Source organism: Grus americana, chromosome 1 (genome assembly GCF_028858705.1).
Source record: "Grus americana isolate bGruAme1 chromosome 1, bGruAme1.mat, whole genome shotgun sequence".
In the NCBI taxonomy this organism is placed as follows: domain Eukaryota; kingdom Metazoa; phylum Chordata; class Aves; order Gruiformes; family Gruidae; genus Grus; species Grus americana.
Genome location: NC_072852.1, coordinates 124,640,100 through 124,712,188, shown reverse-complemented (window position 1 = coordinate 124,712,188; position 72,089 = coordinate 124,640,100). Strand labels below are relative to the sequence as shown.

General features: G+C 41.7%; 2 protein-coding genes across 2 annotated transcripts in view; one reads left to right on the top strand and one right to left on the bottom strand.

Annotated features, from left to right (window-relative positions):
• ATP6AP2 (ATPase H+ transporting accessory protein 2) overlaps positions 1–3,992 on the top strand; it is a 13,197-nt gene extending 9,205 nt beyond the window's left edge. Inside the window, exons 7-9 of the mRNA XM_054832306.1 lie at positions 713–862; positions 1,925–2,041; positions 2,893–3,992. Of these exons, the coding sequence (XP_054688281.1) occupies positions 713–862; positions 1,925–2,041; positions 2,893–3,087 (462 nt within the window). The 3' untranslated portion in view covers positions 3,088–3,992. The remainder of the gene's footprint in view (positions 1–712; positions 863–1,924; positions 2,042–2,892) is intronic.
• A 14,762-nt stretch (positions 3,993–18,754) lies between these two features.
• On the bottom strand, positions 18,755–56,254 carry MED14 (mediator complex subunit 14). Its single transcript, XM_054842033.1, has 31 exons — positions 55,826–56,254; positions 53,920–53,946; positions 48,166–48,271; positions 47,320–47,493; positions 46,412–46,541; positions 45,990–46,118; positions 45,547–45,654; positions 44,564–44,696; positions 43,877–44,027; positions 40,177–40,288; positions 39,415–39,540; positions 38,458–38,536; positions 36,706–36,865; positions 36,114–36,308; positions 35,386–35,520; positions 34,882–34,958; positions 32,899–33,059; positions 32,466–32,612; positions 32,290–32,381; positions 30,959–31,111; positions 30,468–30,737; positions 29,045–29,200; positions 28,375–28,486; positions 27,598–27,729; positions 26,353–26,535; positions 25,448–25,683; positions 24,602–24,781; positions 24,297–24,404; positions 23,736–23,861; positions 22,928–23,117; positions 18,755–19,382 (listed from the first exon to the last, which is right to left on the bottom strand). Exons 1-31 carry the CDS (start codon positions 56,005–56,007, stop codon positions 19,309–19,311), a joined length of 4,344 nt encoding a protein of 1,447 aa, XP_054698008.1. The 5' UTR covers positions 56,008–56,254; the 3' UTR covers positions 18,755–19,308.
• Positions 56,255–72,089: the final 15,835 nt, after the last annotated feature.

Below are 72,089 nucleotides of genomic sequence, written 5' to 3'. Positions count from 1 at the left end.
CTGGTGGAGAAAAATGGGGCTCTTGAGAAAATGAGGTAGAACAACTTGTTTTTGTCTTGCAGATTAGAAATGCTGTAGTTAAACTAGATGGGAAGGTAGGAACAGATTAAATTCTTTGCTTTCAGAGACTGTTCTCTTGTGCAGGCAAACGTCACTGCTGCAGCTTCATACTTGTCGAAGAATATCACTACTGTCCTTTGAGATAATTTGGATGATATTGGTTGGATTTTATGACAATGGGATGATACTCCTTAAGTAAACTACTTATGTACATGTGCAACAGCAAAGGCAGAAGTTGCAAGCAGTTTTGCAGGGGGCAGCTTCAGCAGAGGGAATAGTAGCATCCAAGTATTGTAGTTATGTATTTTTTTTCTCCAAGCTTTATTTTTATGGCAGTTACAGAACAAGGATTCTGATGTGAATAAGTATAATGTTTCTTTTCAGTAGAGCTCTATCTTACGTATATATAACCTCATGTTAAGAATAGATGCTACATGATGATCATCTGCTTTCTTCTGTACAATAAGAAAAGAAATAATTGTGGACATCTTCTAGTTAAGTTGGCAAAAAATTCCACTTCCTAATCAATATGGAATATGACTTTGGAAAATGAGGCTGGATTAGTCCCAGCAAACTGATTTTGTGAAATGTGTTTTTAAAGTAACCTGTGTGTGAATTAATTTCTTCCTGCCCTCTCACTGGTGTGCCAAAGCTGTCTCGACACAAGCACTTAGCCAAAGATCACTCTCCTGACCTGTATTCTCTGGAACTGGCTGGTTTGGAAGAGGTTGGAAAACGATACGGGGAAGACTCTCAGCAGTTCAAGGATGCTTCTCAAATTCTTGTAGACTCTTTGCAAAAGGTATGCTTTCTACCAAATGAACAAAACTCACAGGAGTACTAAGTAAATAATTTTTTTGTGTTAGCTAGAAGAGAGTTAGTTTATTGACAGTCTTCTGCTTTGAATTGTCACTTAGTGATGGCTTGACTGATGCTTGTTTTTGTTGTTTGGTTTTTAAAATGCAGTTGCTCAGTTATAAAATTGAATGCTACAATTTGTCACTCTGTGGAAAGTGTTGACGTGATTGTACAATGTGTTAGATATTTTGGGTAAAGGAGTAGGAATATATTGAAACCATATATCGACATGAGTTGATGTGTTTGTTTTTCCTAAATAAATATTTTGCATTTAAATCCACCATAAGTCTCACAAAAACTGGCTTTCAAAAATGTGGACACATCTTTAGCCCAGGGTACAATGGTTAGTTTCCCCTTGCCCACAAAGCTGTATAAATCTAAATTTCCAAGGCTCATCTATTAATGTGCTCAAGAAAGCAATTCTTTAGCGGGTCTTATGTAATTATTACATAAAATCTTTGTTAAGACCAGTCCCTTCTGAGAGTGTCAAAAGCATGATGGAAGAGTGTAAAAGCATGGATTTGCTAAGCCAAATAACTGCTATCTCTAAACTTTACTCTTTGGCCTATCTTCAGTTAAGCAAATATATTTAAATACTAGACATATTAGTCTTTGGACCAAATTAAAATATTTGGGTTTATAATTTCCCAGTGGAAGGTTGAGAACCTAAATATTTTGTTGATGCTGACAGATGTACAACTGGGAAACTACATGGTGATGGGCCTTACAAAAGGGATGAAAGAACCAGTTTTAGGCCAGAAAGCAGTCATAAACCACAGTCTGCTAAACAGTGGTTGAGGGATTTTAAAGAGATGTTGTAAACCAGGTGAAAGTTGGCACTTTCTTAGTGGAATTGTAAAAAAAGTACACTACTTTAGAACTTTTCCAGAAGCTTCTTAATCCTGAAGCTGACATCTTGTGGGTTAGTACATCTTGCTAACAAAACTCTCCTTAATTCCTGGCTACAGTGTAGGTTTTAAATTAAATCACTTTTTTGCTTTTCCAGTTTGCAGATGAGATGTTTAATCTGTATAGCGGGAACGCAGTAGTAGAAGTGGTGGCTGTAAAGGCATTTAATTCTCCCCTCACAAGGAAGACTCGTTCCATTCTCCAGTCTTCACAGGTAGTAGATGCACATTTTTCTATATCTCATTTATTGAAAGTGATCCAAACTGCATCACTTCTTGACTTGAGCATAACTTTTTCTTTAAGGACTAGAATACTGACTATGATTTGGGCATGGGTGGCAAAGAGGTCAGCTTACCTGTCTTGATCTTCACTTAATCATATAGTAGTTTAGGTTGAAGAGGGCCTCTGGAGGTCATCTAGGCCAACCTACTGCTCAAAGCAGGATTAATTTAGGAGTTAGATCAGGCTGCTCAGGTCCTTGTCCAGCCAAGTTCTTAAAGTCCATGGCTGGAAGTCCTACAGCCTCTCTGGACACCTTGTTCCTAAGTCTTAACCACTTCCACTGTGAAAACTTTTTCCCTTAGGTCTTGTTAGGATTTGCGTTTCTGCCATTTTCTCCCCAGTACAGTAGTGCGTGCAAGCCCTGCCTTCCGGGTGGGGAAAAATTTGTTTTCCTTGACTTGTTGCCTACACTCCGGATGCAGTTGCCCTTCTGTCACTGCAGGGGCACACTGCTGACTCCTGTTCACCTTGTCCACCAGGACCTCCAGAGCTGCTGCCCAGCTGGTCAGTCCCCACCCTGTGCTGTCACCTGGGGTTATTCTGTCCCAGGTGCAGGGCTTTGCGTTCCTCCTCATTGAATTTCATGAGGCCTCTGTCAGCCCATTCCTTTGGATGCCATTAATGCCAGTCACATAATTGCTATTGCATTTTGTGCCCTAGCATCAGAGTTGTCTGAACAAAAATGCATCTCTCTTATTCAGATTGCTCAGATTTTCGGTGTAGTTGGAATGTGCTTTGTATGCAAGCTAACTTTAAAGTAATACACTTTTTTTTTTATTACAGAGCGAAACAGAAAATCCATATAACCTTGCCTATCCATATAACTACAACTACTCTGTAATCTTCAACATTATTCTGTGGATGATGATAGGTCTTGCTTTAGCTGTGATAGTTATCTCCTACAACCTCTGGAACATGGATCCTGGGTATGACAGCATTATTTATAGGATGACAAATCAGAAGATAAGAATGGATTGAACTACACTGTATTTCAGTGCAAGGAAATGGTGAAGAGTAAGGTATCCTTTAAACTGTGTGGGAAAAAAAAATATTCTGACATGGTTAATTGTGGAATTTTTTTAAGGTGTATTTATTTCTAAGTATTTTTTTTCCCTCTCAAGCCTATTTTAAATGTTAGTAGTAGCACCAGATGGGATTTAGAAATTAAAATCTGCTTGTTTAAAAAAAAAAAAACAAAACCAAACCAAAACCAATCCCCAAACTAATTGTTATTAAAGTCACATCATTCCATTTTTTTATCATGTAACATGAGTTTTTGAAATGCCCTGTACTGCCTGTGACTGTGTGCGAAACAGATAAATTGAAATATTGATAGCAACATGTGGTTTGAAACTTTTACACTGGAAGATTAGAAAATATAGCTAAATTGTTGTGTTGTATATTATGAACCAGTTGTAAATGTTTGATGTAAATATTTATAATGGCTATATGTAACTTCAGAGAGGATAGTTATTATTCTTTAGTAAAATACTAAATATAGAAATATTTCTACAAGACTACGATTCTAGTGGCACAAATGGCATTTTGATCTCAAGTTGATGGCTCAGATGTTGAGCTGTAGACAGAAGGATCCTTTACCTAGAACTTTAATGATTTGGATGTAAATAACACTAGTGTGGCTGGTCTATACAGTGGAGAGTCTATAAGTATTGAAGTAGCACCAGTCTAATCATGGTCTAATGTGACGTACAGTTGAAAGTTCCTATTATGATGCTTCATATTCTTTCCATTTGTGTTGACGTTATTTAAAAAAAAAATCAGTTCTTTTTGATGATAAGAGTGGACCAACACTTGATTTAAATATACCTGGATTATAGTCCTGCTTCAACCATTCAATAAAACAAAGAACAGTTGTTCCTGAATGCTTTTATTCTTTGGTCTTCATAGGTGTGGCTACTTCTACTTAATACTAGCTCAACTGAATAGAGTAGGTGCTGGCAGCCTCCTCTATGTGAGTCTGTAACAGTTTAGTTCTGTCTTTCAAAAGCAAATGTTGGAAGATCACCTTGTATGGATTAATTTTCCTAAACCAAATAGTGAGTGTTGTTAAAACAAGCTGTTAATCTGACTTGAATCTTTTTAGAACTACCTACGTTTTAGAAACTCATTTGTGCTTGTGGTAAAAGGAATTCTTCCAGACTACAGCAACATGAATGCAAACTACTTTTTTTCATCTTGTTGTCCTCTATGTGCTTAACTTTTCCCTATTGCTAGGAGAGATTTGTTCAACTTCCAGAAAAGATCTGCTCATTGAATTAATTTGTCTCATTTACTGAGAATGTCAGATTTGGAAGGGTTGAAGTTGTTCATGTCTTGGAGATTCTGGACAATGCTTTGTGTTGAATTGAGTAACATACTGCAACTCTTTGCCCAAGTCCAGTTGAGTATATTTTACAGTCATTTGAAATTACTTTTAATGGCACTAAAAGTTAAGCTGCGTGATTAAGATCAATGGATAGAACGGAAGAGTTGCACTGCCAGTTTCTCTGACAAGAATGTGTAGTCTAATTATTGGATGTTCTGTAACACACTTGCAGTGTTTTGATGGGAATCAAATCCATCTGATGAAGCTGTGCAACTTTTATTATGAAAACAATTAAAATACAGCTCTATCATCCCATTTGATAGACATGAACCTTAATGGTTTAAGTAAACTACTATGTGATAGTCTGTATGTTGTTTTAAATTTCTTTGACTGTTTTGAGATCACTTACAGAAGACAATACCCCAGAACTTCAGCAGGAAGCATGATCTAGGCACAACACAGCCACTGTGAAATCTCTGTGCTGTTTTTTCTACTCAGACTTGTGTAACGTGTGTCCTGCCTGACCTGTCATGAGGGACAGGGTACAGAAAGCCCAGGTGACCATATTCCTTTCAAACAGACCAGAAACTGACTGATGGCAGGAAGCCGCGCATCCACATAGCCTGCTGCAGTGCACTCTCCTCCCTGAACCACTGGGAAATCAATCAGTACAGATGGTGTCTGTTGATGACAGGCAGGAGATGGGCTGCTGAAAGGCTATCCAAAACCAGGCAGGGATAGGTGGTGCTCTGAAACTGAGGAGATTCTCATAGATGCCTGTAGCAAAATTATCAGGGAATCTTTTCTAGAATAGGTCAAAAAGTCATGCTAAACTGCATCTCTACTCAAGAGTGGTTGAGGACAGCAGTTAGCCTGTAAATCCCATCCTTAAACAGGGACTTGCCTTGCCAGTGTGTTTTCAGAGATTAAAGAGGTTCCTCTGTTGCTGTAGAACAGCTTCACGCTAAAGGACTCTGGCAATCAAATTTAGTAATGCCATTGATGTCACCCAACATCCCCAAAAATACATAGCTGAATTCTTGGCATGAATACACATATTCTAAATATTTAGAATGCTTCATAAGGGAAACAAGATGCATGGTCGCACCAAATGGTTTTATAAAGACGGTCAAATTCTACTTTAATTATTCAGTGCCTGAATTTATGATGACAAATTTACATGTCCTTAATCTAATGAGCATATGGTTTTCATTAGGCAACAGGGATAGAAGCAGTTATGGTTTGGATAAATTCATAGTAATTCAGCTGGTAGCTTATAGCCACCACTGTAAGGTCACTGACTTGAAAGACTTCAGTGCTGCCTACCTACTTACCTGATCAACCCCTTTATTCGAAGTACTTCCTTAAAACGTCATGGTCAAAGTACCCAAGGAACCGATAAAAAAAAAAAAGTCTGTCGCAATACCCGTGTAATCAATTACAGCATTTGGAACAGAGCAGAGCTAAACGCGAGCTCTAACTACATCCTACAGTAGGTCATCAATCATAATCTTGACTAACATACAGCATCAGCTTGGAAAGAAAAAAGCCTTTAAGTGATCAGACAGCTCTCGACTCCTAAGAATCTATTTCTGTCATTCTTAGTCTCTGCTGCAGAAAAAACCCCAAAACAACAAGGAAAAAATACATCGAAGAGCTGTACCAATTATTTTCAAGTGACCTATGGCCAATGTGTCGGCTAGTTGGCGGAGCCAAGAGGAGGCAGGTAGACTCCATGGCCACCTCTAGCTGAGGCAGCCGACCCCGAGAGCCATCGGCTTTGCAAACAGGTGAGTGAGTTAGTATGTCCTAAGCCCCACTGGTGAATGTGTGGCTCTGCCCTCTGGAAACCCTCAGGGAGCTGTGCCCTACATCATGCCGTACATCTTCGGGAGCAGAGAGGCTCCATTTCACCGCTGGATATGGTCTGTCTTCCAAGGGGAGCCCGGTGGCACCCGAATGGTCAGAGTAGCTCTGGGTAACCTGGAAGGAAAATGTGCAGGAAAAAGGAAGTGCAGTCATCTGTCAGTCACGCAGGGAAGCGGGTGGGGTGAGGGGGTACACCCGGAAAATGCAAAAACTATGGCGAGCGAGCTCTGCATATGAATTGGTCTTGGTCTCTTTTGGGCACATGTGTGCACATGCACACACTCACAATTATATTGGTCTTTATAAATGAAATGTTGCAAGATGAGGTTTCCTCCCCCTATCAAAACCATTACTTTTAATAAAAAGTGGAAATGTTTTTTACAGTCTTCCCATATTTTAAAGGAGATTTTTAAAAAAAGTATGCTCAATATTTTGTAAAAATGAGGATTTATAAACTCAGAAGGCTGATGGTGGAATACATTCACCTAAAAAGATGTCCGGTAAAAACATCTGCAGGAAAACTGTGCCCAACCGGTAACATCCTGAAGGTGATGCTGAGTACCAGAAACTGCTTTTGATGTGTGTTACGTCTGGTGAAAAACAAAATAAGGGTACCAAAAATAACCGCAAGCAAAACAGGAAAATAAGCGTGCCGGGGCACAAAGGGTAGAGTCAGAGCATAACGGCCTCAGTGTCAGCCTGCAGCACAGCGGTCACTGATTTGGCCATTGTCCCCTAACTACTGCTTTTTATCTGAGGGAACAGAAGAGTCGGTACTAAAGGGGACGTGGAGGGAGTCCTGGGGGGCCAGGCACAGAACTGACAGAAACGCTATCTCCCGCAGGCAGCTGCTGATGCCGCAGGACGTGTGCCAAGCCTCTGGTCGCCAGCCCCCTCCTTCCTCTTCCTTGAGTTTTAGGGACCCCAAGGGTGCAAGGTGCCTGTAGTGTCCCCATGTTGCTGGGCACGGGCAGCCCCCAGCCCGCTGCTGCCTCCTCAAGCTTCCCCACTGCCCCGCCAAGGAGCAACTCGTCCAAAGAGCAGGGGAAAGCCTGAAACTTTAGAAAGTCGTTTCAGCGCTCCCTCCATGTCTGTCTTCCCTGCCACCGCGGGGCAGAGCCGGAGCCTCCTGTGCCCTTAGCGAGGAGATACATACTGGGGAAACCGCTCCATCCTTGCTGGGGAAAGCCGCCTCTGACATGTTGCAATAGGAGTCATGCTCATCGTCATGAGACTGGCTTCCTCTTCTCGAACGGACGGTCTAGATTCAAACATCGCAAACAACAGTTCTGCATTTCAGTTCCCCCTTTGCGCTCTTTTCTTTGTTTATTTTTTCTTTTCTTTTTTTCCTGTTATCCCAGAGGTTCCCAGGAGTTCAACCACACGGCAATCAATGTTTATTTCTTCTTTCCACCCCATGTTCGGCCACTTCCACACCACAGACCCGATTCTTAACAAATTCCACAGCTGCTGAAATATTCAGGCTGTTGGCAGTGGTAAAGCAAGTCCCGGGTGCTCTCATTTCCAGCGCTGTGTAGGAGTAGTCAGTTACTGGAGCCTAAATTATTAGGCAGAGAGAAAAAAGAAAATAATCTAAAAAGCCTAAGTCTTTAAATCCTGTTGCCTGCCGAATTCCGCTATGAATTTCCCTGTAATGTGCAACATAACCTTAGCTAGAAAATAGATGTGTTTACATTCTTACCTTTGTTTTTTCCTCTTCAAGCTCTTCTTCTCCAGTCTCTGTTAAAATTTGGGTTTGGTCATGTTTCTATTTTTCAAAGCATGGTAGCCTCTGCAGTCCTGTCCTTCAAAACGTTCTTTATAATCTGCATCTCTTGCAAGTGTTGGAGTAGCACGAATAGCCAAAAATATTCTGATGGAACAAAGTATCACTACCTAAAAAGTGCCTCATTTTCCTGATATCTGATGTCTAATGAGAAACTGTGTGTTCTCTAGCCAGAAACAAACATTTCTGATCTCAGACTGTCCCACAAACTGCAAAAAACCATCAGTGGTTAAAAACTACTTTAAAAGCATAAGCTACGAATCAGAGTTGGGATCTAGAAAAGACCAAGCTACAGGAAAGACCTGATACGGTGTTACAGGTTACGGTGATGGCACCGTGTTTTAACACCTCCCAGTGTTGAAAACCTCTCGGGCTGGGACGTTTCCATCTGAAGAGCTGGCATTTTACCGCACGCTGTTGGAAAGCGGAGGCTGGGTAAGATGCAGGACATGGCGTGAAAGATCCACGTGTTTCTCAGCCCATCAGAGCTGGATGGATCCAGGTATGTCCCAAGTAGCCATGAGATTGAAAGTGCTCATATAAATTGAAAACCTATTACAAATTTTAGGAAAAATATGTGGAACCAGAGAAAGCTAGGCTGGAGGATGTTTTTCCCCAGAAAAATCAATACTTCATTTAAGAGAACATTTCCACTGTCATTACAAGAATTGCTGTTTAAAACAACAACATCAAGGGAAAAAAAAAAAACCAAAACCCCCAACAAAAACCACCCCGCTTGCTAAAGGTAAAATTAGATTCATTCTATCAAATCATCTGTGACAATAGAAGAGTGGAGGAGGAGGAAACGCCACATTTGCTAAAAGCTTTAACTCCTAATCTATGGAGGAAAACAACCAAGAGCTGTGCAGGGAGGAGGGCTGGAGGAAGCTCTTAGCCAGGCAATAGCAGAGACTGCCAAAACCAGAGTCTTATTTGGAGCAGGAAAACAGGGTTCTGACAGCACAGTTTTTGTAAGTGCATATCCAAAATCAAAGGTCAGAAATTACCAACGTGGGCAGAGGTTCACAACTGAACCCCAGCTATTATTTGCTTTTTGTTCCTAAGGCTCCCACGTCAGCTTCTGCCCAAAGACTTCAAGGTGCGAGAGTGAAATAGAGGCATTACAGGGGAAAAAAAAAAATAATGACCTGATTTCTCTGTGCAAAACATTATCAAAGCAGTCAAACACAGACAAATCTGGGACAACGCTGCGAGGTCCCGCAGGTGGGTTCAGCTAAAGTAAAAATAGTGTGTGTAGATGTACATTAAGCATCCTCCCACAGCTGGAAACTAAAGGGTTAAACACATCTTCCTTTCCACTTGGGTTCAAAGTCACATTTTTTATTTAAAAAAGAAAAAAAAAAGTCTTTCCCACAGTCAAATATTTATGGAGTTCAAAAACATTCCGTGCCGTCCCAAGTCCAGACCTGTTCTTGCTGAGAAAGGTCTCCTCCGGTGCGCTCCTGCAGGTGCCAGCCAGAAGCTCCTCAGGACATCTCTCGCTCAAGAGAATGACGTCAATTAATTCTGATGTCAATTAATTCTCTGGGGCTGGCCTGTTCCTGCACATCTTGCATGATCTTCCTTTCGTCGGCTTTAGCCTGTGCTCTGCCAACCCCTGAACCAGGCTAATCCGGCGTGTTTTAGCATGTGGGGCACCCTGGCAAAGATTTGGGATGAGATGGAGGGGGTTACTGTTACTTATTTATTTATTTAAATGGCTGTGCAACTCCAACGGGGAGCAAAATTTGGAAAATCAAGGAGAATCATAGTAAGATTTTGATGCCTTTCCTTAAAAACAAAGGTATGACAAGCACTGAAGTAAACCAATGACACAGGCTGGTCAGCCTCACTTTCTGTTCGTCGGTGTTGATTAGCACAAAGTTGCTATATTCAGATGTGCAAAACCACAATGATGTTCACATTGAAAAAAACCCCAAACAACAAAATCCAACCCCAAAACCCAGTAGTCCCATCTCAGCTATCTCCACTGGAATTAGAGTTTGCATAATTAATTCTGTACTAATTCCATTTAAAACTTATTAAATGTTTAAAACTTTAAATGTCTTAAAATTTTGTTGTAGAGTTAAATCAAACTATGTAGCCATAAATAGGTTTTCAAACAATTACATTTGCTCCAAAACCTGATAATGACGGGTTGGCTTTATTATTTTTTTTAGCCATTTCTTTGTATAAGCTTTGATAACTGAAGTCCTCCAGGGTCATAGCGTGGTGCACGCAAAATCTTGACTGTAAAACAAAAAACTGCAAGAAGTTGTGGGATGCGAAAAAAAAACACAGAGAAAAGAAATTATTTTTAAAATTCCATTTTTGGAATTTTTTTTGTTAGTTTGATTAACTGAGGAGCCCTGCCACTGGCAGAGGCAGTTAAGAAGTGTCTGAGGGCGCTGTAGAACTCCACTGAGGAGCGAGAGAGCAGCTCACAAACGCCAACGAGGGAGGCAAAGGCAAATGCACGAGGCCTTCCCTGCGAAATCTCCAACAAGAGAGTTGCGAGAAGGTGGAGAACATTTCTGGTACCTTTTGGAGGGACTCCAAGTTTGTCACATGGCAACCTAAAAATCTGCCTTTGCTTGTGCAGACCTTCATCAGCAAATGCTTTGTTTAAGGTCAAACACGGAATCCTACAGTCATCTGCTGCTGCTTTCCTAAAAGTAACCTCTCTAAAATGATAAACTGAGTTCCATGGGGAGGGTTGAAGTACCTTCTCAGACAGCCTCTCCTGCTCTTCTAGATCTCTTGAAGTCTCTCCTTTATTAATTCCTGCTCTATTTCATTTAGTTGCACAGAGATCGACCGCCCTCCCATCTCTTTTTGCAATCCACCTCATGGATCTGCCTCCTCCTGCGCATGGACAACCCAACCCAATGACCTGAGGTCATGAAGAGGAGAACAAAACAGGCAACACCAGCCCAAGAGAGAGACCTTCCTGCTCCCTCCCAGGTACAGGGAGGGTGTCCCAGCACATGGGTCTGGGAGAGTGGCCATGGGAAAGGAGGGAAGCAGGCAGGGACAGTCCCTCCACCCAGCCTGTGGTGGGTCCTCCCCAGGATGCCGAACACCCCTGGGCCAGCCTGTGCTGCACTCCTCCTTCCAGCTCCCTTCACTCCTCCGTAACTTTAAGCTAGGTCTTTAAAAGAGAGCTGTGGCCGGGTGGATATTGTTGTTGTTCTTGCAGGAGAATGGATCAAGATGCTTCCAAAATCACAACTGAACAGCTGCTGCCTGACTGTGGCCCTGACCACCAAAGGGACTGGAGCTCAGAAGATGGAAAAGGGGCGTTTTTTTTTTTTTTTTTTCCTTGGACGCTTACAAATATCACCTGATGCTCACAGCCTTCTGTGTGTGGCTGACATAATCTCTGTAGCGCACCACCAAGCTCAGAGCAGCGACGATCTCCAAGAGCCTTCCCAGGGGATGCTGAGCAGAGTCGTGAGTTTAGGCAAAGGCATGTAACTTTAAGATGGAGCCCACCAAGTTTATAAACGGCATTTCACAGCATGTTTGCCTGCAATGGATCTGGGTTTGGAGACACAGGCAGCCACTCCCAGCCCTATATTTCTCGGTAAAGGCAAAGCAGAACCCCTTGTTTTACTTTTTTTTTATAGCTGTTCAAGCTGTCAGACCTCTGGCACCTTCTGCAATGTGCACAGTGAATCTCAGGTCTCCTTCCCAAACCCCTTCAGCAAGGAGGAAGAAGAAACTCATTTCAGCAGAACACATCAGTTCGTCGCAGCCTCCAGTCCTCCCAGGCAGAAGGTGAAGAGCAGCAGCGGTACTGCCGCGGGGCCACAACCACTCTGTGCCCAGCACCGGTACTGCCGACCGCAAACACCTTGCGCAATGTAGGGCTGTACACTACTACGTATTCTGAAAGAAAAGAGGATTCCTTAGAAATACTCTGGTCAAGATGACCTCTGTGACTTTCTGCTGATGTATGTCTGTCTCTGAGGCAGTTGTAAAAGTTAAAAAGATAGAGGAGCGCTGCCGTGTCCCACCAATCTGGCCCAACACCTTTCTTCTGCGCACAAGCTAGGTAAACCCTCACAACAAAACCCACGTGGCTGATGGGTCACCTTGGGCTTCAGCTGCGTACTCCATCCAGCATCACTACCTGACTGTGAACGCCACTGATGTTTCAAGGTCATATCATCTGAAGTAAATGAAACAAACTGGAATAATCCTCTTCCAGGATGCCCAGAATGTGCTGTTTGCTGGTTAATAGCATGTTTAAATAAAAGGTTGATTCCTTCAGACTTAAATCTTTCCCTATTTGAGCAGCTGATTCTTCAGTAAGAGTTGGATGTGGATGGTACCATACTGCGCCAAACTGTGCAGTGAGCAAGAACAGGAGGTTGCATAGGCAATTTTTTTTTTTTTAAAAGCACCCATCTGCAACAAAACAAATGCAGAGGTGTGTAAAGCAACTTAGAAATCTGGTTTCCGGCCCAACGAATGTGCTTTCAAATTTAAGATGAATTCAAGTTGACTATGACCAACTGCAGCATAGAAAACAATGAATTTATTTCTAAAGCATGCCCTGTGAGATTAGTGAGATACCATGAAAGAAAAGACACTACCCAGCACAGCAGTCATTCCCAAGGTAAATTCCAGCCCATAGAAATCAAAAGGAATTTAACATTATTGAGCATCCAGAGCTACCCCAAACACACACATGACATCTGTGCATCCAGCATGGAGCAATGCGATGATGAGGGACTGCACCTACACCGCTACGTGAGAGGAACAGGACCCATCCTGGGCCCTTGGGACAAGTGTCCCTGACTGACTCACACCCACACATGTCTGTACCCACCCCGAGCAAATTCAGCTTGCAGAGAGCTTGCGGTCCCGCACAGAGCCGGGAAGCTTGTTAGCCAGCAGGCTCTGCAGGTCAGCACAGCAAGCCCAAGTTTGGTCTCTGTCCCACTTTTATTTAGCAGAGGAAAACATGCTCGAAGGGAGCCCACCCTTCGGAGACTCCCACTAAGCAGAAAATGCAGTCGTGTGACCGCTGCGGGTTCCTGAGCGCTGCCTGGCAAAAGCCGAGGTCTGTGGTTCAGTTTCCCCAGCCGACTCCTGCATCCTGCTGGTGCAGCACGACGGGGGGAGAACACAAAAGGTGTTTTTCCATAGCAGCAGCTACCAGGATGGCCGCTCAGCAAACGGCTTCTTGTATGGTGTCCTGACACGTTAACCGAGAGCTGAACTGGAAAACTTGAACCCAAGAGCGCACAGTAGGTGGAAAGGGTAGGGCTAGGTTCAAATACAGGTTGGGTCCCAGCTGGTGGAAAAGCTGGCAGCTCTCCTCTGGGCACTGAGGTGGCAGCTAAGCAGGACTCGTGGCTAAGATGGGCTTAACAAGGCTCCTTCAGCACGGGGAGGGGAAAGTAGTCTCGGTTGTATTTGAAATTACTTTTCAATTTTTACACAGTAATGTTACTAAAATACCCATTTTAATATAGCTAAATCCTTAGGAAATGGTCTGCTTTGCAGGCTGCCCAAATAGTTAAGGCATACATCCCTTTTACCTTTTTTTTCAAGTTCATTGGTGCATGTATACAAACACGTCTTTTCCTTGCAGCTTTTGATGGGAGAAGGGCAGGGGATATATTTCATTAAACAGAATCTAGTCTGTCCTGCTAGATGTCTTAAAAGATCGGTAAGTCAAAGTGTTAGCTCTTATTTAATAGCACCAGTGTGTGATAATTGTGATATCGTTCAGTATTGCGGAATTGCTTCTGTGGAGGTACACAATGAAGAACACGGCTTCTCAGCAGCGCATGGAAATCACGATGTGTTACTACATTACGGCACTTTACGAGCAGAGAACTGCTAACAAGTGTAAATGGGGAGAGAAGTGGCTGCAGAGCAGCCCTGCAGAAAGGGATCTGGGGGTGCTGGTCAGCAGCAGCTCAGTATGAGCCAGCAGTGTGCCCCGGCAGCCCTGAGGGCAAACCCCATCCTGGGGGCACCAAACGCAGCATAACCAGCCCAAGAGAGGGGATTAATCCCACTGCATTCAGCCTTGGTGCGGCCTCACCTGGAGTACTGTGTGCAGTGCTGGGCCCCACCATTTAAGGAGGACATGAAGGTCCTTCAATGCATCCGGAGGAGGGCAACAGACCTGGTGACAGGGCTGGAAGGTACGTCCTGTGAGGAGCAGCTGAGGACTTTGGGCTTGTGTAGTTTGGAGAGAAGGAGGCGGAGGGGCGACCTCGTGACTCCCTACAGCTTCCTGAGGAGGGGACGTGGAGAGGGCGGTGCTGAGCTCTTCTCCCTGGGATCCAGCAACAGGACACGGGAGAACTGTTCAAAGTTGCATCAGAGGAGGTTTAGACTGGACATTAGGAACCATTTCTTTACCGAGAGGGTGGTCAAACCCTGGAGCAGGCTTCCTAGAGAGGTGGTCAATGCCCCAAGCCTGTCAGAGTTTAAGAGGCATTTGGACAGTGCCCTTAGCAACATGCTTTAACTTGGTGGGCCCTGAAGTGGTCAGGCAGTTGGACTAGATCTTTGTAGGTCCCTTCCAACTGAAATAAGTCTATTCTATGTAACCCCAAGGAGCAAGGTGGGAAGTTCCTGCGCAGAGCAGCACCAGAGACACCAGGCTGCGCCAGGCTGGCTCCATCCCCGCTTTCGGCATCGACATCGCACAGATCTGTGCCGAAAGCACAGCAAGGCCCAGGGTGGCCTGCAGCCCCCCAGCTGCCCTCTCCCTGCCTCCGCTGCAAAATCATCCTCAAAGGATGGGAGTGCTTTCCTCTGTCTCTTTTAAATGCAGCACTTACGGTTTGCCTGCTGCTTTGCAAGCTTGCCAGCTGCTTTCAAGGCTGTATTCGTCATGGAGGATGCCTCAAAAATAAAGATGCAGAAAGGAGCACGCTGTCGGATCAGAGAGCAACCCCTGTGGCAGCAGGCAAGGCCAGCAGGACCAGGAGGGCAGTGATGGCCTGGGGGGTCCCTGCCAGCAGGAGACCAGGCAGGTGGGGATTAGACTCAGGGAGGCAGGCATGTCCCCAGGCATAGAGGAGAGGGAAGGGACCCCTTCTCACCTGGATCCGCTCTGCCCTGGGAGCTGCCTGCCCTGACACACGGCAAAGATTTCAGCAAAACCCTTCTCAGCCTCAGACAGACCTGTTACCTCATTGCTGCTTTGTTGTTTCTGACAAATTCCCCCTTTAGCCTCTGCTCCCCAAAAGAAAGCCTCAGGTGCAGCTGAAACTGCCCCGCTCTGGTGTTCACAGCTTGATAATGGCCTTTTAAAAACATGTGAGGAATCATAGGAGGAGAAAATCCAGCCAGTGACAAGCCTAAACATCATGCTTCTTCACCCGTGAGAGCCCCATTTCCCATAGCAGAGACCATTTTCCCTGCACCACTGGCTTACGCCAGTCGCTCCGGGATGCGTGCAGCATGGCTGCAGTACGGTGCGAGGGGACGGTCCTGCTCTGGGGGGGCTCTGCCTCCACCCCCTTCCCTTTCTCGGGGCAGGAATTCAAGCTCTCCAGGCTTAAGCTGCCGTAGCTTTCTGCATCCGTGCTGCTCTGCACGGCCCTTCCTCACTCAGCATCTCTTATCTTTCGGAGCAGCAGCCGGGTGTTTCCTGTAAAAGCTATTACGCGGGGTCATTTCCCAAAGAAGTTAATTACCGCTCTGGAAAAATGTGAGGGGCTGGGAGCACACGGGGAGAGCGTCACGCAGGGAAGGGGCGGCACAGCACTGCTTCCCTGGCTTGCAATGCTCCTGGAGGCAAAGTGAAGTCTTAAAAACATTCCTCAAAAAATTACGACCTACCCACTGAACGCCAAACCACAGGCGGCTGTTGGAGCGTCTCAGGAAAAGCCTCGTGTATTTGAAGTCAATGTGATTGAATATAAATATGAAACTCTCAATTATATTGCTATTATGGGGTCACACAGCAGTCGCAGCTTTGTAACTACAGTCTAGACGCTATGTATGGTTAATACATTTTGATTACACATTAGTTTATTAAAATACATTCTTATCTTAAAAACATTTGAAATTCTGTGGTACGTGGAAAATTTGGGCTAGGGGAACAACTATAACCACTTGAGCTGAAATAACCACTATAGCACAACTTCTCAAGTGACCCCTTTGACAGTTTAATCACAAATCTGATTAAAATGACCCACATAGACTACTAAGAGAATATCTGCTATTTTTCATACTGAATATTTTGCTTTAAAAGGTCCACTAAGTAGAGTAACTTTCAACTAATAGATGAAACTGAGTACATGCTTAGAAACAAACTACAGTTCTTGAAAAAAACCCAAGTTCTAGTTTTATGGAGCTTTGGTTTGTCTCAGCTACTTATTATCAGAAGTTGTTTCCTGCAGTCTTTGTAAACTCAGTTAAAACATCTGCAGCCTCAAAAGCAACCTGCAGGACACTCAAACATGTAAGGAGAGCAAGTAATGTAAACTTAGTTTCAAGCAAAAAAAACCAAACGCAAAACCTCACCTTTATTCAGCTCCTTGTCTTGAGTGTTTGCAGGGCTCAAAGGCCTCTCCCCTCTTTTCTATATTAAGAAAACCTTTGACATGACCAGTATTTGTTACCTGGAAAGCCACAAAGTCTATTGCCGTCATCTGGGATGGCTTTTTGGATAGTTAAAAAGTTGCATGTTCCTATTTGACACTGGCTAACATTGCTATGCCAGATCTGTGGCTCAGTTCAGACCTGCTATTTATCTCTGCATAATTCAGTTTCTCTCACGCAGGCAGGTTTATCAGAAATGATCTACGGATACCGCAGGATGTGGAGACACTGCGGCGCTTTCAGTGAAACAAATGGACAACCAAATCTCCTGTAACAATGAAAATCTACAATAGTCCCAAGGCAGCAGGTGGATATATCATGTGGCTACCAGAAAACGAGACTGAATTTCTTTTCTTGGAAATTTTGAATTTTCATTTCTTTGAAAGGAACAAGTGGTCAGTGGAAATGCTTCCTTTTACCAGTAGCATTTTCCTTAAGAATTTAATTATCTGGGAGAAAGGCTTAAAATGTGTTATATGTTAAGAGGAGTGGTGTGCGTAATCAAAAAGAAAATTCCATCTTCCCATAATCTCAGATTGGGAATGTCAGTTCATAGCTATCTGTCACTAGTTTACGTATTTTGTTTTCTCTGCCCCGTGGGGAGACCTCTCCCTCTCAAGCGGGGGGCCCTTGTCCTGCCAGCACACTTACCTGCCCCTTAGTGCAAAGAACAGCAGATACTGCTCTACGTTATCGGGAAGCTGCTTTGAGGCACAGGGATGCTCAGACTTTAAATCCAGACCTGTAGTCAGCATAATAGCCGGTGTTTTTCAGACATACTTGTATCACCACTCAAGTTAAAAACATCAGTTTAGTTGTGAAAAAGACAGAAATACAAAATCACCATCAGCAACATTTAAAGATTGCTGGGGTTTTCACTCCTGCGTAACCATCTGTTAGATACACACAGGTCAGAGAAGTACCGATACAGCATCAATACCCAAACCCACAGGTTCCAGGCTGAAATCTGAAGCAGACACCAAACAAAACAAGTAAATCTATCAGAGAGTAGATTTAGATTAGATGTTAGGAAGAAATTCTTCCCTGTGAGGGTGGTGAGGCACTGGAACAAGTTGCCCAGAGAAGCTGTGGATGCCCCATCCCTGGAAGTGTTCAAGGCCAGGTTGGATGGGGCTTTGGGCAACCCGGTCTAGTGGAGGGTGTCCCTGCCCATGGCAGGGGGGTTGGAACTAGATGGGCTTTGAGGTCCTTTCCAACCCAAACCATTCTGTGATCTATGATTATTTCTAATGGCAAGAGCTTTGAAAGAGACTCATTCATGCATTCCTTCAAGCATTGCAACAGCTGTAGGGGCAGCCTTAAAGCCAGCAAGGCAGACTAGAATACATCCACCAAAAGATATTTAAACTGAATTTAAAACATCCTTCAGCTGAGGAGGCAGCTGACAGAGCTCTGCAAGGGGAGTGAGGCAGCACAACAGAAAGCTACTCTTGCAGGAAGTCAGAAAACCAACTTGAACTCAATAAAAATTTGAGAATACTGATCCATGCAGACAAATGGTTGAATGACAGAGCAATTCCTGAAGATGGAAATTTTATTCCATTAGAAGAGCCTTCAGTCATCACTGACAAAGTTATCTATGTACATCCAAATCAAAAAGTTAAATGTGAGGTTGGTTCTTTTTTGGATCAGCCTCTCCAATTTCATGGTATACAGTTCAAGCTTCTACCTTACCTGCCCTTACACTAAGACAAGTAAGAGTTTATAGTTATAGAAGTGTCTGTAACTACAAACTCCATGACAGATGAAAAAAAGGTGCTTTCTTCCACTACACTGCTTTTGGGACAGAACAGATGTCACTCCTTATGACTGTAAGAAATGAAGTATTGCTTTAAGTAATTACTGGTTATTTATACAATCAGGAAAATGAACAAACTCTGTTCTCCTATGACCTGGAACAAACCAAACCCACAGAAAAATGTGTTTTGTTTTGTTTTTAAGTTAGCAGCACGTGTGTGTGCGTGGAAACAAGATCACATACAGAGATAGCCAAATAAGTGCGAATACAAGAAATCTAGCCAGTGGAGAGGAATAAAGTTTAAGATGATACAACTTCCGGTTTAAGATTTTTTAATCCAGTTTATTAAATATTGCTTTTTGGGGACATGTTTACAACAAGCCCAAATAAATTGTTTAAGGATTCAAAGCAGTCATATTAAAATACAGCTTCAATATAAAGTTTGTCACAGTTTTACAGTATTCAAAAATGACAGACCTGCCTTAAAAAAAGACTATTACACCAAAACATAAGAAAAAACAGAGAAAACAAACAAGTTTGGCATTTTCATAATCTTTATAGTATAAAACAGAATATTAAATCTATTACCAGCAAGCTGATACTTCGATCTATTACCTAGTCTGAAGTGTCTCCCATTAAAACACACTATACAACAGCACTATACAAAAGTCGTGGTGATACTCATTTTGATGAAAGTGCATCCCTGAAAGTTTGCCAGTTTATTATAGTTAGCTCTTAAAAAAAAAAAAAAAGGTAAAATTAAAATGTCCTCTTTTAACCGAAGGCTTTACTTTCTTTGGGGGCGTGGGGGGGGTGTGTTTTGGGGGGGGGGGGGGTTGTGGTTTTGTCTCCCTTTCAGCCTTCTTTTAAAAGTGTCTAGGGACGCCCACCAGGGGGCAGCGTAAGATTAACCATCAAATCACGAACGGCTGCAAATATTGTGCATTCACCTGGAACAGGGAAAAGAGACAGGTTAGCATCGCTCCACCGACAGCACTCCTCCACTCTAACAAACATCCCCAGGCAGCGCGAGACAGCCGGCTCCCACCACGCCGGGCACGGCTACTACCCCGTAACGAGCAGGGGTTGACGGTATAACGGTGACTGCGATCAGTAAATCCCAGTGACCCTCCGAGGATGTCAGGATTTGTAATGATTTTTAAGGGCAGTAGCTCCGGCTTTCCCAGCAGGACCGCTCTTGTGGGTCGTGAAATTGCAAGAAGCTCTCAACTATTAATAGCTTTTGGAATGTCAGGTTGAACCTGTACAAGAATGTCGTGCATGGCGCTGCAATCCGAATTGTTCTGCATGTTATTAATTAAAAGCACTACATCTTATAAAGAAAAAAACCACTTTTTCAAGTTCTGTTTGTATTGATTAAGAGCAGAAACTAAACATTTCAAAAAACACGAGTCTGAAACAGCTGGAAGATGTTTTCTGTCCTAAGCCTAGTTTTGGAAACACTTTTAATTCCAAGACTGGGCAAAAGTCAGAAATATGTTTGTTTCAACCAAATTGGTCTGGCTCTACCCTTGACACCTAAACCACAAAATAAAATACAGAGCAAATGGACTTTTGTTTCAAACAGCTGAGCTCTAATACAGAGAGAAAAAAACCAGACACAGCTGTCTCAAGTTTTGAATACCAGCATTTTTTGACAAAACCACACACACATTCTGAAATAGCTTAAAAAGGTTAAAACCAACAGAATCAAAAGGGTTTCACTAGAACAACAAAAGGTGAAGTGTTAGGCAGCTGTGACTTTCATCTACTGTGTCCTGGTAAGAGAATACAGTTAATAGCCTCTGTTGTACCCTGGTCACTGCGGGCTGAATTCTTCCTACATATTTCAAGAAACATCAGTTAGAAGACATTGAATTTTGGGTGCTGAAGGAGCAACAGTGTGAGCAAAGAGATAAGAGCAGAGCCTGTTGGGATGCATTAATCCTAACTGCCAAACTAGGGATTCCCAAGATTATTTTGGGCAAGTCATTATCATATCAAAGCTACAAATCTGGGCTATGTACCATCCCGTGCATCACTGAAAATCAGACACTGAAAAACACTTAGTTGTGAAGTGCTTTAAGAAATATCACGAGTCCTCTCTAAGGGTCACCTCCAGCATCTGTAGGGACTTTCATTTCCTTACTAGACTGATGTCCAGTACGCAATGCAGGTTATAGACTTACAGCTCAAGTTTAACCCTATTATTCTAGGGCGTTGATTCCATCTCAGTTCATAAAATTATTTCCCCAAAATAAAATATTATTTTTCCCCATGGAGGCATAGGTAAAGCAATCTCAAAAGACAGTGTACTCACAACGAGTCAACTTTTTACTGTTAAACACAGCAGAATGTGTTTACCCACAGATCTGAAAAGAAAACTCTTCCAAAAGAACTTACTTTTCAGGCACTACCATTTTATTAAGAGGAAAATTAAGCTGAATACAAAATACTTTCTCACAAAGAGAGAAAGATAAAAAAAGATACAGCCAAAACAAGGCAACACTGATCACGGGTTACAATGAAAGTGCCAGTAATATCAGACGTGCATGATGGGAAGCCCTGGTCCTTTCTGACTGCAAACAGTGAAAAACTCACTTATCCAAGCAAATTGCAATTAGTGCAGCAGAAGAGCTAACAGAGGTAGAAAAATCCTGGGTACAGCACAATAGCGTCGGAAGAGAAAGGATATGCATCTGGGATCTCCCACGTACTGCTCTTGTAAAAGAAGTCTCCCAGCTATCTACTCTCATCTGTTGGCTCTCCTATCACCTTTCAACGGCAAAGAAAAGCAGCTATCTTGTTCTCTTTTATCAGATATAATAATGTAAGTTTTGACAGTAAGAACACAGGAAATTGCATTTCAAGTGTCCTTGGGGAAGATCCTACTTTGGCTGGGTGGTGGAAATAAATAAACAATAAATAAATCCATACAGACTCATTCTTTCTTTTAAAAGTCAGAGGAAAGACTACTAGAAATGTCCTGTGCTCAGCTCACTGCATTCTTTGCCTGGATAAGGTCCTGCCTGGGGCCACAAGCTCTTCTATATGCATTTTTCCCCCTAGTCTATACTCTGTTCCCTGTACCACATTCCGAAACTACTTGAAAACTTGCATGACAAAACAAAAATTGTCTATCCTGGTCCATCAAATGATCGTCAGAAGACATCTCACCTGGCACACTCAAGAGCAGCTTTGACAATTACTTCCTATGCTGCAGTATTTTGTGGAGGGTTTACCTTAAAACACAACTTAGTGCAATAACAATCAGCAAAACAAGTATCTACTCTTCCCCACACCAGAGGAACTCAGCGGGGAAGCACCTTCCAAAAGAAACACCTGAAGTTTGGTTAACGTACGTTGAAAGAAAAGTGCTATACAAACAACAGTTCTGTACCACATACAGAACTCTTACGGGTCACCCTGCACGCCCTCAAGGCTATTGTCTCTCCTATTTACCTACACTACAACTATACGTTAAACAGAAAATGCGTGTTAATTTAAATCTCATCACAATTTTCAGAAATGTATGCATATCCACACCAATTTAAGATAAACATTGCTCATGTTCTAGCAATCGAAATAAACCATCAAGCATAGTTAAAATTTCCGCATAACGACGAGATGAAGAATTACACAGAATAGAAGTAGAATTCAACCTCTGGATTCACAACTTCAATCTATTCACTGGGTTATTGGGAAAAGGCTTTGTTCTTCAGCATCTAACTACAGCGGAACTGAAAGTTATTGTTCTTATGAGCCATCTGTGTATTAGTATCCCAAACCACTGCTTACAGACAACATGCTGCCCAAAGAACCTGCTACTGTTGTTCAACGTTTCAGATATTAAAAAAAAAAAAAGAAAAGAAAAAAAAGCATGACAAACAAGAGGGAGAGCAAAGCACGATGCTCACAGTGCACTACCTATGGGCCAACGAACATTCAGAACAACCTATTTAGCTCAAACACTTCACGGCACGTTTGGTGGACAGGACTGTATGCGCCTCTGTTAGCGTACACACTGACAGAAGAGTATACAATCACCCCAATTACTTTTTAATCATTCACAGCACGTGGACAAGTTCTGATAACTATTTTCACATCCCTTTATATTCTACCGTTAAGCTCAATAACTTCATAATTAACCATGAAAACTGACACTTGACCATAGCATATTTCTTGTGACTCATTCTGGGCCCATTTGTTAAAAAGTATGCCTCCTACTGTGCAGCAAGAGCTGGGCCCACAAGAGGTGCATTCAATCACCCAGGCAGAACAGCAAAATCCAGCCTGAATCATCAGTATAACCTTCTGCTGTGTTGCCAGTACTTGCTATTAAGTTACGTATTGCCTGTCAGGTCAGGAGTTTGTAATCACTAAAGAAGTATGATAGAAATCAAGAATTCAGACTTAAGAGAGGTTTAGTTTTACACTGGAGATTTGTCACAGATGTCTGGGTGAAGAGAATATATCTACTGGACATGTACAGTACCTGGTCGTGGTGAATTCAGTTCAGCAAACCTCTTTAGAATATTGCTAACCATCATTGGAGCAGCAACAGAAGAGTTCTGCTGCCTGGGAATGTCAGCCTGTTGCGTTGTACCCGAAGCCATATCATAAATAATTGGGACAATAATACTAACAGCTTCCTGTGGGACTGTTGTTTTCTGTGTTAGCTGGAGCTGTGGGGAAAAAACAAAAAGTGTGTTACATTGCATGACCACGTACTTCAGCACGACTTCCGATACAGTTAAATGCTCTAGGCCTACAGACAGCATGCACTTCCCCCCCGCCTCAGTTTTCAGACATCAATTCTGTAACAGAGAAGTTATCAATCAGGTGTAGACTACTTTCTTCTCAAAAGCACCCCACAGCGAGCATTGCCTCAGAGACAACTAATATAGATTTGTTCTAAATGCCTCATTCCTGCTATCCCTTCCCAGCACCACTACTGTGTGTATCACTTAATCTAGGTGGTTAATGCCTCAAAGAAGAACTAAACACCCAGAAGCTGAGCACTGGAAGATACCCACAGCCCAGAGAGAACTGAACTTTGTATATTGTCAACATCTCTCCAAGAACACAAAACATGAAGAGTTGCTGTGCTTTTACAGGAGGGAGAATAGGAATACCAACCGAACTCATTATAAGAGAGATACACGCAATCTAGGCTTCCAAATGGCAGACCATTTTTAGCTATTACAGTTGTCAGATATAGCATGCTTATGTTTTGCTACTAACCCGTGATGGTTTCAAAGACATGCAGCCCACAAAATTTTAAAACAGATAGTTCTACTTACAAAAAACAACATTTTGGACTTCAGCACAACAGCAGGTGTTCCTGGAGGCGCAATTGGCGGTGCACTGGGAGGAATTGTTAAACAAAACTGCACATTCCATTTCAGCTGACTTGCCTGATCAGGGAACTGTTTAGAAAGAGCAGCACAGAGAAAGAAGAGCAAAGGTCTCACATCAGTGACATACACGGCTACGAACTAGGGAAGCGTTAGAAAGTAGAATGTATCTCTCTAGCTAAACTTGCAGATGTTGCCAGGTTTAGCATAGGCCAGAATAATTCAGCATAAGGTAAACAAGAATACAATCAGAAAGATTCCAGCCAGCCTATGCATGTGCCTATTGTGCAGTAACGTGCCTGCAGTTTCTCAAAATCATCAGTTTAAAGGAGAAATTTTGGGAGTTTCCAGGAGAGCTTGCAGTAAAACAAGAACTCCTTTATTAACACTAAGTAGTATGTATATAAATTTAGAGTAATTTATGTGTTTAGACATAAAGATACAGCACCTTTTTATAATAAATGTAATAACTGAAGTTGGGTGAACTGAATGGAACAGTTAACTTACCAGCTCAAGTTTCATGATGTGTACGCAGTCCCTGAGGATATGTGTTGGAGCCCCTAGTAATTTTGTGAAGGCTATTAGGGTGTTTGCTTTAAAAGGTGGCCCTGCAACCTGAAGAAAGATATTATTTAGTACTGCCTAGTTAGATAATAGCTATATCATTTAACATGGTAACCAACATGCACTGTTGTTAATTTTATATTTTGCAGCCCTTACACACCAATGAAAGTCAGCAGTACCACTCAAAACACCACCAGAGATTAAAAGCAACTCATAAGAATTTAAACACTGATGATTTGAGTACATACCCTTGTTTCGAAGAACTTCTCCAAAACTTGTAACTCCTCCGATTTCCACTGTCCTGTATTTTCAGGTGTTACTTTCAGTTGCAAGGTCTGGTTGGTTTTGGGATTGAGAGCAACCCTGCACTTCAGTGCCTCTGTCTTAAACATAATTACACCTGGTTCATTGGAGTTTATTAACTGTAGCTGCACAAAAAGAAGTATCGCATTTAATCAGTCATTTGTTAAATAGCATGAACACACACACGCTCACTTCCAAGACCGTAGTGACTGATCTGCCCTCTTTCCAGAAAGAAACACATGGTATTTGTATACAGGTAAAATTGCCTTGCAGAATGAAGCTTATGCAAGATTTGGCTTCTTTCTCTGTCACTGAATCAATGCCAAAGAAGCGAAGAGGCGCGCATTGTCCATCCCAAACCCTAAAGGAACATTCATGACTGAGTAGTTCAGTTATTGTCAACTAGTAACTAGTTTCTTGGCCACTCCTGCCAAATAGTGGCATCCATAGTAACCCTGTGGCTGTTCTAGTTAACTCCCAATGGACAGAAGCCATGGCGTCTGAAAATCTGGTCATAGTCTTGCTATCACATCAGCTATCAACTTTCACATGACTAAACAGGTTTTCCACTTCTGATTTGTGTGGAAAAGAAGTGGAACTAAATGCTTTTTCTAAATTTTGACACTTTACACAGCACGATTCAGCAGCATAGCACGAGTCCAACAGCAAATACTTATGTTTGAAGCATTTCAGTCTGTGCCTGATTTGAAAGGCATGGAGTACAGAAGCATGAAAAAGAACAGTTGTGAAGTCACACTCACAGGTCAATATTAAAACAACCTAAACCATACCGTTTCCTGTTGTATGATCCTCTGAAGATGCCTCCTCATAATAACTGATCCAAGGAATCGCTCGAGAGGGGAGCAAAGATAGCTGCCAGCTAGTCCTGGCACAAGCCCAGGGGTAGGAGAGGGCAACAGCAAAATATTCAAGGCACTGTGGGTGAGGATTGTAGGTATGGATGCAGCCCAAGAGCGTTGAGGTAGTTTACGAGGTGGAGGCATGCTAGTCGGCATTGCTTGGGAACCTATTGATATGGAAAAAGCACTTGTAGTAAGGAAGGATTTAAGCTGAAACGTGTTCACTTTATCTGTTGTCACTATAGAAGCAATGACTTCTCTGGGCCAAAGCTTAATCCTTCTTGAAGAATTTGGCTGCCTAGCAATAGGCAACAGATAGACAAAGTCAAAGAATTAGTGTTTCGACCCTCCACCCATGCAAAGAGTCTCAGTAACATTAAAATCCTACTCCCTTGTCCTCTTTCTGCAGCATGCCAGCAGACAGCAGGTTTGTACAACAAACTCAACGAGATGTAAAGATGGCAAAATCAGTTGTGCAAGAGCAGCATTACAACTCTATGATGTGAAAAGTTAGTATTTGGGTAGGCAAATATGCCTATCATTGCTTTAATTCCAAAGAATTTTCTCAGTCACGGAACTCAATAGTTTGAGACTAATTTCTGCAGTGCAACAAAAGGTATTGATCCTGCTGAAGTTTATGCTCTATGATTTCACTTGTTTTCCAATTTCTTGTCGCAGATTTGAACTAGGATAGAATAAAAGCTTCATTTCCTTATATATTTTACTGCACGAGAGCAGTAAGGGCTGTTAGGCTGACACGCAACTACCAAAAAAAACAGAACTAGAAATGTTAAACATGAGTGTTCCACAGTCATAACACTGATAAAGAAGCCTACTTGTTCCAGCTCGTGGGGAATGAGAGGCATCTGGGACAGGTGAATGAAGGGAAGGATTGGCTGGTGACATTCCAGGCATCCGTGCTGCTGGTGATGGACCAGAGACCTGGGGAGATCCTGGCCAGTTCCCTGCACGCTGACTGGGTGACATCATGGTGTATGGTGAGCTTGGGTCTATGGTACCTACAGATGTTACAAGACCGTTATTATTTTTTAAACAGTTAAGCACGAGGTTTTCTAATCTAGAAATCTAAAAAAGCAGAATCTGTAAAGCATGAAAGTGTCTGCAAACTTTTAGACTACATTTTACAACCATATAAAAAACATAATGGGGGGAAAAATAAAATCAAGATGCAGATTCAAGGGTTTTCTGGTTGTATTTTTTAAAAAGTAAAATAAAATTGAACGTTAAGGCAAATTGGCATGTTCAACATGTAACGGGGTCTAAACTAAAAAGAACACCTGCCTACAGACTTGGACTTCTACTGCTCCTTAGCAAATGAAAGCCTCAGCTAGACTGTTCCTTATCTATTCAGTATCTTGCAGTTATCTCTGCAATAATATCTTCGGTTTTGTACTCCGTTATAAAGACCGATCAGAACAAGCTTCTTAAACTGTCTGTTGTACATCTATCTCACTTTGTTCATCCTGACAGTTCAATTGGCATGCTAAAGTTACAATCTGAACTGTTATTTTATTGTGATCTATGGAATGGTTTCCAATGCACTGCAATTATAACAAACAATTGTTTTGGCAGCTTTCCAAAAAAACTCAATAAAGGAAACAACCAAAAGGCATGTTGCTCACATAGAGGTGTGTCAAACCTGCAAGACTTTGACAATGTTTTCAAATTGCAAGTATTTGAATTTCTAATCTGTTTCAGTTATTTCTTCCAGGAAACGTAAGCAGTGAAAACACATTAACTAATCTAACAAGAGACAATGCTCATTAAAAGCTGCAGCCGTTGTTCTGCTACAAGACCACACAGAATTTCCCCACATTAGTAAGCAGGAAAGAGTGACTGATAGTAAATTTTTAAAAATGTTAGGAACACCTCAACGTGCCATGCAGCTACTTTTGACTACTGTTAAGAGTTACACCCACATGTATGAAAACAGCTACTTAAGCCAATTACAAACCACAATTTTTTCTCAATTAACTTAGGTCTGCTTGGGAAGACTTAATTTCAAGTAGGAAATGTGCTCTCCCTGTCACTATATATACACCTGCCAGTAAAGAACTCACCATGTGGGCTGGCAAAGTTAGCTGTTTGTCCCATTGTGATTCCAAGAGAGGAAGGTGAAGGAGTTGGACCAAAGGATGCTGGTGATGGTGCTCTTAAAGCTCCGCTAGGTGAGCTTGCAGCATGCAAGTTTCCTAATCAAAGACATCAGGTCACTCAACATACACATTTCCCATTTTTCTGTTATATTTTTTTTTCCTATCAGCTGCTACAGCTATCTCCTTTTCAGGGAAACAGCAAACAAGATTCATGAGAATTTGGTTTTGCACTTGAAGGCTTTATTTTGTATATGCATGAGTGTTATATTTTCCAGATTGATTCACCACACAAATGAAACTTTCCAAGATATTTGGCTTGAAGAATGGTATTTCCCCCCTTGCCCAGCCCTTCCCCAAATTTAAATATTTTCAGCTGTTGTGCTATAACAGCTGGGAGCAGAAAGCAGAGCTTTGGTGATGAAAAGCTTTTCTGAAAAGGCAGATATTTAAAATTAACAGGTTTTGATCTGAACAAGTTGTAAGTCGTAAGAATTAAACAGTCCCAAATATGACAGAGCTAAAGACGACAGTTTCATGGAATTTTTGGTTTTTTTAGCTTCAAAACGTACTTTCCAAAACATGCATGGCAGGACTTTGCCTTGCTATTTTCCCACAATATAAGGTGCTTTCTCTTGGCTAACTTGGAGCTAAACACAGCTCAAATAATAGAAAAAAGCATGCACGCACAGAAAGCTGTGTGTACATGCACATCACCAGCACACAAGCTCTCGGCCATCTTACCTGGTGACTGTGTGTGCATCATAGACGGAGATGGCGTTACTGTGTTGTGATAGGAGGTGGGTGGTGAAGTAAGAGGATATGCTCCCGATGCTCCAGCCTGTTTTGCAAATGGCTGAAATTGTCAACACAGGAGAATGAAAATTTTTTATCATTTTGTACTAAATCTAAAGTTAAGTATGTGCAGGAGAATACTAGTGAGAGTTTGGTCCCCACCTATGAAATCCTATAGGTCTATCAACATAGTTGTTTGATTCTCTATATCGCCTTGTTCAGTGCTCACTATTTTTTTCAGTGACTTTTTGCAGTTTCTCAAGACAGAATACCTCTGCACCTCATTCCTTTTTATCTGCCACCCTGTAATGGTGAAGCCTCCTGACTCCCCCCTCCCATCTTTTATCTTAAACAGTCATTCTCCCTCCCTCAGTCCTTTGCTTCTAAGGCAGCAAGTCTCATGTGACCTTCCAAAGCTGCTGTTCATATGCTACAGGCTGTTTACACCGGAATGAGAAATGGCAAAATAAATTAATATGTTTTGCCCCAAGGGGAATTCCACAGCAGAGCAGTTTTACAGTCTCCCTTTCCATTTTTTACTGCTAATCCTTTTAGAAAGTTCTTAGAAATCTACAGTTGTGGAAGACAATAGACATTTCTTATTTTGCCTGGAGGGTACCTGTTGTTGTGGTTGCTGCAGCGGCTGCTGGGGTTGAAGCTGCGATATCAAAGAATCCATCATGTCTCCTCCAATAGGAGAAGGTGGATTATCATCTTCGTTGACAGATCGTCTTCGTGCGTCCTGATTGCTGTCAACAAACATGTTCAGGAATGTCTGTGGAAAAATCAGTTTTGTTACTAATTTCTCCATTTAAATATTATTACATAAATGAGCACAGTAGTTGCTGAGCTTTAAAACTATCAGCTAGAGCACATAAGAAAAAGGCAGGTCTCTAGCAAGCATTCATTATATAAAGCATGAACAGTTTGCAAAATATATCAATTCATAAACAGAGCTTCTCAGTGGATATTTAAGCTCATTTCCTTTTTTCTTTTAAAAAAGGGGTCTTGCATCGCCACCAAACAAGAAACCTTGCTCATTAACATGAAATCTCTTTAGTCAATTGAAATACCAACATTTTTTTTTTTCCTTAAAAATAAAGAAAAGCCTACACCTGGAAATCAGTATCCAGAACCTACTGGGCTGTTGTGTCACACCTACAACTGCCCTGTTTGGGTAAGAATGCCCAGGTCACCTCCTCCATAGCATCCTCTTGTACCCAGAGGAATTTGCCAACCCTCTCGAATTACTTCCTCCTCTACCTTCCCAATTTTGTTCTCTTATACTTTCCACTGGTATCTACAATCCCCTCCCTCATCCCATTAGCCTTCCACTTGGAATTTGGGAATGCGGTATATGTTTAGGATCAGCTAAATGCAGTACCAGAGAATCAGTGTTCAACTGCAACTGTCAGAAGAAAAAAAATTAGTAAACTATCCTGTATCACAATGGGTGCCACTTCCCAATATTTCAGTATAACTAGCACTGGTACAAGCTGCCCTCAGCTAAGGCATTCTGTCAGTGTGCACAGATACACTTTTCAGGAAGAGTGAGCCAGTGCTGTATTCAGGAGCAAAGCCACAGGCTCCTGCCACACACTGATGGAAACTATTTTAAAATTTCTGTCTAGAATCATCTGACACGGAACATTTCCTCATCTGCAATGTATGAACACTGTCCTGCCACACAACGTAGTTTGTGAGAAGCAGTTGTTGTTAATTGTGGAGAATACATCTAGCCTAGTCACAAAGCTTCAGCAAGTTTTAACAAAAGGATGCCTGAAGTAGCCTCTATGTTATTTTATTACACAGATATGGAAAAAACCCCTGACACTTGATGCTCGTTTTCTTAAAGTAAATGTTTCAATTCAAACTAATTAACAAATCTACTGATAAATCAGAAAATCCCTTCAGTGCTCAGAATTTCGGAAGGACTGCAGCTCTTCACAAAAAAAGCTTCACAAAGCTCTTCACACCAGATCCATACTTCAAGTTAAAAGCTCACTTATTTACAACATGCCAGAAAACACAGAAATGGTCACCTTTAATCCAGGTGCAGGGTAAAAACCTTCAACTATTTTGCTGTTGTCAAAGAGACTGTACGCCCCATCGCGTATCGCTACGACACCACGACTCCGGCAGTAGATGTCAATGCAGTACATATTCCTAAAAGCCAGCCTGATATGCGTGGGTGACTGTGGCAGAATTGAGAAACACTGATAGGCAGTGTTGGTGCGTTGAGTCAGACCCAGCATGGGCACAGTTGGAAGCTTGTTGATGGCATTTAATGGAGCCTGAGTGTCAAACAAAACCTGAGAGAGAACAGATATTGAGAGATTAGGTAGCTTACCTTTACTTAAAGGGTCAGGGAAAATGGGGCATAGGGGCGATACAATCTTCCCCAAGCCACCTTCTGCCAATGAGATCCATAAACAATCATAACACACGTGTAAATTTTGAAGAGAACAGTTTAATCAGGATTCAACTCTTAATTATCTTGCACTTTTCTTGAGAGAAGTTTTTAAAACATTACCTGTAACAACTGCACCACATTTGGTGTTTTATTAAACATTTCCTGGAGCTGGTGCAGAATTGTGTTGTGACAGTTACTGCAACCTGAGTTTGGGCCAACAGTCCCCAGTGAAATGTGGAACTTCTGGAGTATGGAGTTCCACTGAATGCTGATCTGCAATGTCAAGAACATAAAATGATCTTGGAAACTAGAACAACTATGAGGTAATAACAAGAAACCTGGTCTGCTTTAATTTTTTTCTCCATTTTTCATGAAACCTCAAAAGATTCCTAACTCACCTTCCTCAAAAGTTGCTGAGGTTGTGGGGAAGAAAAAAAAAAAAAGGCAAAAAAAAAAGCACTGTTAGGTTCAACATCCATTTAGCTAGCTGGACTGTTGGCAACTACAAAACTGGGGAATTATTTTAGCAAGTCAACCAAAAAGAAAAAAAGCCTTTTCTGCCAAAGGTGAGATAGAGAAAATTAAGCTTCAAAGATTCATGCTGCAGGGAACTGAATAATGAGTTGCTGGAGATGCACTGGTTTTCTCAGTCATACCACACAAACGAGAACTAGACATGCTAATGTGTAAGGAAGTGACATGCAAAATCCACACTGCTACTCTTGCTACTTATTAACTGTCCCAATAAAACGCACATAGAAATACTCTTAAAAATTCAGCTTAGAACATGAATACATAAAACCTTCCAGGAAGCAAATTTCAAGGGCATTAGCTACTTTGCAACAGTTGCATACAAAAATATATTCTTAGTCTGTAATAAGTGTGCACTTTCTCCTCTACCTTGCATTTAAAGCATGTGGGCAAGTACTCAGTCAGTTATCAAAGTAATTAATAAGCTGTGAATTCAAATACTACACAGTAAGCCAGACTTCTGAACAAGGAAACAGCACTGCTGCAAAATAATTAAGGACGGCCTCATTTAAAAGCACAGTGCTGCACTTAAAACTTTCTAAGAGTCCTTTCTTCTGAGGCAGAAACAGGCACTCAGCTTACATATATCCATATATCCCAGTACAGCAGTGAGCAGTAGCAATGCTTAACATAAGTCTGTCAGAAAAAGGCTGCCACACCTGCTTTCATCACTCAGGAGCACACAACTGTCCTTCCCACAATTTAGAGCATCTTACACAAATTCTCAGAAATTGTGAACATCTAGTAACCTAGCAAATTAGCAATCTGGCACCCTCTAGTTCTGTCTTTTCTATATTCATCAGTATTAATTCCATAATAATGTAATACAAGGAAATATTTTGTAGCACAATTCTGAGAACTCTAAGCCTACCCATTCTGATTTCAAACATACATTTTAAGTGCACTGCGGAGTTACTTACTGAGCTCCCCTTGGTAGTTCCATAACAAAGGATAAGTTTTCGGTAATTGTAGATACGAACTTCTGAAAAAACGTTTAAGTGGTTGGGTATGTCTTTGAAGAAAGGAGGGAAAAGAGAGTGAGAAAACCATAGTAATCCGTAAACACATCATTTTAACAAGGAGGTGATTTCTGTACCTGGTAAGGATCGTGCAAACTCCAGGACACATTCATACAGCCGAGCAATACTGTTCCAGTCATTAAGGAACATCTCAACAACTTTGCGACCTCCAACTGGTTCAGATAGCTGGTTTTCATACGTCAGGTAAACATGACGGGTTGGTCCTGCAGTGTCAGGAGATGGTAAATACTGATTAAACTGATGGTTCCTAAACTGTGGTTTACAGACTGTGACTGAAGTGCAGCAAGTGACTAGGAAGCATGTTTAAATAATTTAATAATAATTTAAATGCATCAACTCAGTAGTCAAAGTTTTGATTCAGGTACACTGTAGTTCATTAGAAATCTTAAGAGCAGACAGTTGTCCAGTAACACCAAAACATTAGAACTACTGGAACAGACAATGTAAACCACAAAAAAAAAAGTGCCAGTTTTCCTAAATAAAACTTACCTTGCTCCCTGGATGAAGTGCTATTAAGTGGACAGTTCGCAAACACCAGCTCAGCCACCCATGTACGATTATTTCTACCTTGTAATCGGAAAGTGCAATCAAGAAGAGATCGGTCCAGAGCCTTCTGCGTTTCCTCGTTCACACCTTTACATGGAGGAATTCTATTCATGGTAAAAGAAAAATTAAAAATCTCAGTTATACACAGTACAGTTCCAAAACAAAAAATACTACCTACTAACATTTCCTGAAGGACTTCCAAATCTGGACATGAAAGAATGAACAAATCAAGAGCAAAGGCAGCTGGACTGCACAGCGAGATATCCTATTCCTCTTCAAGGACTGTAATAAGTGCGTTACAAAAGCACTCTGAGTAAAGACCAATTTTTATATGGATTCAACACCTGCAAATTACAGGCTGTTAAGGTATCTGATGAATTGTCCTGATCTCCTGGTGAAGTAAAAGCACACCAATACAAAGCTTTGATACAGAGAAACAAGCCAAAAAAGATGAAAACAAGTTCTGTGGCAACCTGAATTCATGAATCAGTTCGCCTTCTAGAACAAGCTCACTTTAACTGCAATGAACCACCTGACAGTTATCTTAGTACCCACTAGTTCATTCATATCCTGATGTGCGAATTAAGCTCAGGGGACAGACTAAATAAAGCTTAAGTAAAAACATGCGACACTTTTTCAAACCCCTTGAGAGTCCATCCTGAAATTTCACGTACCAGCATAAAAGAAGTTAAGAAGGTTTTACTCTAGAAGGTGTCTTTGGGGTTTGGTTTTTTTATGTTTTAAACTGATATAATCTGTTTTACTTCATAAGGCAATCCAACATATAACTGGCGAGGCTTGAAGTAGGCTCCTAGAAGTGTTCAAAACTGGCTGGACTGCCAGGGAGAAAGCACTGCGGTCAACACTTGCAGGTTCAATTAGTGGTTGGTTGTGGCTGACATTCCTCAGGGTTAACACAGAGGCCAATACTATTTAACTAATTCAACAACCTACATGATGCAAAGGAATAGCAAGTTTGCAGATGACACCAAACAGAAGGGAGCACTTAATGTGCTGGAGGACAGGGCTGCCATTCAGAGACCTCAGATGGCTGGAGGAAAGAGTTAACAGGAATCTCATAAAGTTCAACACAAACAAATGCAAAGTCCTGCACTTGGACCTAAATAACCTCAAGCAACAGCACAGAGTGGGGACTGACTGGCAGAAAAAGAACTTGGGGATCTGGGAGACAGACTGAGCAGGAGACAGCAGCGTGCCCTTGCAGCAATGACAGACCACTGCATCCTGGGCTGTATTAGCCAGGCAATCAAGTGACTACTCCCTTCTAGTCAGCATTTGAGATCGCTGTGCCCAGGGAGGGCACAAAAACCCTTGGAGATTGGAAAATGCAGCTGATCAAGCCCTGCTTTGAGCAGACAGTTAGACCAGATTACCTCCACGGTCCCTTCCACTCTTAAATTACTGTACGATTCTCAGATGTTTTCTCTACAAGTTTTTTACCATGCAATTGTCTTTTCTAGGATTCACTGCATTTTCCTCTGCATTATCACATACTGCTAATTGTCAAATAACATATGGAGTATGTAGGCCTCTGACCTAATCTAAAATTGCAATTAGATGTTCATGAATCATCACCATATCTTCCTTAGCACTGCCTGGATTTTAGGACTGAAGACTGTCAGACTGTTTTCAAAGGTCCCCAGTTTAGGCTAATGATGGAAACAAATTATAGTTGGCTTTGTGTCTACTCTTCTTTTCCTCTTTCTCCAGCACTGCTTCACATGAGATTGCAAGACACGCAATAATTAAAAAACCAAAACAAACCAAACAAAACCCACAAACAAAAACCCCAAACCGAAAAATCCTCCCGTCCCGATATTTGTAGTGTTACTCTCCAAACAATCCTTTTTTTCTCTCAAGCACATGTACAGTAACGAAATGAAACACAGGCGCATATCCTCTTACTTTAATAAACGTATTGCATGGCTGAAGCCATCTCCTTCTACTTGTACTCCCTGGTGAGGAATGTCCATATTAGATAACTAGGAATGAACAAGAAAAACGTTATTCCAAGCAAAAAGTCAAGCAATATGACTGTAACTTTTTCAAGGATTTTTTTTTTCCCTAAGGGTGACAGATGTTTCACATCCTCAAGTACTGAAAAGCCAAAAAACAGTCTGTGCAAATCTGGTATAAAGTTGTCTCCCATCCCCTCCCACAAGTGTGACTTTCATCCTCCCATTTTCCCTTTCCCTCAACTTGTCAAGCTTTTTGCAGTGCTTGGTATTAGAGAACCAGCTCTACAAAGACTACAGCAACCCAGTGTAGAACATCAGTCACCCAGGCTCAGCTGGCAGGGAAACTCCATAGCGAACACATGACCACAAGTTTACTGAATAGTCACATCTAGACATGAGAATCAGAAGTAGTAGAGGGGAAGAAGGAAACAAAATACTTTTAAATACATACCTCCATACGAAGCCCTATAAATGGCATATTTGTATCACACATGGCTACAATATGAGCTAGCACTTTATTGAAGGCACACATTTCTCCCGACCGTTTCGGTTTCTTAGGTTCTATGGAACATGGATCACCAGAAAACTAGAATTAAAATAAAGACAAATGTACATGCACATTTGGAGCAAACGTTTTGAAAAGATGTCAGAGAATAATCTCATTCATCCAAGTTTCACATGAATCACACCCTGAGCAGAAACTCCTGAAAGGATGTGGTCCACTTCAGGACTGAAGCAATTCAGTTAAAGTAATTTTATAATCACCTCCTTCCTTACAATAGTATTTATATATCACTAAGCCATGTCAGCCTGACCCCCAAAAGTAACTCTTACCAGCCCCTGTGAGTCTTTCAAAGACTACAACCACACAGCACAAAGCATATCATGCAGATACCAGTGCTCTGCGTATACAAGCTACTCTAGCTACCTCAGCACAGTGCTTTGCCTTGGCTCTTTACAACAGTTGAGAAGGCCTGGCATGAATTAAATGACAACTGTTGGAAAATAGTTTTCCAACATCTCCCTAGGGAAGCAGTCCGGAGAACCAAGCCGCAATACAAGCAAGCTGTCAGCCATACAAAATTTTGAAACAACACTGCTAAAGCTGATATTGCTGCTCAGAACACACGTTTAGCTTTCATGCTCTATAACTAGCTTGATGGCTTTTGAAGCACATACCTTGCGTTTGACACCACTTTTCATTTGTTTCCCACTTTTTGTGTCTAGTACCAACTCTTCAATGTTTGGTTTGAACTGCTGTAGTAAAAGTGCAGTAGCAGGGCTGTCATCTCCTTCAGCGTAGCTCACAGAGAGAAAATGGTACTTGTACTCCAGCTCTGTGGGATTGCCAGGAACATCAAACATCTCTACAACCTATATTTAAACAAAACAACAAATTGAGAAGACCCTCAAGCTAAGAACACGTCTACATCAGTTCCTATCCTCTCCGCCTCAAAGAAAAGACATTAGTCTTTCTCAAGATACTAATACTGTGGCTAGGAAAGGGATCCAAGAAGAGAAGGAAGATTAAACTTTCAGGAAACATAAAGAGCATGGGAAGGTTGCCAAGTAATAAACCTTTATGTCCCCTCCTCTCTATAAGCCTGACTGCTTAACAAACCCACTGAACGAGAGAAGGGAGGGAGAGGGGAGAGTCGAGGATTACATCAATCACTTGGTTCCTAATGTTAGAGTTAACAATACAACAGACAAACTGTCTGGTATATCCATGACTGGGAGCAAAAGACAGAAGCATTTTTCAGTTACTTACAATGTAGTACTGTGGAAGACGAGTGAGTTTGATAAACAGTTTGTGTTTGGAAAGGTTTCCCACTGGATGGCTAGCATAATTTGCCAGTTGTAGAGTTTCACTGCTCACTGTAGGCAGATGTTTTATAGACTGTTTGCAACGTTGCTGTCCAAGCCAGAACCTTGCATTGAAATAAAGGTATTAGTACCCTGAGACTGTTTTGCATTATTCTAGTGTACTGCTGTTTAGAGCATCACCATCAAGTTAAGAGTCAGTCGTATTCTAAGTCAACATCTATCATTGCTGCATAAGTTATATACAGAAAATCACACAGAAAATTTCATGAGTTTATATTTTCTTATTACTATCTTTACACATTGGCTTCAGCTTGAGTAACAGACAGCTGCTAATTTAAGAAGAAAAGCCCTGAAATTATTCGCTGAAGGAATACATAAATAAATTTTTGTACACCACAATATGAAATTACAATATAAAAAAGAAGGGACAAATAAAAAAAACCCATGCAGATTATGGTTATTTTACATTTTGGAATCTTTGAATATTTTTGGTATAGAAAAGAAAATCTTTGCTCCCATATGCTGGTAAGCAATAAAGTAAAAAAAGTCACCAAAGCTGGATGTCACTCTGGATTATGTTATAAACAAACTCATTCACCTGAATAAGTTTGGACATGAAGAACCACATCCAAGACACCAAATCTATTCTAATGTTTCTTTGTCCTACTCCAGTGGATTTTGGCAATAGTAACAAGGCCAGAAAGCCTAGCTAGGCTCGAAAGGGGCTCAGAAACGTGTGGCTTGGTTTTTCAGCCAAACTTCTACTGAAAACAGCAGTGGAAAGTGTGGGTGCTCAGCATCTCTCCAGCACAACACACCATGTTTATTCTTGTAGATACACGTTGGATATAGCTGTCCAAAAAAGACATTTTGTGGGACTGCCTAGCTTCCTCAAAAACTGCAGCACTACCCAAGCCATTATCTCGAGTACATTATTTATAACAAAGGGAGGTTGATTAGTTTCTCCAGGGTGCCAGTGCTTCATGCGTCATCATGCTTCTTTTAGAAGCAAAATTCCTCAAATAAAGGTTTCACACTGTAATTAGCTCAGAGTACTGGGAATTTCCAAAACGACAGAGCAGGTGGAACTTAGTTTTCATGCAAATGCAAAATGTATTTGTATTATTTGCTACAACCTCTTATGGGAGCCAAATGTATCTTGTGCTTAAATCTCAGGGCTTTATGGAAGGAAGATTAGAGGTTTAAACTAGCAAGGGCTGAAGTGTTAGAAGATAAACAGATATTATTTAAATCATCCTAGGCCACTTCCTAGTTTTTCCTCTGTATTGTGAGAAAGGAGATTGTTCTTGCTGAGAAACAAGCAGAGTTCAGCTGTAGAAACAGAGTGGAATAAAGGAGAGAGAAAATGAACGTGAACATGAAATGAGATCCTCAGGAAGCAAGTGGTCTGCTACCAACTTAAAGCAAAAAGACTTCATGCAGAGTGCGCACACAGCAATGCACGAGGCTATGTGTAAGGAGGCAGACTAAAGGAGGACTATGCAATCAACTCCAAGCCAAAGCAGAATTTCCTCCACCCATTTAGAGGAGATGGTAAATATCAAGGCTGCTTAGAAGAGCGACCAAGTATACCCCCTACTGTGGTAAAACACAGAGCCATGCAAGCATCATCATCCAAAATACAAATATAGTGATTCATTCCATGCAAACTAAGGGAATCATTCAAGTTACTTACTTGAGCTGCTGGAGCCAAGGAATGATACGCTTCATATCATCATTAACAGACTTCTCTATGTCATCAAGTGTCAGTTGATCTGCAAGAACATTAGGTGAGTGAATGGTCTTAACATCTGCTCTTCAAATAAAATGTTGAACTTTCTTAATGAAAGTGTCTCATCTAACTTAACAAACAATTAATCATAGAATCATAGAACAGCCCAAGTTGGAAGGGACTTTGAAAGACCACCTGGTCCAACCTTTCATTGGAAAGGGAGCCTAGGGGAGATTATCTAACACCCTGTCCAGTTGGCATCTTGAAAACCTCCAGTGATGGTGACTCCACCACATCCCTGGGGAGGTTGTTCTAGTGAATGATTGTTTTCACTGTAAAAAATTTCTTTCTTATATTGAGAGGAAACCTCTCCTGGCACAACTTGTAATTGCTGCCCCTTGCCTTCTCCGTCTGGCTCACTGTGAGGAGAGAGATAAAGATAGACAACAAATGATCCATAAAGCTTGTAAAACCACAGCAGTATGTTATTAGCCAAATAAACTAAAAGAACTCACTTTCCTTCTTTCCTTAAGTAATCTGAAACCTGAAGTTAAGACTTGAACAGTAACTCAAGATGTATAAGGTCACATAAGACAATTCTCAGTCAGGTCCGTATGAAAAGACCGCATCCATTAACAGCCCAACCCAGGAATCATGAGTCATAAAAAATATGCATTGCAATGATACATAACAATACTTAGTCTGTTGTCCTCTTAAAATATACCTAACTAAGCACAAAGATCCACTTCCCCGTTCCTCAAACTCAAATACCTAAATGACAACCAAGTGCGATGTTCATTTGCATTACCCTCATTTACTTAGAGAACTTCGCGTATTTGACAGAATCGTTCACACAAAATTACCTCATAATGCAGGATTCTTGCAAGACACTAAATACAACCTGGTACTGCACCTACTTACCAACACCATACAGCATCAGTTGAAACATTCCAGAGTGAAGATCAACAAATACATGCAGGCACTCTGATCGACCACATGGTTCCAAAATCGGAATTACAAGAGTTGGAAGAGCCGTCTCAATGAATGCTAAACAAAAACTGATGTTAGTAATTTGACACAAAATTCAAGCTCATCATACTAAAACTTAGCCCATTATAATCACAAAACCCGTTTGTTTTTATAGAAGCAATCTTCACTTGCACATTAGTACACTGTTAACAAAGAGGGAACTGAATATAAATTTCTTGGTGAAAATAATGCTAGTAACAAACCAATGTGAAAAGACAGACCAAATTTGAAGATTATTAATCCTTGAATATCTTTTAACTTGCTACTTCATGATTATAAACTCAATTCAAATCCCAATAGTTTCAACAACAGTTTAAGCAAAGTCTCATCCAAAGCTAGCTCAAGACAGTAAAGGATTTGCTTTCAATTCTGAACATGTACAAGTTTCACAGAAGACAACTTTTAACCCTTCAACCTAGTCTATAATGCTCTACCAGCTTCATCTATTATACTGCATTCAGAGGTATGAGTATTTTACACTTATCAATGCAGAGTAATTTAAAGCTAAGTCTTGTTATTTCTGAACACATTCCTTTATTTTTTTCATATTTTTTATTTAAATTATTGAAAACAAGAAACACCAAGAAAAAAGGAAACTGTTCCTAGACACAAATGGAAATTAACTTGAAACAAACTTCAGTAGAAAACACATACAATTGTCATTAGCATTGTAGCTCTTAAGAATGGCTTTCAGCTCCTGGAGTTTTTGATGAGATCTTGCATGGACACTGTCTATTAGGAGTTTTTCTATTGATAAGTGGTCAATCTGTTAAAAAAAAAAAAAAAGGAATGTACTTGAGCAAGTTCAAATTTGATGCGTAGACTTTATGCATTAGCACACTGGAACAAAGCTACTTAATAAAACAATCACTTCAGAAAGAATGTGCTTAGAACTGTGGTGAACCAAATGAAATATTAATTTGAGTGTTTGGATCACTATAAAATACAACACACTAACATAAGATTCTGTTTGTGCAGCAGGCAGTGGGAGGGTTTGAGAGAAGACTAGAAGAAAACGTAAAATAAAACAAGTTTCACAAAATATGTTGTTACCACCCTGTGCAGACCTACTTGTTCTGGATCAAGGCTGGAGTATTTGCCAGCTTAGCATGCATCCGTTTATAACTAGCTTAAGCTAAGGAAAAAAACCCCACAAATGCCCTAAAAACAACGCTCTATAAGAATACGGTTGCCTCTACACAACTAGTTTTAGTTGTGCTAACGGGGTAACAATGCAGTGAAGATGCAGCGGCAGACACTAAATATGAGCAACCCTACTGAACCCAGGAGTATCCGGAGGCTTGCATCTACAGGCTGCTGCACTGCTAGTGCTGAAGCTTATGCCACCACTTATATTCACTGTAGCTTACTTGTGCAATCTAAATTAAAGCATTTGCATTTATAACCATTCACATTGCAGTCATATTATTTACATATTTTGCATAAACAAAGCTACAGATTACTGCAAAACCTTTTTCTAGTTAACCTCTGTGGTGGGTTGACCCTGGCTGGAGGCCAGGTGCCCACCAGAGCCGCTCTCTCACTCCCCTCATTCACGAAACAGGGGAGAAAAGGCATAACAAAATGCTTGTGGGTTGAGATAAGGACAGGGAGAGATCACTCACTAATTATCGTCATGAGCAAAACAGACTGAACTTAGAGAGGGAATTCATCTAATTTATTACTAGGCAAAACAGAGTAGAGGAATGAGAAAATAAAATCAACTCTTAAAACACTTCCCCCCACCCCTCCCATCTTCCTGGGCTCAACCTCACTCCCGGCTTCAACCCTTTCCCCCCTCAGCGGCACAGGGGGACGGGGAATGGGGGTTACGGTCAGTTCATCTCACAGTGTTTCTGCTGCTTCTTCATCCTCAGGGGGAGGACTCCTCTCATCGTTCCCCTGCTCCAGCATGGAGTCCCTCTCACGGGGTGCAGACCTTCAGGAGCAAACTGCTCCAGCGTGGGTCCCCCACGGGGTCACAAGTCCTGCCAGCAAACCTGCCCTGGTGTGGGCTCCCCTCTGCACGGGTCCACCAGTCCGGCCTGGAACTTGCTCCAGCGTGGGCTTCCCACGGGCCACAGCCTCCTTCAGGTGCCTCCACCTGCTCCGGCGTGGGGTCCTCCACCGGCTGCAGATGGAATCGCTACACCCCCTCATCCTTCCTCCATGGGCTGCAGGGGGACAGCCTGCTTCACCATGGTCTTCACCACGGGCTGCAGGGGGATCTCTGCTCCGGCGCCTGGAGCACCTCCTGCCCCTCCATCTGCACTGACCTTGGTGTCTGCAGAGTTTCTTACATCTTCTCGCTCCTCTCTCCGGCTGCAAAAGCTCTCTCCCTAAGTGTTTTTCTTCTTCTTAAATATGTTATCACAGAGGCACTGATTGGCTTGGCCTTGGCCAGTGGCGGGCCCGTCTTGGAGCCGGCTGGCATTGGCTCTGTCAGACACAGGGGAAGCTTCTAGCAGCTTCTCACAGAAGCCACCCCTGTAGCCCCCCCCGCCACCAAAACCCTGCCACACAAACCCAACACAACCTCACATCGCTTTGAAAACTGTTCAAGGTGAATTAAACTCAAATTTTATTCTAGCATAAGAGATAAAGTCAAAGAGGTTTATACCAGAACAGAATTATACAGAATTTCAGTACATGCCTCTGTACATACTAGAACAACCTTCCCCCGAAGACTAGCTTTCCAAGACAAGGCCTTAAAAAAATCAAGTGTTTATCAATCCACAAGAGCGTTTCAACTCAGCTGCTGCTATGAGTTAAATCTTCCTCACAAACAAGTGACTACAGGTTCTATAGCTATATCCAATTTTCAGTAGGTTAATGTATAATAACCTGCTTAGACAAACATATTTGTTCGTGCCACTGTTTTATATAGTATCTTAAATAAACAGAAACACAGTGTGCTATCTACGTCATTACAGCTGAGATCATTCTTCAAACACTAGAACAGCAGTGTATATACCATAGCTGATAAATTTTTTAAGCTCAGAGCAAGTAGTTATAAAGGGAGTCAGCGCTAACTTTCATAAATCTTAGATTTACAGTGGCCTCATATCTTAGTCTACAGTCTGTAGACCTGATTCAGTGAGCTTAGATCTCATCAGCTCCAGTGGAACTTCAGCAGATGTTCTAGATAAAGCACATTTCCCTGGATTTAGGCATAAATACAGTATCTTCACTAAATGAACTGTATATTTATGCTAATTTAGGCTACTAAATTAGTAAGTATAGTAAACATATACTAAACTAATAGTAGAATTTGTACTCTAGGAGTAGAAGGCTACTATGCTCCACTAAGTTTCCCACATTCCTCTGTAGCCCAAACATACAAAGTTCTTGACATTCACCACACAGAGACTTGTCTGTCAGACTCAGTAAACAAGACTGGCCAAGAGGCTCAAATACAAAGTACGTAGAGTAGGTGAAGGTTATCATCAGTAGAAAGTTCTGTTAGACAGGTGAAGAATCTGATCTGGGGAGTTTTTCCCAGTGGAAAAACTGTACTCAAAGTTTGAGAACCACATCATTCACTCCACTTCATTAACTCTCTTAAAAAACCCAAACACTGTAAGAAATAATGACAAACACACATCCTGATAAATCACAGCCAGACTTGCTGAGGAACTTACAGAAGACTTATTATAAAACCTAGAATGCAGTTTCTCTCAGATATCATTAACCAAGATCTAGAATTACCAGAGAAGCCTTATCCAAGTAGGAAGTTGACTGCAGTTACTCATTTCGGATCATTTCAACCATCCCACCTTTAACATATATGAATTTGAACAATACAAAGGCACATTCGAATAGGCCACGTGACATAATCTACTTAGTGATAAAGTAAAACCAAGCTTCACCTAACACTTCCAAGCAAACCACATTAGCTCTTTTGCACAACATTTCCAAATCATAACGTAAGATCTTCTGAAGTGAATAGCACCGCTGGGTAGCAAACTCAAGTGACATGGGGACGTTGATTTTCAGAGGAAGTTTACACAGCATCTCCAAGATGGGAAAGGGAAGAACTGGCTCTCTATAAAGCATTTCAAGCCAAACACTAACCATAACTGAAACTTTGCTGTTGTTTCCCCCAGCCTCAGCATTCTGTCTCATAAGTGGTATATAATGCACTGTGAAGTAGTAGAATTTTAAGATGAAGTCACTTTGTACTTTGTAACAATAATTTTAGGTCCTAACATAAACACAACACAACCGAGAGTAACTGCTGACTAGAAATCTTAGAAACAGCTCTTTAAATAGAATCAAAGTGAAACAAACTGACAATGCAAAGCATTTTTAAGTTTTTGATTTATAAAACTAGATGCCTACTGCAAAGCTTTACCTTCATGGCTCTTTCCATCAGTTTGGAATCACAGGCTGGCAGTGGAGGTTCATGAGATATTTGTAAGGGTTTTGAGACATCAGTCTCATCAATCTTAATAGTGACCTTATGCACAGATGCGGTTCCCGTTTTCCTGCCAAGCACCTGTTGACTTAAAATAAAGAGAATAATTAAACCATGTAACTGGAATAGCAGAAAGTATGCTTTTCAGTAGCTAATCCTTGATTCTGAAAGTTCTGGTAAAAATAAGATCATGTCAGCCAAACTGAAAAAAGTTTCCATTTTAATGCAGAACTGTTGGTAAACTCTAACTACATAAAGAAATTTTAGATGGCTGCAAATTGAACACAATTAGAAGAGCATTTGGATTGCTTTTTAAAATTTTATCTAGTACAAGTCAAGCAATAAATACAGTAAAAGACCGACAAAGAAGCAATTATTTTATTTAGATATCCGCATAAATACGAGCTGATTTATAGCTGTATCCCTTGTTCTCATGTACATTAATGTACATCCCTCACTTCTTGGCAAGTCGAGTAACATGTTAGGCACTTAATTACAAGAATTTAGGAGTCTCACATCAAAAAGAAAATACAATTCTGAAAATTCTGGTTCAAGCTTAGTAAACGAACCCCCTCCTATTATTTCATTTATTGTTTGTTAACAGCCCTTTTAAAATTAACTTACTTCCAAACAGAGAGCGAGAGACATTTCCCTGCATGATATCGCTCCACTTGCACAAGATCACCCCAGCGCTCTCGAATCAACATTAGTGTCTGTGAATGCAAGACTTCCAACTGAAGTGCTAAGCAGAAGGAGTCTAACAAATGGAGTTAAGAAAATGCAAGACCTCCAAAAAGTCTGTACACTACATAAATCCGTTTCTGTACACTACATAAGTCCATTTGTCACAAGTGTCAGTCAAGACGCTGTCTGAAAGCACACTAATGTACTAATCCAGAGATAATAAACAGCCTCAAGTATTTCTCAAAGGTTGTTTTTCTTTTTTTAAAAAAACCTCTTGTGTTAGACAAGATTATCACAATAGCTTTATCCATCTTAACTCTGATCATCTTTTAGGGGAAAGAAGATTACTAACAAAGAAATTCATATCACCCTACAGTTACCACTAACCCCATCTCCCATGGTCACCCGAAAATAACATGATTTTGTTTGTTTCTGCAGAAACTATTTCACTGAAAACCGTTTCACATTGTAAAGCAATTTGCCCTTTGCATGTAGAAAATCACTGCACTGCTTCCTGCACATGCTGTATCTTGTTTTATTATTCACACAGGTGCAATACAGTTAACACACCATCATCACCTTACTGCAGTTCCTGCAAGAATTGTCAGCTCCCACACCCTCCAAGTCAGCACTGTATTCTGTCTCGGAAATGAGCACATGCAGCCAGCTGCTGCTGCGCTGACTTACCACACAACTTTGTGGTTGCTATCTTGAGTACCTCACCTTTACCTTTGCTGATTGTGTAAAATCAAATTTTACATGCTGGCACCTGAGTATAACCGTTTTCAAGGCCATCATTTTTACTCCACGTCCAGACATTTCCCCCTAGCTTAACAGTGAATCCATCTTTCTTGACCTCCAGCTACTAGGAAGAGCAAGGCTACATTAAACGGCTTATTCAGAAGCAACTTTAAGAAGGATACGCAGACAGCTGTACATGTCCTGAAGTGGCTTTTCATCAGCAAACAGCCGTGACTGGACCAACTGATGGATGAAGTTGATCTGCATGCTGTGAACCAAGGCTCGACCATCTTTCATGAATTAAAAATAATTCACATTAGACATCAGGAAACTAGGTATTTAGAATAATTAAATAAATTAATAAATAAAAAAGGAAAAAAAGATACAACTGTAGCATGCAATTTCCATACCAGAATTTCTAACAAAATAACAAAATCCTTGGTTTACTCTGGAAATTTCAGTCTACTGCACTGTCACTGTCTACCATTTTTAAGGTATTAAAAGCATGTACAGCTTCATTATCTTAAGTTTTGATATGCAAAAGACCCAGTATAAGCAAGACTGATACAGCATAAGAGATGAAAATCATGTTAAAAAGAAACTGTAAAGGTTTGAATTATTTTACCACCAGTTTCCTTGTCTTCAACCAAAATTTCCAGTTTGAGAAGGCGCCAGGGGATGTCAGGGTCATCACCCATCACCGTCAAAGTGGCCTCAAACTCACCCTCAACTCGGAACTTCACACGGCCATTGGCTAAGGAAGAAAAAAATGTTTTATTTCACTCAGTCTCCTAAGATGCCTCAAAATATCAGTGTGGTAGCTCCTGGCACTCACAATGGATTACTTCCCTATGGTTTCTGCTCTGTTGCATACATTTCTGTGCAACTCTGAAGACTTCACAGTTGCTTCTGCAACAGAACCAGTGTCAATAAGCAGCACAGACAGATGTACCAAACTGTCCTGAAGAGGTTTGCTTTAGCACTAAAGCAGTAATTTTAAAGCAGTCTGCAATAATGTATTCTTCAAAAAGTAATTCCAGTTCTTACCAACTGTAAGATTTGCCAGCTGTGGAGGGAGATCTGTAGTCACTAGTCGATGCCGAAGAATCTGGTTCAGCTGATGAAGCGTGGTTTGCTTCTCACTCTTTGTTATTGGGTCAGGAGGTATTATTTTATCCTGTTAAAATAAACACAAAACAAATCTACTTATATCAAACATCTATAATACATTGACAGCACCAATGATGAAAACTAACCAGACTAGAAGTCTGAAAATATAAATACTACAGGTTATTACACACGAGCGAAATTTTACATCTTACACTCAGATTTGTTTTCTAGTTGATTACATTTTACCTGAGACTGATGAATGAATAAAATTGCTCAACTTGAATCAATTAAATAAATTCAGGGCCTTACATCAGGCTAAACTTGTTTTTTAAATACTAAGATTTGAAAGCCAATCCTTATTTGTAGCTATAGATATAAGTCACAGTTACTACTGTTTGTATTACTTCACAAAATCCAGTTATTCTGCATTTTAACAGTAAGAAAAGGCAGCAGCATTAAAGAGATCTGTTAAATATTTCAGTACATTTCCAAATACAGGCGAAACCTCTAACAACAACAGACATCAGTATCTCCTTTTCACACTTCATTTTTCTAGGATGGTGGCTCTGCACATGCAAGTACTTAAAGAATCAAGGAAGAAGAGTTGCTATTATACTCATCCTAGAGCAGAACCAGTTTAAATGGAGAGAATGTTTTACTGCGAAAGCATAACTTGCTCAAATAGGAAGTGCTCTGCAAGAGAAACTGACACTAAAACAGACTTGGCACCAGGCCTCTATTAAACTACAGTTCCGTTTGCACATTGACAATTAGTTTAATTAACAAGCATTTGATACTGTACGGAGATTCTTTTTCCCCCCCAAACATATGGTAGCATTATTTACCCTAATGCAGGTAGGCAGACGTGGGTATGATCCAGTTGTCAGAACATCAATAGCGTATGGGATAGCAAAACTAGGTAGACGAGCATGAACCAAAGCATCTCTAGCTAGCGATGCCAGACGATCAGCAGTGTCGACAAACAGAATGGCTTGCTGATCTAAAAAACTTGATATCATCTGTAGAGGACAAGGAGGAGAAAGGAAAAAAAAAAAGGTATGTGTCCAAAAAATGCACAAATCAGTGTCCCTTTATATTCAGTTATCTAGTGCACATGACTGAGATGATTTTATCTGTCACTTCTAATTCAACTAATCACATCTGTAAAACAAAGAAAGAATGAATATTCTGGCCATTTCCTACATTCGTATACAAGGACACTTTAAACCCGCATGCTGTTTCTGATGCTGTGGAGGATCTGTAAAGCCCCACAGCTCTTTATCTGATGATTGCTACTGGAATGCAACCATACTTGTTTGTAATCACTTGGGGCTTGTTTTTTGCAACATTCTGGACTTTATTCTTATTTGACCAAGAGCAGAATGAAAGTGATAAGAACTAACACACTGAGATCACCATCTTCCCTGTCCTATCACTTAACCCCAAAGCATTTCTGAAACTATATGCAGAGAAGCTTTTCATTTTCTTGCCGCTGATGAGTTTTTGGGAACATGTTAAAAGACAAGATGATACAATTTCTAAATAGGAAGAAATTGGTTATAATTTAATATTAATTTGCCTATGAAATAGGCTTTTTTTTTTTAAACTTCTATAGTAAGGAGAAGTTAGGGTGTACCAAAATCCCATATCGCTTAGAGATTACTTCATACCAAACTCTGTTGCTAACTTACCGCACATTTTTCCACCTTTCCAGCATTGTTAGCCCATTTGACTAAGGCTAACAAACGAACAAACAGTTGACGAGTACGACTTGCAAACTGCACTATTTCTATTTTTCTGGAAAAAAAACACAAATGTACATTAATCCAGTGCTCAGATGTATAATAAAGCTGCAATTTAACTCTGTGCCAATAAAAAAGCAGTAATGATAGCTTCTAATTGTGTTAATGGAGGCATCACTAATATATGGCTTGCTTGATTAGAACATGGAAAAAAAAAGCAGCTTACTGTTCTGAATACCTAAACATACATGGATTCTAACCAACCAAGACTGTCTGGGGAAACAAAAAAAAGCACACTCACATGAATTAATCACTGATTTTAAGGGAAAACAATTCCACAATGAACATAACTGAATTATTTTTATAGCGTTTACAGGATTTCCCCAGGGCTTACCGTTAAATTTAAAGCAGACAAGGCGACATACCTAAGGGTTACAGGACCTGGCAGTAATGTTACACTGACATTCACTAAAAAAATAAATCCAATACTAAACAAAGTATCACTCTAGTAATTTCAAGACCTCTTTATACAGTATATTATAATATGCTACCATTTCACCAAGAAATGGAGTGGTGGTGGGGAAGACCACTAAAAACCCCCACCCTTTTACTTTCTTCTCCATTCCTGCTTTGCAAAGAAACTGGGATAAGGAGAAATTACTGACAGTCAATATACCTCCCACCATGCTTTGTATGAGATAGTCAAAATGAGGCAGGGTATGTTTGCATATCTTAAGTTATTTTTTGTAAAAGAACATAACAGGGGCACACCTTGATTTTCCCCTTCATTACATATCTACATTGTAGATGCATTAGACACACAGATCTACAATGTAGATCTGTAATACTACACACTCTGACATACCATTTCATCTAGAGGTTTTCCTCCCTTTCTACACATTCAATTTACTAATTCCACCATAGTTTCCTAGTTACTTTGGAAAAAAAAAACCCACAACACAAACCCAAGATGTTTTCCTGATATCGTTTTCTAAAATAATCGTGCAACAGATATTGGCCTCTACCAAATCGAAGTTGCACCGCCTTCTGATCCTGATCTGTAAAACACATAATATAGATAGAGCCTGTTTTTGCTGAAAGTGTTGGTGTAATGAGGTTAACTCTTTTATGCAATAAGTAAAGCATAATTTGCTTGTAGCAGATAAACATTTAGGCCAGAAGCACAACTAATACCATGTGGTCCAGTTTCTTGCATTACATGCTACAAACCTCATTCAAGAACTTGGGCATTAAGCCAGTAACTTCTCTGCATTATACAGCATATGTTTTAAAATGGCATTCAGCCTGGTATTAAGATTTCAAATGGTGGACAAGGTGCTGTATGTACATACTACTCTAATAGTAACCACACCATGAAAACAAGATGTTGAGAATTTTGAAAGATTCAGAAAAAAATTATGATATTTGAAAGATGTCTACAGTGAGACTTTAGAACGCCAGTAATCTCTCAAACTAAAAATCCAAAAATTGCTAAAATCTAGCAGCAATACCAATCAAACTCTGTGGTGAAAGCAGCATGATAGCAAGAAAAATTCAAACTGATGTTGTGACCAGAAATCAAAGTAGACACCACCGCCCCCTAATTCCCCCCAACAAAACAGAAAAAAGCACAGCAATTTAATAATGAAAATTATTGATAAAACTAGACACAGTATTCCAGTAATTGTTCCATTAATACCACATGTGTAGAAGTAACAAGTCTTTTGTAACTTCATTTGAAACAATCCTGCTTCCAGAATCACCACCATCATCCCTGAATGACAACCACGTTGGGAATTCACATCCATCTACTTCTCTACTAAGAACCCAAAGTCTTCCAATTTTGCTGCGTTCCTTTATTCTTTATTATAGATACAGGGCCTTATGCTGGGCTGCACGAAAAAAAATTACTCAAGGAAGATGAAACTTAAGGGAAGGATACAGTTACAAGGCATATAAAGGCAAAGCACTTTAAATAAAAAGCTTTCTAACAACTATGGTACTCAGTGCATTCTTTACCTTGGTCTTTACTGGTAAGTTCTGATCTTAGGGGTTTCTGATCCTTCAGACTAGTGGCTAAGTCTAGAGGAGGGAAGCATTAGCTACAGTAGAAGAATGTCAAGTTAAGGACCACTTAAGCAAGCTTGACATACATCCACTGGAGTGGATGGGATGCATCCAAGGGTGCTGAGGCAGCTGATCCGTGACACTGCAAAATTGCTCTCTATCATTTTCAAAAGGCCATAGCAATCAAAGGTCTTGACATCCGGAAAAAGGCAAACGTCATGACCTTCTTCAAGAAGGATCTAGGGACCTAAAGGCCAGTTGTCCTAAGCTCAGTTAAGAAGAAAATTCATAGAACAAATCTTTCCAGAAGCTGTGTCCAGATAAATAACGAACGTGAGAGTAGCCTGGGAACAGCCGGCATGGATTTGCCAAGGGCAAACCATCCCTGATCAATGCAATTGCCTTCTACAGGATGAACACCTCTGCGAACAAGGGGAGAACAGAAGATGCATTTACATTGACTTTTGTGCAGCTTTTGACAAGATCTCCCATAGTATCCTTGCAGCCAAGCTGGTGAGATATGGCATGGGTAAGTGGACTACAAGGTAGGTGAAAAACTGGCGGGTCTGCCAGGAATAAAAGGCTGTGACTGGCTACCAGCTGGATTTCTTTAATGCTGGTTACTAGTGGCACTCCTTAAGGGTCACTACTGGGGCCAATACAATTTAACACCTCCATCAACAACCTGCATGATATCAAGGAATGCACTCTTTGAAAGTTTGCAGGTGATGCCAAACTGGTGGGAGCAAACAAGGGGACCTCAGCTGGCAGGAACCTCATGAAGTTCAGCAAAACCACAGGCGAAGTCCTGCATTAGGAACCAAACAATCTCACGTAACAGCGCAGCTGGGCAGCAGCGGACCTGGGGGTCCTGGTGGACAGGCACCAGCAACATGGCCTTGCAACAATGACAGGCTGTATTAGCACCAGTGCAGCCTCGGCCAAGGAAAGTGATTATTCACCTTGAGTCAGCATTTGTAAGACTAGATCTGAAGCACTATGTCCAGTTTTATACTCCCTAACCAAGAAAGCACCATACAGAAGTAGGGTAGGGGTTGGAACACATGACGTACAAGGAGGGGCTGAGGAAGGGGTGTTTGCTTCCGCTTGAGAAGACTACAGTGAGGTCCTATTGCCATCTTCAAATCACTAAAGGGGTGTTATAGAGAAGATGGAAACCAGACTCTTCTCAATAGTGCAACAGGCTGAGGGATAACAGCCACAAACTAAACCAGTGAAAAAACAGATGTTAGGAAAATAACACACACTGAGGCAGTCACAAAGACTGAAGTAGGTTGCCAAGAAAGGTTGCAGGATTTCCATCCTTCAAGATATTTAAAACTCAACTGGATATGACCCTGAGCAACCTGAACCAACTTTGAAACTGTCTTTTACTTCAAGCAGAGAGTTGGGCTAGGTATCTCCAAAGTACCATTCCAACCAAAATTATTATCCATGTCTATGAAAGGAGTGAAGTAACTAATTTTGTCATTAGAAAAGAACTCAATGCCTCACAAAAATTAGGTGTGTAATTGCACTGTTGTTGAAGTTATGAATAACACTTTTTTACAATAGTTCTGAACGCTTTTTTCTTTTAATCTTGTGTAGATGAGAGAATCTTTGCTGCAAGTTTGAAGAGTAACAGTCTTGTTCACTAACTACTGCAAAACCAGTAGGAAAATTGCCTGGTTTTAGGAAAACAATATGTTTATATAGTTCTTGGAAGTATTTTAACAATACTTCTCTTTTAAATAGTTCTCAGCAGGAACTATTCATTCAGGAATGCAGGATAAGGTTTTACCTCACATTTTCCCCCAACAGAAGACAGTGCCTTGCAAAGTCATTATAATCCAAGTTCCAGTTAAATCTTACACAGCCATTACTGTATTTAGATAAAGGTTTACCATATATTACACTTTATTGGAGGATAAAAAGGAAAAGATGAAGAATACTGAGCAAAAAAAGGTCTCCATTATCAAGATGCAAGTCTCTGGATTTCCCCCAGAACTCAGCACTCAATTTTATACCACAGTACTAATGTGTTTTTTTTAAATCCAACCATTTCTTTCTTGTGGCAAAAGTTATTTATTCCTGTCACTGATAACTAATAAATGACCCCTTACAAAGCAAAGCTGTATTATACCACAATGCATAAGTTCCTATCAGTTTTTGTTATCACGGCATCTTTTAGCTAGGCACTGTAGTAACGAACAGTAGATTTTATGTGAACTTTATTAGAGGATAATATCATCACATCTTCACCAAAGTACGCATGCCATGTCACCAGGCTAGCTTCAAGAAACAGAGCTTGAAGTCCAACTGCTGCTGCCATTACAGCTCTCAAAGTTAGAAAAAATAGAATAATTGGGATAATTAAACTACAGATTTACTCCAAGAGCTGGAAAGCTACTTCACCAAGAAGAGTTGTAAGTCAAAGCTAAGAATGATGTGAACATTTAATTTCAAGACAATTTCAACTGCAGGACATTCTTTGTAACCATTGAAGGCTGTCTTATTTTCTTTGACCTGTAATCCATCAGGACTTAAGTTGCTGCTCCAGACCTGTGTGTCCCACAAAGTAGATTCCAGCTTTACCAAGAAATGCTAAACATGCAGATGGGAGAAGCCCCCTGCCCAGTGCAAGGGAGCTCTGGACCCATGTTGAATGTAATTTTCTCAGCAAATAGAGTGATAATTAAAAATAACAAACAAACAAAGAAAACCCCACGACAAAACCCAGGTCAGTTCTCTTCATAAAATATTATGCATAAGGGAAAGGGGCACAGGGAATCATCCCAGGTCATGATTCCCTGAAAATGGGATTAATTCCACAACATATTATGAGAGTTTTGGAAGATTTGAGATAATTAATGATCATCCTGGTACACAGAATTCTTTATTAACATTCTTAGGAATATCAAAGCTGTTGTATGTCTCCAAAGAAAATTAGGTCAATTAGCTTGTCAATACAAATAAAGAAAACAATTTTCTGACAGCTTCCATAAAATTTATTCAAAGAAACAAAAAAGTAAATGAAGTTCATTCATCTTGGGGGGTGGGGGAAGGGGAGAAAAAAAAAACAAAATCTGGTCTCCTACATTTGTTCTCTACTAATCTTCACATTTCAAAAACACATAGAATAGAAGGAGAAAACTGTGCTCATGTTAAGACAGATCAGGTAACATGGAAAAAAGCAGAAAAGAGGTTTTTACCTTCTTTTCATTGTTGAACAACTTCTGCCCAAAAAGTTTATCACACTAATTAGAATCTATTTAGGTTCTCTAGTTCCCTTTCACATCAGCTTTACTGTCACTTTGTGGCTTCAAGATTCATGAAGAAAAAAATGCCCTTAACATAGTTCACCCACTATAACAGCAACAGTATGTTACTGAAGAGTGCAACAAAAAAAACCCCAAACAACAACAAAAACACTGAACAAAAACTAATATTGCTATTGATGGTGAGAAAAATCTTGAACCTATGTAGTGACAGCAAGACAGACAAGGCTTATTTTCTTGCATAAAATCTAAAATTAGGAGAAAAATACTTTATTTAAGCAGTTCTATATTAATCTTAACATCCTAAATGAAGTTCTATATTTTATAATGCACTACAGATTGTCTTATTGTAACTCACCTTTCCATATCAGTCTTTCTTGGTAACCTATATTAAGAAAAAAAAGCATATTATATAGTGTTCTACTACATTTCAGACTACTAAAAATTTTGTTAGTAACCTTCAACTAAGCACAAGAAGAACGTCTACATACCTATAAAGAGCATTTCAAAATTTCTACGACTGTAAATGTTTCCTAAATACACTGAAATTACATGTTTGTTAAAGGAAGTAGCTTGACAGCTCTAGAAAGCAGCCTAGTTAAGGCGGGGAGCAGGGGGGAATAAATACAATCAGGTGTGTAATAGCACTACAAGGCACCTGCCACTATTCTGTACCAGGTAAGCTGGAACTGGTCAAATTAATTTAAAAGCTTGCTGAAGGGTACTGAAATCCCAAGATTTCTACTAATCTAGTGAGCCACACAGTATCGCTGCCTGTGCTTTGTAATTGATAAGCATCCATGCGTAGAGTTAATTAACTCATAGTAGCAATCCTAGAACATCTGCAGCAGGTGTCAAAATTGGCTGTTTCCTGACTTGCCTGAAATGAGTTTCTCTTCCCTTTTTAACCAATCTAAAAGTGGAGAAATGCCATACTCCAGAACTTTATCAATGACCTGTGTGACAGATACTACGGAAGAGAGGGTACTCTATTTCTGTAGTGTTCTACAGGCACCTCATTTAAAAAGTTATTTTTCTATTCTAGGACTAGGCTGGTGCTGGTAAAAGAATGAGAAATCATTTTATTGGAGGGAAAGAGGAGAATACTTTTCAGCTGGGCTTTCTACTAGCCAAATCCATACTTTATGGGAAAATACAGTGGAAAACCCTAGCTTGCTCTGCTTTTGGAGGGGACATCACATAGCTTATAAACTACCCGGTGAATTGAAGCTCCCAAAACATTCTCCATGTGTTGTTCACCCCACCCACTTTATTTTGTTCCTGAATTATGTACTTAAGTCAAAAGGACCTGTTCTACACCTTAAAACAAGAACAAAAGACATAACAGGCACATGCTCCTATGAGAACGCATACAGTATCAATTACTGTCTACGCATACCAGAAATCTACAAGAAAAACTTTGTGACTGACATTTTGGAAGTTCTTCCAAAGCAAACTAAAATTCTAAAACTCCTTGTCCTTTCCAGAGTTTGAACACCCTTAACCCCAAGTCAAGCCAAACTGTTTGCATACTTACCAGATATGGTATTTTACAAGAAATATACCTATTTTTTTCCATTTGTTCTGTATGTCACTTCTTAAAACATACAGGTTCCCCACAAGAACCTCTAAGGTTAAACAAAGTATAAGGGAAACAGGTTTATTCAGAGTCCAAAGTTTTTCTTGGCCCCAAAACATTCCTCTGTTTTGCCACTTCAAACACAACATCAGCAGCTCAGCAGATCATAAAGTAAATGTAAATAACTTATTTCTCAAAAATAATTAAATGGTATTTTTAAAAGTACTCAAGGTAACTCAAGGAGTTGTAGCATCTGAAAATACCTCAGTTTTGCACATTTCAGTTTTACGTACTTTGAAATTAGTACAAACACTGGAGTTGGGTTTTTTGACAGTAACTTGGGGGCAAACTTACACATTTAACCAGACCATCTGCATTCAGCTGCTCTGCATTCCTCACAATCATTTTCTCTCTTTATGACAGATCACTCGGCAATTTTCGCTAGGCCCTTGAATGCAGCCCGATGCAGAGACAAACCTGCATGAACCAGGCATTTCCCCGGAGTGGGAGAAGGGGAAGGAAGGAGCAACCACCTCACCCCACTCCAGTCCCGGCCGGGGTCTGGAACAGATCCCCGGGGAGGCCTCCTCATCTCCCCCGGGATGCGGGGAGCCGGTATTGCCAGCCCTGGCAGCCGGGAGGGAGAAGCGCGGGAGCGGGCCGGGGGGGAATTTGGGGCACTCACAGGTCGGCCAGCACGGTGAGCTCGGCGTAGGTCCGGTGAAGGAGGAAGTCGATGAGGGTGCTGAGCCGGTAGCCGGGGCTGGCGGCGGCTGTCACGGCCCCGGGGGCCGGCGGGGCCGGGGCTGACGCGGGGCCCCCACCGGCCGGCACCAGCTGGTTGCTCTCCAGCTGCACCGGCGCCATGGCGGCGGCGGCAGCAGCGCCTCAACCCCGGGCAGGAACCGCTCGGCAGCCCGGGGCGGCCGGCGCTCCCGGCGGCACCAGCACCCGACCCGACTCGCCCCGTACGGAGCGAGCGGGGAGGCCAGCGGCGGGGGCGGGCGCGGGCTCTGGCGCTGGGGCGGGCAGCGGCACCAAGGAGGCTCCGCAGCGCTCAGAGCCCGCTTGGCGCAGGGGCCGCCGCCATGTTGGGGGCACGGAACCGGAAGCGAACAGCTGTGGCGGACCGGAAAGAGAACCTTTCCGGGAAAGCCTAACCCGAGGGGGGAGCAGGCCGAGGCGGGGGGAGAGGCGCGGACCGGGCTCGAGCAGGGGGAGGAGCAGCGCGCGGGCGGGGCCGGCAGGTGGCGGTGGGCGCGGCGGCCGCGGAGCCGTTGGGGCGGGGCGTTGCTGCCGCTGCTGCCTGAGGGCCAAGGCGCGGGGCCGGGCGGCGGGCGGGAGCGGTGGCGGGCTGGCGCGTCGCCCGGCCGGGCACACCTCTCCTGAGGCCGCGGGCGGGGGCGGGAAGGGAATGTGGGCCTGTGCTTGGGAGTCCGGCTTTGCGCGTCGTGCGCCGGTGTGGTGGCGGGGAGGCTGGAGAGGCCGAGCCTGGCTGCCTCGGCGTGGGGCACGGCGTGGAGGAGGGTGGTTAGGCGCGGCCTGGAGGGGAAATGGCGCCGCGCTCTGGAACGAGCTCTGGGTGAAGGGCTGGAGCCGGCTGCCTTCCCTGGAGTGCTTCCCGGGAGCGCCCGATGGAAACAGCTGTGAAAGATGATGGGGGGCGGGGGGGGGGGGGACACGCGACACAACAGGGATGTCTCTCACATTGTATCTGGCCGCGTTAATGAAATCCGGGGTGAAGGAGAACCAGATTACAGACTGAGCATCTCAAAGAGCCTTTCATGGGGTTCTTTAGGCTGTCAGTGAAACAGCGGGCTGTGTTAGGCGCTGGGTCGGTTAATCCCTTTCTAATGACTTGGGAAATGTGAAGCATTTGTGAGGGGTGCAAAGCGATGACGAGTGCTGGAGGCTAGAGGCAGCTAGCTGTACATCCTCCTTTATTGCCGCTCTTAAAGCTCGGAAGAGGAGCGATGAGCAGCAGCAGTGGTCGGTGGGATCTGGGGATAAACACAAAACTACGGGAACTTTTGCGTATTTCTGTCTTCCAGATTAACTGACACTTCTGAAGGGAGAGGGGGAGAGGGAAGGTCTGTAAACAATTGAAGATGGATTTTTTGTCGACTGGTTACCAGAGTGGACTATGTAAGGGAAGGGACAGCATAAATCCTGGGAGTTTTGTGTCATGATTCACTCAAGTGTTAAATCATAAATTCTTTCCTTATGATTACAAAGAAATCCCCAGAATAGGCACATCGTAGCAAATAATTATCCAAGCTTTTCAAAGTTTAATAAAAAGAAGAAAAAGTCCTACTTGTTTTGTATTAAATGTAGACTTTTAAAAACCTCTTCTTCATCTCTTTCCAAGGGGAAAGTAAACAATAAAAGGAAGCATTTTGCAACGTGAGAAGTGTGTAACCAACAGTTTAATAATACTAAAAAGAAAAAAAAAGGCATCTATGCCAGCCACAAGAACAGTCGGCTGTGTTCCTACGTGGGAGCATGTTTCTTGCTCCAGGTTATGAGCTGGTTGCCAGCTGACAAGGAGCAGCATTGCTGGCAGGCAAGCTCTCCCATAACCTCCATGGAGCATAAAACGGTGTATTGAGCAGGATGGACTGTTAACCCCATGCCAGCTCTGCTGTGCAGGCTGCCAGCCGATGCCCTCAGCTCTGAGGAGAGAAGAGGCCCCCTGTCATGTAGTGCTGTGCTCACCCATCCCAGTGGGAAGGGGCTGGATCCCGCAGTTAGCTGGGATCCGTGCTAGCCTGCAGTTTTGCAGGTTGCTCCACCAGCAGTGAGATGAACTTGGGAGCCTTAGAGCAGGGGGTATATGCTGGTGGTTGGTTGGGAATCTTTTTACTACTAAAACGTGTTTAGACTGAAGTTTTGCTTTTTTTTCTTTTTTTAAGGTTAATGGAGGGTTTTTTTCAATACAGGTGAAAGAAATACCTACTTTGTGCTGTTCATAAAAATTAATCTATAAAGGACAGAATGACAAATACTGTCTGGATCATACATTGCTACAAACAAGTTATTAGCTTAGTGTATCATAAGTTGTTGCCTTCCCATTGCAAAGATGCATTTTTCCAAATGTATGAAAATAGGGTTTTTTCCCTTTATATGCATGAATAAATGCAATGTACCCATTTTATGGCCAACTAGTTGCACTATTGAAGAAAATACCAACTGACACACACTGGAATGTGATTAGGCTATCTGTGAGAACTATAACTTAGAAATACAGGTGCTTTTATTGTTCTTTTCCCTCTTTCTCGTCTCTTCCAATTTAGTCCATAATAAAATTCCAACTGATTTCAGTGGCACAGGCTCAGACTTTGTTGATGAAAAGGCAGGTGGGAAATGGTTGTGATGCAATTTGACTTTGCCCCTGTTAGAGCTGTTCTTGCTTGGAGAAGAGTTGGTCTTGCTGAATTTTTCAGCCTTAGCTGGTTTGGGGGGATCTCATCAGCTCGGCTGTCTTTCTCCACTCCTCTTGGAGAGGAGAGGTTAATCAGGGCTGCGGCAGGGATCTCGCTGAGCTCTCCTCTCACATGGCTGCATAGGAAAGAAGCTCCCGATACCATTTTCAAAGAAAGGAGGAGCAGGTGCAGAGAAATTTCAGAAGCTTGAGGCTTATGCTTGTGTGCACGCAACCATTGCACTGTTGGGAGACCCGGCAAGATCAGTTGTTCTAACTAAGCTGGAGTTCAAAAATCAGGTGACTGGCCTACGTAATACTTGTGTAAAAAGAAATATATGCGTTTGCTGCTGCTTGTTGCCTTTCTGAGGTTGGCAGCGCTACTGCTCTTTGATCCAAGCGCTTCTAAGAAGGATGAGCATTGTGTTTAAATTCAAAACCCCAGCTTGCAGGAATTGGAGATAGATTTCAGAAGTCTGTTGGGGTGGCAAAGGCAAAACTGTGGAAGGGAGAAAGCTGGGGCAGTGGGTTTGCTGGAAAGAGTAACGGTACTAATGGGGAGAGAGGGCTCCCTACGCAGTGCTTTCACGTGGACCTGATGAATTGATTGCACAGTTGTTAGGTAGGCTATAGGTAACTGCTGTATAATGTATCATTCTCCCTAAGGGTGATGAACAAAGTTGGATTTTTCAAGCTATAAAAAAAGACGATGAAGCTTCAGTTCTGATTGGGGCTGTTGGTTCCTGCAATCTTACAGATCCTCAATTTCTTAACATTTAAGTGCACGGATGAAAAGTGGTATACCTGATTGTGGACTGCCATTGAGGACTGCAGGTCAGGCCTGCAGTCATTATATAGACAGATTTGTTGCACGTAGGTAACGAAATGTCTTAATAGTTTAAGGTAAATAGCACTCTCTAAATGCAGTTCTCCAAATAACAAACTGAACTCCAGGTACAATACAATGGTGCATTTCAGGAGAATAGTCAAGCAGAAGTAATGAATAATGTTGGAATGTAATTCAAATTGTATTTTTTCCTGCAGTAGTGTGTGCCACTAAGTTATATGCCCGGGGAGATTCATTGTGAGTTACAGAATTTTATAGTTTGCAGGGATAAAATGATAATTCAGCATAAAATACAATCTGATTTTATTTGATAGATGTGGTTTATTTTTCTGTTTATAGTTGATCACCTACAGTTGATCTGTTTCTATACTGTCTAGTTACTGGGATTATGATATTTTAACAAAACTGTTGAATCTGCTGTTGAGCATTTTTTAAAAGCAGCGACATTTTAACAATCTTGAGATTACTGTCACACTTTTCTGTTGGCTCTTTGCTAAGAGGTAGGCAGTGCCCATTTGTGGGGCAGAGAAGGATGGCTGTGTTCGTGTGGGGTTTTCAGGCTCCTTAAATACAGATTTCTACTGTATTTTCATTTGTGTTCATTCTCTTAATTCAGCAGTTTTCAATCTTCTGCTGTGTAAAGCTGATGACAAATTTTCTAGTAGTAATGGGAAGAGAACAGGCCTGGTAAGCCTCGTGCATGCAGTTGGCTCTCACCTCAGGCTTTTTTGCAGACAGGTAATGCCTCACGCACATGTGCAGTGCGGCATTGCGACCTCTGTCCAGCTGAGTGACCTCATGAGTGGGGCATGGCTGGCCCGTATATTTGGCTCGATGACCAGATCTACCTGGCTCATCTTGTTATGGAGCATGGGCAAGGTCTTAAAGCTGCAGGGGAACTGGGGAAGTGCCCGGCAGGAGGATCTGGGTGATGCCAGAGTCAGGGTGATGCCAGAGTCGGGGTGATGCCCTCGTGAGGGGCTGCCCAGCATTGCAACCTGTCTCCAGACGCCAGCCTGGCCAGCTCCTGCTATGTGCACCACGTCCTCCGCTGTGTGACAGATGTCTGTCAGGTTGCACGAGCAGCATGGTAGTCTGCTACGTTAGGACTGTACTGCTGTTGTAATGCACTGCTTAAGTCTGGCTTAAAGAACGTTTGTGCTCAAGAAAGTCTTGGCATTCCCAGCCCAGAAGTACTGCCAAATCTTTCCAGTGCAGATGGCACCGAGGAATCGGAACATCAGCTTCTCCTTCCAACATTGTTATTAATATACTTTGTGACTCCAGACAAGCCATTTCTTCTCCATGCTTCATCTTCCCCACTTGTGAAATAGCTACAGTACTGATTGCACCCCTCTGCACATGAATATTTATCCAAGCATGCAGCCGGATATTTTAAATTGGCTCCTCTCTGTTACTGTAACAGGGAGCCTAGAAGCCTACCTACAGATAGGGATTTGTTGGTCAATCAAAACCTGTTGATATTTAGCCATGGAGCTAACAATGTTGTAGAGCTAATGGGAAGGACAGCAGATGACTTTCTGTTTCCAGAGGAGTTAAACATTTACAGTTCTTTGGAGCCATGGGACAAATGTTCGGTAGGAGGAAGGTAGACCGTATCGCACTCGACAAGGAGGCAGCCTCCTAGCTATCCTGTGTTTGTGTGTTTTACAGCTTGGTCGTTCCATTTCTCTGTCAGTCTTTTTTTTTTTTAATCAGAGAACTGTTAAATCACACAGGCACCTCTTGGACTTGACATTTAAGCATTCTTTTAATTAAAAAAAAAAGCACACAAATATAATGCAAAGATTTGTCAATCACTTGATTTATAAAGTGTTGTGACATTTAGCAATGTTATATCCAAATGCCTATATAAATTATGAGTAATAAGAGTTTGATATCTTTCATCCTTTTCAGAAGACATTGGAGAATCAGATATAGTGTGGGAGCGTTCCCACACATAATCTAAGTTACTGCAGTGCTGCATATGATGAACTTAGAAAGCTTCAACCTTGTATTCAATAAAAGTAAGGTATGTATTTAAATTCTAATGAGATATCATGCATCGCTATACATCAAACACATACCAATAGCCAAGAAATAGTTAGACTTTTCCATTGTAGCACTTGCATGAACATGAGACTTTTTCTGTGATGTTATGATAAAAGTCCAGTTGAAAAATATTGATGACCTTTTAATCACAAATGATTTTATGGCCTATACCTTTATTAGTGATTACATTATTCCTTGACAATTCAGTATTTCATGACACAAATCGCTGGTTTGTGAATTGTACAGGGCTGTTGTACCTACAGTAGAGCATTCTTTGCAAAAGTGTATGTGTGTGTTAGAGGAAGGGTGTTCATAGCTGGTTGCTGCACTGCTCTGCTTTTTTTCTGTTTATTAAAAGGGATACAGAGGGAACCAACTAAAAAAAACCACAAACCCAAACCTATAAGTTTTAAAATGATAAGGTACATCTCTTTTTTGTTCATAGGATTCAGTTTGGCAACTATTTTTTGGAATAGTAGAAAACGTATAGTAACAGGTTGAGCGTTCTCTGTCAGTCACTCTTGGCTTGTGAGACAGTGTGCCACTGTGAGACAGAGAATCTCTTGTGCAGCATGTAGTAAAGTACACTACAGTTCTAATTATACATTGTGAACAACTTAAGAAAAGAAACATTCTCCAAGTCATAAAATAGAATCTTTGATTTTATTTGAATTTACAGAAGTCCTCTTTCTTATAATAATGCAAAATGGATGATTTTTTAAATGCTGAACATAGCCGTATTAGTGTGAGCTTCTTTTGGGGCCTCTTTACTAACAATGTTGATATCCACTGTAAATTTTAAATTGGTTTGTCTCTGTCAGACTGGAACTAAAGCTAGCTAAAGGCCTTGCTATCCTCAAAAGAGTGTATTTTCATTATTATTGCAATTAAGTTAATTACAACTCAATTTACTATTTCAACCATACAAGCTGCATTTTTTTCTATGGGTAAAAAATGCTTTGTTCGCAAGTAATTCTGAAATAGGAGCAAAACAGTAACATCCTTTCTGGACCCCACATCTTCGAAAAGCTAACAAAGGAGAAAGAACCCCTGATCTAGCGCATGGCAGTGAAGTGATGAATTGCACTGTTCAGCCACTGATTTGAACAACTTGACGATATCATCCATAACCTGTGATTTCTCCCTGTCTAACACTCACTGAGTGTTACTCACAGAATTTGAAAAAATACACATATGCAGGAAAAATACAAAGTGAGCACTTATTTCAACATGAAAGTACTTTTGGCCAAAAGGATTTATCTGTACAAACACCTAAAGAGTCGGAGAGAATATCAGGGAAGTAGATCTGATTAGTCATACCCAGTGGGAGAAGGCCTGCAGCTGTGAAGTATTCTGTCCTAAACTTAGAAGTAGACAGCTCGATTGTATTTAACTATTGCTGGCTAATACATTCAGACAGTGCAAACTTTCACGTTCTTCTATAGCAAGGCTGGATACCAGAACATGCTTAATTGCAAATGCTTGGTAGATCTGCAGCTGTGGTCAGATAACGTTTAAATGCGGACCCTCACTCTCAGAAGTAAAGACACATAGAATTATGCCTGAGCTGCCACCCAGACTTTGGATGTGAAGGAAGTATCTGGGCTAAGATGCAATCCAAGAAGTTTCCTTCTAGAATGGGATTTCTTTTATTTTTTTTTTCAGAAAGGATAAACCAGCACTTTTTGTAGCAGTTAGGAGAAACTTACCTAAAGTCTTACCCATGTCACAAAGCTCCAAGATGTCAGCTTTGACAAAACGGGATGCCAGAGGCATCTGGGGACTGAAGAGCAGATTACGTGTTTAGTTGCGTGACTGCAAACTTGGTTGACTTAGTGAACTCCAGCGACTCCTCACTGTCCATAAAAAATGGAAAGAAAAGTGCAGTGAGAAGGCAGAATGTTACATCTGTAGCAATGCAGGAATACTGGTCCTTTGGTGTCAAGCAGCACCTGGGTGAGCAGTTGTTTAGAGATTTTTGGGGGGCACAGACCACATCCTGAGATCTGCATATAGCCCACAATTCATGCAACTTACATTTCAGCTTACAAGAAGGAGGTTCCCAGCCCCACTGATTGCAAAGGGATGAAATGACAGCCTGTGGCTTGTTGCAGTGCTGTCTGAGTCTGTGAAATGCTAAAAAATGTTATCTTTCTGCACTGTAGGATGCAGAAGACATAGTAGAATCTCAGTAAATCCTAGCAATGTTTTATTTTAAGTTGAAGTTCAGCAGGGGAGGCTGTAGCCCCTTCTGTCTTTTGTTTGTTTGGGTTTTTTTTTTAGGAAATGATGTGATCATGAAAATGGTCACTTCTTGTGAAAACGCTTTCTCAACAGAAAACACTGCACTGTACAATGGCGCCATAGCGCACACTGAATAAATCATACGGGAAAATGACTGAGCTTCACCTCTGTACGTCACTTATTGAAATTGGTTCCTTCAGGCTTGAGAGCATGATTGGAAAGAAGAGCAACAGCAAAGCTATCTCTCTCCCTCTAGTGCCTACAGAGCCAGACTTTTCAGAGTATGACAGCTCAAAGACTGAGAGAGATGCGGAAAAAAAATATGGTGTCTTTCTACAGCGTATTTAGGACAAGCAAAAACACATTCACAGCTAATTTTCAGCAGCCTTCAGAATGCAGTGTAACACCTTATTAACTCACTTGTACTTAATCCTTGCATTCTGGTATTTTTAGAAGCCATCATGCAATTCAGCAGTACTTTCAGCCTATATCTCCTCTGTAATGGATGACACCGCTCTAGTTCTCGTTTTAATTTAGAATTAGCTTTCCGACAATAAGCCTTGCTCACAGACAAAAGTTATACTGATTTCACTAAATTAACTTACAAATTGAATTAGTTAATATGTGCACTCTTCCTTCCCCGCCCTCTAAGGTGGCCTTTTTAATTTGGCTAGCGCGCCCTTTGTCGCAATCTGGGTGGAACTGGTAAAGGCCTGCCTTCACCACTTGCCCCTGTCTGATCCTCTGTGACACGATGAGAGTTTGGTCTAGTTGAACCTCTTGCAATCTGAAACTGTAGGAGGGTAAAGTCACCTTCATAGATTTAGGGTGCTTTGCCAGAGAGCTACCTCCCTTGACCAGTTTTGTAGCGCAAGTATCCCTGCAAGTACTGGATAGCAGCAGTTTGTGTGGATGGGGTTTGAGGCTTTTGAAGACGGTGCCTCTTCCTTTTGCGGCTTATTATTTTTTGATCACGTGGGAACTCAGGGTACAGCTGTATCAAGTGTAAACAGTCCTATTTTGTCTGTGCTTGGTTTTATCTTGATCCAGTATCTCCCAGCCAGGAGGCTTAAGTTAGCTTTGGGCTGCCTCTAATGAGCTGCAAATGAAAACAAAAAGTGCTCTAAACCATGGTTTCTCTCTGTTATGTATTATCTAATCAGGGCTCTCCGGAACAGGCCTTTGGAAACCTGTGCTCTGCACAAACATACGAACTGGACTTATCAGGTCGTTTGTGTTAAGACAGCTCTGGAAGGGAAAAACTTACAGAAGTCTTTCTGATGATTTTTTTTCTAAATGTATAATGTGCTTACTTACAGAGACATACACAAAAACTCACTCTTTCTCTCTTTAGCATCTTGCAGAGCACTAGTCAGAGGTACGCTACATAAAATACCAGTACAGCAAGAAGTGAGAATTTAGAACAAGGGACAGTAATGCCCCACTGAAGATTTTCTGGAGAAAAACAATGGAAACCAAACCCAATTCCTCTTCCTTCAGCTTGGTAGAATGTAGATAAAAAGAAATCTAACTTTTCTAGAAATGAGTTTGTGTACATGGGAAAGCTGCTGTGAAATCAGTGAACATATGCGCTTAAAACATGATTATTCTGCACCTTTCCCTGCATAGACCCTTTCATTCCGTATGAAGAGTGTCCTTTTGCAGTTTAGCTTAATCTGTTTCTAAAAGGTGAAAGAAAAGAGACCACATGGTCCTCTAGTGCAAAATATCTGCTGCAGAATAGCTAGTCAGACCCATTTCTCTATGCAAAGAAGTTCTAGCTTAATTGCAGTTAACCCAGTCAGAAAATAGCAAGAAATCTCTGTGCATAAGAAGTATTTATCAGTCTAAAATGTGACAAGAAAACAATGAAAGCTTCCCCAGAGAGTGCTGAGTCTGAGCCTTCATCTGGAGCTCTCCATTTTACCTCAAAGTTTGTCTGTTAAAGTCGTTCACAACTTGTGTTTGTATTATGTCACTGCTTTGTTTGTAACATTACATTAAACCAGGAAATTGTTTCTAGGACTTCACTGTGCTGGTAACTTGTATACCCACCTCTTGGAGAGGGAGGCAAAAGGATAAGCAAATGGCACAGCAAGTGTTTATCAATTGTAAGTATTTTACATGGGTGTCTGAGTATGGGAGAACTTAGACCTTTCCCGTGCTCTGAACTGCATCTGATCTTGATGCCCGGAGAGGCTGATGTGAATAGAGCTCCTGTGCACGTGCACAGACACAGGGAGTGGAGGTGTCTGTCTGTGAACACAGTACATAGCAGCAGGGAAGGTTGAACCTGACCAGGGCCATTCTCTCCTGTGATAAGAGTCATATATCACAATATTCAGGAAGTGCAGGAGAAGTTTCAAAGAGCACTGAAGATGGGGGCTGTCATCCTTCTCTCTCCCCCCCCGCCCCCAAAGTAGGAAAGCCTGTCTTCCATCCCAGAACAATTTCATTCGATAGTCTGCTTAGTCCTTCCCTTCAGACCACCATTTCATTTTCAGACAAAACTCTCAAACTCGCTTGAAGCAATGAACTCCCCTAAGCAGAGCAACCTGCAAATGGTATTTCTCCTATCTGACTCCAGTGTCTCAGTATGTCAGGCGGACTTCCCTACTCTCCTCATTTTTTAAGGAGTCATCTGAGCCCTTTCTCTCAATGACTGATAATCTTCTACAACCCAGAAATAACTGTTCTCAACATGGGTCCATCTCTGAACAGATGTGGTTTGCCTTAATATGTGTGATGCTGCAACAGGAAACCAACTTGCTAGAGAACCAGACTCTTTACAGTAGTCCTGGACCATGGGTAGAAACTTGTCACAAGTTTTGACTCAGAAAAACAAAAAAGTTAGTCATAGGAAAAAGGGAGAAAGTTAGAGAAACGAAGAAACTGGAGGAAGCCAGAGGAAGCCAGACTGCTTTTAAATTGAGGGAGGAGAAACATCATCCATAACTTGTCATGACTGATGGGAATGAGAGCTAACTAGGATACTGATTAGGACACTGGAGGACTCTGGTTTAAGGATTCTTACAAAAAGGTGCTTTTTATCAAACCTATTGCTAGGGCAGGCACCCACCGCTTTAATATCTGTAGTTCAGACTATATTTTTCTGCATGCATTCTGAATGTAAAAAGTTATAATGAAGTTAGGAAATTAATGTATTTCTGCTTAACCCATGAAGAGAGGCTGAGAGCCTCGCTGAAATAAAGTATCTTCCACAAATTTTGTGATCAGAATAGAGATTACATTTTGAAGGACTCAAAGGTCTCCACTTAGTATGTAATCTTGCACCCTTTGGAGTGTGCACTTTGCGTGTGCTTCCATCACAGCCTGAGCATGAAGGGCTGGGGCAGAGCACATAAGTTCTCACTGTCGTGGGAGAAGCAGAAATGACAAAAGCATTTCCAGTACATTGCTAAGAGAATGCTGAGATGCCACACGTACATTCAGAAATTACTCTTCTAAACAGAGAGATGACCTGCAATTTCTGTAATTGCTGGTTCGGTGCTTGTGTCCACAGATGAAAAGAAAGGGAGCTCTCCTCCTGTTAGATGAAGGATGGTGGTATCAGTAGGGACAAACTACTCGTCCAAGATGATGGGCATAGGGAGAAGTCCTCTTTGTTGTAGAAGAGCAATGGGAATTGGTTGTGCTCATTACCCAAAGAATCTTGTTTAGACCCTTTTTTTTTTCTTAGTGTAATCTGTACAGATTTATGGAATATAAGATTATCTCCTTTGACCTCCTATATATCACAGACCCTTCAGTTTCACTGAACTAACCCTGTTTCTGAGCATAATATGTTCAATGAGGTATACCTTGTCTTTGACATAGTGTATCTTGAAGAAAGTGTCCAGTCTTGGTCTGAAGATATCAAAAGATGGAGCAGCCAAGGTTTCGTTTCAGAGAGGAATCACTTTTACAGTTTGACAGCTGTGCTGCTCTTAGCTCCACTTACGCGGTCCTCTGCTAGACTCTGTAATAGGGCAGGTCATAGTTGATACTTAATGGTTTTCAGTGTTTCACATATTTGCTGTAACATCCCGAGTGACAGGTTTTCCCAGAGGTACAGAGTGCTGTGCTTGAAGGGGGTCTCTCATGCTATGAATTGTGGTAGAACATGCCAGTTGAGCATATAAGGGAAAGAAAATGAAATATAAAATCATTATTGCATAGCTAGAACAGTGAGGATAAATTCCCTCTATTTCCATGCATCTATTTTATATTCCCAGCTAGGGATATCATTAGTGAAGACAAACTGAGCTCTTTTGATCACTTTCTGCTGTGAAAAGGGTCAATCCTCCTTGCTCTTCACACTCCCTCTTACACGATCCTGACTCACCCTTGGGCTGACATTCAGATTCACTGAGCTGATCCAGCTCATTAACCCATCAGAAAACTGTCCCTTTTTTACTTCTCTGGATTTATTTTCTGCCTGTTCAGTGAGCTGAATCAGCTCAGTGTGGGGTCAGGTGAGTGTCACAAGTGCCGTAAGGAAGCGTGGGTGGGCGACGTGGAGGTGGAATTAGGGGAAGGAAGAGGAGAAAGACAGGAAAAAGCACGCAAGGTGAAGGAACAAGACTGCTTCTTTCAATGACAGAAAGCCTTAAGATCAGCTAATTTCACCTGGTCTGATCACATCTTTAAGAAGGTAGTTTCCTTAGAGTTCCTGTGGAGTCAATGTAGAAAAGGGAGTTTCTTTAGAGGATGGTTGAAAAGGAAATAAAGGGGAGTAATCTAGTTTAGACACATAGGTTAGGCAATGTAAATATGCCTGTTCTTTACTGCAAAGACCCCCTGTGGATTAAAGCTTTAAAACACAGTTAATGACTAAATGACTAAGTGCTGGGAAAACCAAAATAATGGTCCTTAATTGCAGAAGCAGTCTTCTGAGAGCTCTAAAAGACCTCAAGTACAACCAGAAAGGCCATGTAAGTCCAGAGAGCAGAGCATGAGCACCAGGTGAATCGGCTGTGTGAAGTCAGTGTCGAGCAAAGGTTGGTGAAGCTGATTTCACTTAGAATTTGCTCAGGCTCTGCCTGAGGAGAAAATCAGGAACAATCCTCTAGCATGCACTTTGTTTTCAGTAGAATTTCCCCTGCCGTTCCCTGCGTGCTGCCAGCTCTCTCCCTAACTTTGTTTCTCTCTTGCTCTTTTCACTTCCGCCATTATTTGTAAAACTACTACTGAAAATGACCTACATAAATAAATAAATTGAATGAATAAATGATGAGGGAGAGAATGAATGTGTGAGCGTGTGTAGGTGGATGACACAGAGAACCAGGCTGGTGGGAGCAGCAGGAGCCATCAGTTCTTTTGCTGTCAGTGGCAGAGCCCCAGGGAGGGTAAGGACATTGGGTACGTGATTGTGCAAGGTGCCGAATGCCTTCACCTTCTGCCATTTTTGGAGATAATTGAAAGCATTTCCATACCTTGCCGGTAGAGGCTTCAAGGAAGGAAGGAAGAAGGCAGCAGCCTAAACCTGTGAATTTTTTTTTTTTAGTTTGCAGATCCCTAAGGATTTCTCCCCATAACAAATCTTTCCATAATTACCTTTCCTGGAGCCTTTTAAAATAATCAATGGACTCTCAGGGGCCCGTGCAACTGAATTGTTGGCTTTTAGATAAAGCAACACAGGAGAAACTTCCCCCTCGCAAGAGCAAGGCTGGAAGTGTCATTCCAGGGTTGACAGTGGTTGTATCCTCTCAGGTACAACCTCTGCTCCATGGAAGATGCTAGCCATTACCTTCACCAAATAGCTGAGCCACTGGCCCCCTGCCATGCCACTGAACCCTGAGACATTTTCTGTACAAGAGCATGAGGTGAACTCCTTAGTGCAGAAAGGATGCAATGTTCCTTGAGATTTCTCACCTCTTGCTCCAGAGATGAAATGTGCCCGTTGCACTGTGTTAAGAACCATGCAGGCTGCCAGCTTTGCCCTTCAGGATGGGGCATGTACAGCTGGTATTCAACTGGTTGCAGAAAGACATTTGTGTTATTAAATGGATGCATATAGAAAAAAGAGTTGTTTAATTATCAGTGGTGTTTGCATTGTTTAATTATCGGTAATCCTAACACTGCAGCAGTCCTCTCTTTTTTTTTTTTTCTGAAGTATGATATTTCCAGAATATAAGATTGTATTATTGTATCTGGAAGATTGATCAGTTTTTTAAAGAATGGTTGGAGATGTTGTCCTGGTTTTGGCTGGGACAGAGTTAATTTTCTCCCTAATAGCTGGTATAGTGCTGTGTTTTGGATTTAGGATGAGAATAATGTTGATAACACACTGATGTTTCAGTTGTTGCTGAGCAGTGCTTACACTAAGTCAGGAAGTTTTCAGCTTCTCATACTGCTCCACCAGCAAGAGGCTGGGGGTGCACAAGGAGCTGGGAGGGGACATGGCCAGGACAGCTGACCCCAACTGACCCAAGGGATATTCCATACCGTTATGACATCATGCTGAACAAAATACTGGGGGAATTGGCCAGGGGATGGCAGCTGCAGCTCGGGGATGGGCTGGGCATCAGTCAGTGGGTGGTGAGCAATTGCATCGTGCATCACTTGCTTTGTATATTACTGTCGTTGTTATTTCCCCTTCATTTTCTGTCCTATTAAACTGTCTTTATCTCAACCCAGGAGCTTTACCTCTTTTTCCCCGATTCTCTCCCCCACTGGGTGGGAGTGAGCGAACAGCTATGTGGTGTTCAGCTGCCTGCCAGGTTAAACCACAACAGATGTGTGTCCGTATCTGTGTATTTTGTGTGCGTACAGTTTCCTCTTGCCTTTCTAAGTATGTGGCTCTATAGCACTCTTTGTAGGGATCTAGCCCATATTTGAGGGGTATACCTCACAAATGGTAAATAGTAGGGCTAAAGCTAAAGAAATTGTCTTGAATTTCCCTTCAAAACAAGTGTTGCTTGTTCCTGATCACTTCTAAAAGATCCAGTTGTTGCCCTGACACGAACTTACTCTTTACAGTTGTCCATTGGAGCTGTTGTGGGAGATCCAAATGACACGCTGTGCAGCCAGCCCTTGGGTAGATTGTCCAGTCCCCTGGAGAGCACTGGAAAGGAAAATAGGATTTTTCAATTTTTTGCAGTATTCAGGGTAGCAGCAGAGGAGAGAACAGGATATAAAGGATGAGGTATTGCTGGTTGCAGGCTGTGCCTTTGAGAAGATGTGATGTTCTGAATTGATTTTCACTTTAAACTTGGCAATTGTATATGCAGGAATAGGGAATTACAATAATAAAGCCTGGAATTCATAAATACCCTTATAACTCTGGTCAAGTACAAATCCCTCAGATGGTAAGAAAGGGGCATGGTCTGCCTATCAGTCACAGGTAGAACAGTCTCTACAGATTGCTCTACACTGATTGCTCTTAATCAACTCTTTATTCAGCTGCGAGATGCTGTTAACATATAAAGTAGGCCAGGCCGTCATCTGACTGTTATTGACAGCCAGACCAGCGACTGACTTGAGAGTTTGTTGCAGATGCGTAAGTCCAAGGTTACCCAAGTTAAGGCAAGAAGAAGGACAAAATTTAAAGGAAAATGTGGGCAGTTGCACCAGAAACCTCATTATTGTGAATCCAGGAGCCTCCAGAATGACTTGTGAATGGCCCTGCCAGTTCAAAGGACATTGCCCTCCATTCCTGCAGAAAATACTGCTTTCTGTAGGACCTGATGGGTTGACATCACTGACATGCTGCGTGAGCTTGCTTTGTGCCAGGGCTGTGCAGCAGCACAGCCAGCCCTACCAAATGGTTTTGAGCCTGTGACCATGGGCTGTTGCCAGTACTGACGCTGCCCTGGACGTGCCACCACCTTTCTGTATCTTTCCTTGCCTTGGACATCTTCTGTTCATCCTCACAGCGTAATGTCTTGAAGCAATGGAAGAGGAAGTGAGTCTTGGCCGTAGGCTGCTATGGGCAGCAGTAAAAATGCCGCTTTGTTAGAGATTACCCGCGATTACCCGCATTACCTTCAGTTTGATCTCTTTTTCAGGTGGCTGAAAGCAATAAAAATAATAAATGTATTTACATGACACAGAACCCTCCATTGCATTTTCAGAGAGGACTGAGCCATACAAGTACTTAAGTCAGTGGGCCAGATCTTACCGAATATTTAGGTGGAAGACTGAACACCATGCTTAGTGGGATTTCTAAAAGGATTTCATTCCTTAAGGTTCACACTGATTTAAGAGCAGGCGTCTAACTACATAAGCACTTCTATAAACCTATCAATCAAGTGTGCATTTGTATGTGTAGATGTCTAAATATTTATTTTTGTATGGCACCTAGTAACTCTGAAAATAAAGCTTACTCTCCAGCTCCAGTCCAGAAGCCTGTACAGTCATGCGAACATGGCCCTGCCTCTCAGC

Bases quoted from the DNA above. Each gene is read 5' to 3' on its own strand.
- MED14 (XM_054842033.1), bottom strand. From the start codon at position 56,007: ATGGCGCCGGTGCAGCTGGAGAGCAACCAGCTGGTGCCGGCCGGTGGG. The intron at 47,494-48,165 runs GTAAGTTAGCAA...TGTCCTCTACAG, and splicing joins GAAAGGTGGAAAAATGTGCG to ATGATATCAAGTTTTTTAGA. The intron at 27,730-28,374 runs GTAAGATGGCCG...GTCTTTGATTAG, and splicing joins GATGCACACACAGTCACCAG to GAAACTTGCATGCTGCAAGC.